Source organism: Aphelocoma coerulescens, chromosome 2, assembly GCF_041296385.1.
Source record: "Aphelocoma coerulescens isolate FSJ_1873_10779 chromosome 2, UR_Acoe_1.0, whole genome shotgun sequence".
NCBI lineage: Eukaryota > Metazoa > Chordata > Aves > Passeriformes > Corvidae > Aphelocoma > Aphelocoma coerulescens.
This window is the reverse complement of record NC_091015.1, coordinates 139,369,054-139,441,142: the sequence shown is the minus strand read 5'-3', so window position 1 is coordinate 139,441,142 and position 72,089 is coordinate 139,369,054. Positions and strand designations below refer to the sequence as shown.

The following is a 72,089-nucleotide window of genomic DNA, read 5'->3' as shown; positions in this document are numbered from 1 at the left end:
ACTTCTCAAGATGGAATTTAAATCAGTTTAGTTATTAATGTTAATTTGTTTTTCCAAATGCATGCAGGTTTTTTTCATGACACAATATCAGAAAAGATATTTTGCATTTGGTTATTCAAGTTCATTTATAATTAATGCAGCTTAAATATACACAATCATGTCCAGTGAACTGTCAGTCTTTGTACTGCTTAATCAGGGCTAGTATGTTTGTTTTGGCATGAAAAAATATCTAAACAAGAGCAGCAAGATAGCCTTCATCTGGGACAGAAAAATTTTTGGTGTTAAAGTACATGCTACTATCATTAGGTGACTTTGACACTAAAGCTCATTTCTGCTCCTATCTCCAGGATGGATGATTGATCATATAAAACAGTGGGGATCACTGTGATCAATATTACATTCAGACTAGAAAAAAGTCTTCTGGAATATGCATATGGGCAAGATGTGTGGAATTTTACAGCAGTAAATTGAAATTTATTGGATTCTTTTGCTCTATAAAACTTGAAATAGCATGATTTTTTACACCTTTTCCCATGCACTCTTTTATTTCCAGCTTTTGTAATTATAGAAATAATTTATAATTCCTATTTAAATTCAAGGATATATTTCTAATATATATGGAATTGCTTTCATATTGTAAATTTCTAGGTCACTGTTCTTTAGCATAATATATTTTGATAACTATGACAATAATGAAACACAGTGTTAAACAGCATATTTACTAGTACACTTGAAGACATCTAATAAAGCACCAGTTCAGAAAAACATCTGCCAGTGATCAATTCCCTGAGTAATAAAACAATGCAGAAAATCTGTCTTCCTGTTAATAAGACCAGTATGTGAGTGGATTAAAATAAATTATCAGTTTCACATTAGGTTTCAGCCTGGGGACAGTGTTCCACTGGCTTGAAGGTTTGAGTCTAGCCACATTTTTCATTTTTTAACAATCAGTCAAGGCTGAATGCAAAGACTCAGGAAATGCCTCAAGGTCTTAACCCACCTGATTGTTATACACCAGAAACTGGCCAAGGCAGAAACCCTTATTCACTCAAACAAAATTAATTGCTGAAAAGTTATTTGTTGGTTTTACATTTTGCCCAGAGATAAAGAAAATGCATTTCCTTGGCAAGCATGGGAAAATAGCCTGGCATGTTCTTTGACATCTGGCATTTGAAGCCTCTCCACCTGCTGGAAATAAAAAAGTTAGATACGCCAGCAACAAGGAAATATGTCTCCTGTTGTAGAGGCTCCGATGTGTGACTGCCGCACACCGCGCGGGTCCGGGCTCCTCAGATAAGGCAGCCGGACGCTGCCCTGAAGGAATGCGTGCTGCCCCTGGTCCTGAGCACCCGCCCGAGACGCTGCTGGTTGGGTTTGAGGGCAGCTATTGCGAGCCTGCCTCCCTGTCTGAAACAGCATGCAGGGTGTGGTCCCTGTGGACTTCTGTAAAACAGCCATCAGTAATATACAGAACTGTTGCTGCATATTTTGAAGTTCGTTTGTCTTTGCCAAGGTTGAAATAAAAACCTGCTGTCAGCCATTTGCTTCCTTTCACATTTAGGTAAAACTTTTTATTTATATAATTTTTATTTATATTTTTATATGTTTATATATATTTTATATATATATTTATATATTTATATTTTATACACAGGCACATATATGCATTTATATACATATATATGCACATATATATGCACACATATATATATATACATATGTATCTGTCTGATACTGACTTCATAGCTTTTAAATGGAGTCCACTTCGTCCCCTTAGCTGGTTTATATTCTCCGTAGATCTTTTTAATAACATCAGATGCTCACATAAGAAAATGAAATTATTTATTTATTTATTTATATATACATAGAGAGAGACATATATATATATATATAGACACACATATCTAAATTTTAATATATTAAAATGCCTTTCTTGACACAATGCTTCAGCTGATTTTGCATGGGATTATTTCTTTATTTTTATTATTATCTCACGCAACTACATTAAATAGAAGATAAAATTACTGAACTCTGTAGATAGTTCAGAGCTCCAGCTTTCATTGAAATCTCTATTTTTCTAAGAAGTCATGGATCACATGCTGCAGTCAATTAATCTTCCTACTTTCTTTGAGGCCAAAACAACACAGCATAACATTTGGCTTTTAATACCAACTGTATGTTTAAAAAAAAGAAAGAAGAAGGAAAGAAAAAAGATTGCAATCTCTATGCTGAAAAACACTTAAAGACTGATTCAGGGATAATGAGATCCAAATGGTAGCTGAATGAATGGACAGATGCTGAAGTTACTCCTTCTATTTAGTATCAAATTTTACAGGCATGAACATATAACTAAGCCACTATCATACTACTGTCATTAGAAAAACTTCTAATACAGTTCCATTTTCATTTTGTATAATTCTGTTCTGTTGCTTCAAAGCATCACAGGCTCTCCAACTTCTCTGTGAATGTTGAAAAAATAGAGTAGCATTACCATTTGCTGTTTAATTTTAAAAAGATGTTCCTTGTCTCCATAAATATATCAGAAACATATTTCTAAGAAAAATCCCTCAAAATATATATTGATTATTCTTAAGCTTATTACTAGAAATGTCAGAATCTATTTATCTTTAATTTCCATAAATGCACAGGAGTATTAATAAAAACAAAACCAAAAACATTTTGTAGAATGTTACCTGTGAAAATAGAAAATTACAAACAAATTAGCATCAGACCTAAAACTGAGCCTTAGATTAACTGCTGGTATCTTCTCCCTATGCACTTGCTTCGTTAAAATTTGTGCTAGGACTTGTGCATGTTAGTACAAATATATTAAATACTATCAATGCTACTGAATAAATTTACCATAGGTCTGATAGTGACTTCATAGCTTTAAAATGAAGTCCACTTCATCCCCTTAGCTGGTTTATATTTTCCATAGATCTTTTTAATAATATCGGATGCTCACATAAAAAAATGCAATCATTTATTTATTCATTTATTTACTTATTTATTTTATACTTGTCATTAAATAAATCATTGTGACTAAGCTTCTATATCTATTTCAGGATTTCCTTGTTTCAATCACATATATGTGTATTTATGTTATATATAAATGTAGGGGATTAATCACACAGGCTTACTGTGTGTACTTAAAATATCACACAGCATTACCTTATATGATCATGCATTTCTTAGAATCACTAACTGATGTTAATTTTATTTCCCATTTGAATATGCTAAGTTTAAAGAACTACACTCAGTCTGCCCAAAACTTTGCAAATTTCCTATATGAATCTAAACTCCAACAGCAAAACAGAAGCAATACAGTGTGTTCCCACAATACTGTCAAAATGAAAGACAGGAGTACTGCTGGGTTTTTTGTTATTTCCTGGACTTATTTTATGTGGCTTCAGTTCTGACTTTAATGTTAATCAGTAATAAAGTGAATTCCTTTTGACAGCTCCTTAAAATTCTCAGGAATGTTTCTGCAAAATGAAAGCATATTGCTCTCATAAAGTGTACTCTGTCTGACAGCTTGCTGACTTTCTGTCAAGGAACATACACTCACTTCTGGGAAGCTGAAGTTTAAAAAAACAAAAAAAAGCACAGAACTAAATTTTGCAAAATGTACTAACTCAGTTTGCCCGAGAACAGGATGCTGAATTATACACGCACATACATGGAATTTGGGTGCAACTTTGTATGAATTTTCAAGCATTTGAATGTTCAAAGGCTTTGTTTAAAACATTAGAAAATTTTCAGAACCCATTCTAATAAATTTCATCCACCTTGACTCACAAAGTATTTTAAATTAAATGGGTTGATCTGGATGCACAACACTCATATTGTGGATATGTTATTTTGCAGAGGGAATATGAGCTGTTCAGACAGCTATTATACCTTTTGAGAAAGGCATAAGAGCTGTAGCACCTTAACAGGTTTCCTTCCAGTCTATTTACCCATAAATCTGGGTTGAACCTAACAATAAAGTCTACCCAAGTGCCTGCTCTCCTGTTTTCATTTCACCTACAATAAATACAGTTTAGGTGAAGCTTTTTAACACTCATACACCAATCAATTATAGTAGAGAAGCTATTCAATATTCAACACTCCCAAAGAAGGCACAAACATAAAATTATGCTGTGACTCCATGACTCCATTCAGAAAGGAACAAAGCAGTTGTGTCTGGGTAACTTTTACTGAGGGATGTGACAGCTTGTTACATCTCTTTCCCCTCCCATAATAAAAAGGTGGATTGTTCTGCATGAGAAACATGACTGTCCTTTCAGTCATCTGAGGCACAATGACCTAAACTCACACCTTCCATGTCAATCATATTTTCACCTGCACTCTATTTCAGTGCTGCAAGCCTAAGGCTTACTATGAAAAAATATAGAGAGCATTACTTCCCCAATAGCATGTTTGAACATTCAATATTCTTCCAGTTCATAGTGCTCAAAACTTATTAATATCTTTGCTTAACTGAAGCAATAGCTACTGCTATATTTTAATAAGCAGAGTATTTTCAAGCTCTCTAAATACTAATGATGACACAAGCAAACAATCCATTTGCATTTGGAGGTTACCGTCAAAGAAAACTGATACTCCTTAGCAAAATCCAGCACTATGAGATACTTGAACAGAAAGAGAGAGGAACATCTCAGGCAACTGTGAGGAATCACAGTTTGCAGTAAAACAGTTCATAAATCAATGAGTCAGATGATAGTGAAAAAATGAAACAGTAGAATTCACTGCATTTTAAAACAGTAGAATACATTGCATTTTAAAAAAAATACCTTTTTACTTAAAGCTGGTTCTGGTTTCCTTTTCCTTAGTGCTGCAATGGCTGTTGAGGCCAGGTACATTTGATCAAATGAATCAAAGCAAAGTGTGAAGTATCTGTAGTTACTTCTTCAAGGATCCTTTTGAATACCACCCCTACAATGCAAAAAAAAAAAAAAAAAAAAAAAAAAAAAAAAAAAAAAAAAATTTAAAAAGGCTTCCTGCAATTCTAACTGTAAATAGTACTAGCAGATCTACATTCCATATGTAGTGAAGAGACCAAAGGAAGGTAAAACATTCAACTCTGCATATGTCATTCTAAAATACAATTACATATTAGAAAAAAGTAGTATATAAGGTCCTCTGCAACCACTAGACCTTCACAAAGAGAAACAGTATTTTTTTCCTATTCTTATTCAATTCACAAAGCTATCCTAGGCAGGGAAATGACTAAGAAAAAAATGTCAGAAATGATGTTATACTAATGACCTTTGGGTTCCTATAAAAAAAATTCAAAACCACATGTGTTTTGAAAAGAATCACTGATTCTCAACTGTCATATTTCCCTGCGAATAAATCTTCAGCCAGTGTAGAAGTTGTTAAGCAAGTCACATGAATCCTACATAGGTATTTCTGGAGCAAAGTTTTCAATATCCTTCAAAAAAGTATCTAATCTTGAATTGATATGTCAGTTCCCTTTAGAGAAATAGCTAGATGGGGCATTTTTAACTATACTCTACCTTATATCTTTTCGTAAGTACTTTCTTTGAACTGAAATGAATTTTTATATTTTGGGGTTTTTTCAACTTAAAAAAGAAATATTGCAAGAGATGGTCTAATTTTGTCTTGGTTGAGTGAAATAAACATTGTTTTGTGTTCGTCACATGATATATCAAAATTCTCTGTTTTGTTTTATTGCAGAATGGAAAAAGAGTTACATCCGTGGAAATTCCCAGCAGAAAAAAAAGCCAAACCTATTTTACATTCAGCCTAACTAAGAAATTTCAGTGTCTCATTGATTAGTCTTTCCTGAAGGTGGGAGAATAGGGAAGGGAAGAATGGGAGATTTCAGAAGTGTGGTTTGATATAAAACACCCTAGTCAAACCTTTCAGTCATTAGATAAAATTCAGGGCTTTCTAATTTTAAAAGGGGAAAGGATCCATTAAAATTATTTTGCTTTCCTCCCAGGTCCAGTTTTTCTGCATGTTAGGAAGATTACTAAAGACTTTCTGTACATATTAAGATACTGTTTCTTCATACCAGCTTGAAATTTGCTCTGTTAGAGGATGTAAGTCAAGAAAATATTTTCAGCTGCAGCTTTTCACCTTGGCTTTAAATATCATACAAAAGGCCTTTTATCTTGTCTTTTTGTAGACAGGAGAAACAGTGCCTTTAGAAAAATATTCAATGCTTTGTGCCCTCAAGGTACAGTGGTTCATCTAGGCATTGGTCCTTATCATCATTTAATATGTAACTATCTTTTTTGATAAATCAATTCACTGACTGTTCTTAGATGTTAACATGTTTCCCAGAGCAGATTACAGACTGTTCCAGTAACTCTGCTCTGAACAATTTCCAATCTTTCCCTTTTTAAAACAGACTGCAAAAGTAGGCAGAGCAGTCTGACCACAACTTCAAATACTGTAAACAAACAGACAAAAAATCCTGCATTTAAAGTCGTGACTTAAAAAGTTGCACAGTTGCATCAGAACATGAACATTTCTAATGGAACATGAGCTATGGTGTGATGGTTACATATCAGCAGTGGTATTGCTGTGGTATTAACAGTTCTTCTGTGAGTGTAGAGATTCACAAGTCTTGAAATATCATACTTTTCTATGTCCACCTTGTGCCTGGTACTTCTACCAAGTTCAGCACACATCTAGAAGAAAGGAATACTTGAAGTAGAAAGTATCATTCCATTTTGCAAGTATGGCAGCATCATGGGAATTTCTCAGGTATTTCCAATTTTACATAAAGATAACATCTTCTGGTGAGGTTTCTTTGGTTTTCATTTTCTGAAATAAGCTTATAAATTCCCCTATTGCATTCTGCACTTCTGTTAACAATGTACTGCTTTGGTAGGCATTACTTTAAGATTTGAATGGGAAATGTACTCCTGTAATAAAACTAAATAGGCTAGGATGGAAACCTGTTACTTCTGAAAGCCAGAAGCATCTTGCTTTTTATAGCATTACAGTCATGACAGTCTCAGTGGTCTCCTTCTCTGTTAAACAAACACCAAAAATTTAGGAAATACTTGAGTCTGGGATTATTTTCTCATAGGATCAGTTATAAAGTAAAGATCTAGACCTGTAATAAGATTTTAAATATCCCTAAAGAAATTTTCCTTCATTTCTGGAGATATATAATTTGCTTTAATTAGCTGGAAACAATAGCAAGCATTTTGCTAAAATTTCTTTGCATTACTGGAAAAAACAGATCTGGTGCTCTTTTTTTTTTCTTTTTACTTTTTTTGCCTATTTGATTGCTTCAATTTATCATATTTCATTTTCTTTAGAATGACATCACCTGCAGAGACAGCCCTGCTTTTATATTTATCCATGTTTTATATTTTTTGCCTGTTTAAATTCAAGAGAATTTGTAAATAAGACCAGACCAAAAATAACACAATTTCAAGTGATTCTCTTATGGAACAGCTAACTGCTCCTTAATGTCACTTCTGAAATATAAATTCTTAAAAAATTAAATCAATTTACCTAAAAAATATCAGGTCATCAGTGCTGTAGGAAACATAGCAAATTCTCAAGACTAGAACACTATTTTTTGAAGCAATTCTCTCAACTCCTAAAAAGTATTTGATCAGGTGAGACATTTATTTATGTTCGAATTGGCAAATGCAGTCACCCAGATAATTAAGTGGCTGAAAAATATTGATCTGCTAGGCATAATGGGGTCAATGTCAGAAATGTTTACCAGAGTAATGTTAACATTAATACATTCCATTCCCTTGTAAAATTATTGGGTTAGGTCTTAAGACCACATCTCTTTCCAATAATCTTCAAGGATTCAATTCAATTCAAGAATCTTAGCTCCTACTATTTGTGAGGAGTGAAGCAACATAAAAATGTTTAATACAATCTTGAAACGTATGAAAATATCCCCTGAGGTATACTCAGCATGATACTGTAATATCTGTCATGATCACTCTAATCATGAATTTCACAAGAAGTTTGTGAAAAGCAAAGTAGCACAAATTAAGACTCTGTGGCCACAACGAACATGTAGAGCCATTAATAAAGACAAATCAAAATATCGGTGTGATTTTTTTTTCTGCACAGCGTGCCAGAACCTTTTCTACTTGCAGTGCTAGCTTGGCATGTCACCATAGCTGTAGCACATTTTCATCATTACAAATAAATTTGAAAATTCACGATGCAAAAAAAGACACTGAAAGCAATAGCAGACATTCTTTGCTTTCAGCAGGGTATGGCTTATGCTGTGTCACTGCAAAATGATTAGATTACTAGTTATTTATAAAAGTATTATTTAAGACTGCTAATTTATTTAGGCCAGATAGACCAACCAGTTTTTCTAGTGGATTTAATTCTGTTGCACGTAATTTCTCTCTACATTTCTGTGTTATCGTGAGGTGTGTGACATCAAGATCCATAATTCCATAGGCTGGCACCCAAATGGTTCTATTAATGTGAAGCAAGTATTTGCACTTTTTGGGCTTTATCTATAAAATCCCAAGTGATATAAAGAAGGCAAATAGCTGATTAAATACAAGACCTAAGGTGTGGTAAAAACTGCTTAAGGTGCTGGTTCAAAAGAAAGAGAAGAAAGCTGTTCCTCATATAATTAATCTGTGGAGCTCTTGGCCCAAGAGTACATGTTAAAAATCCAGGGAGACTAAAGAAGTGCCTAGCTTAAATCATGGAAAAAGATCTGTAGTGGTCTATTAAGTATGAAAAGATCCCCATTGAGCCAGAAAGTCCCAGAACTGCAATTTGTTTGAGACTAGACAGATAGTCTGGGGAGCCATTACTGCATACTTGCGCTTGTATTTTTTCCTAGACCTCCACTGTGGACCATTGTCAGAGAGTCTTAATACTGAGCTAAATAAAGTTTTAGTGTGAACAAGAGCCCGTTTTAGGGTTTTTATGTATTAACAATATCACTTGGAACCTATATTTCTAGTTTTACTTCCATATACTTGAGGTAAGGCTACAGGAAAAAAGAATAAGTCAAAGTTATCTAAATTTAATTAATTTTTTATATCACTTGAAGTTAAGATGTCAGATATATGAATGTCCTTTAAATACATTAACACTAAGTTTTCATTTGCATGTAGGTGGCTGAGGAATTATTTTTGTCCATTTGATTGTTACCCCTCTGTTTCAACTTCCTTTTTTCTTTTAAAGTTATTATTATATTTTGACAACTTCTCTTGATGCATAGAAGATATCTTTGCATTTTTTCCGCAACAATGGAGCTGTAAGTTTGCTTGTCTTGTTACTGCATCATTCCACAGAAGGTTCATGCCTGTGCAAAAGACATCAATACATTTAACAAGTGGCAATAATGTCTACAAAAATGTTATTAGAACAGAAGCTTTATTAGAGCCTTTGTCTACAATGTTTCTATGGCTGAAATGTCTGTCTTCTCTGTAAATGACTATTAAGACTCAGGTTTTTTTCAAGGACTTTATTAATTTTTGTTATAGGTTAAGAATTGATATAAATTTTAGTGAAATTCCTGGGCTGCAACAAAGAAGTATGACCATTAGTTTGAAGGAGGTGATTCTTCCCCTCTCCTCCACTCTCATGAGACCCCCACCTTGAGTACTGTGTCCAGCCCTCAGCACAGGAAGGGTATGTTGGAGTGGGTCAAGAGGATGGCAAAGAAGATGATCAGAGGGCTGGAGCACCTCTCCTGTGAGGAAAAGGTGGGGAGAATTGGGATTGTTCAACTTGGGAAAGAGAAGTCTCTGGGGAGACCTTACTTAGGTACCCTTTTGGTACCTAAAAGTGGCTTATAAGAAAGACAGGGACAAACATTTTAGCAGGGTTTGCTGAGATAAGACAAGGGGTAGTGGTTTCAAACTGAAGGAGGGTCAATTCAGACTAGATTTAAGGAAGAAGTTTTTTTACAGTAAGAGTGGTAAAATAACAGCTTTTTGACCAGAGAGGTAATGGATGCCCCATCCCTGAACACACTCAAGGTCAGGATGCATGGGGCTCTGGGCAACCTGATCTAACTGAGGATGTCCCTGCTCATTGAAGTGGGGTTGGAGTAGATAATTTTTGGTCCCTTCCAACCCAGTCTAGATCTCTCCTCTCGATTATGTGATGCCTCTTCGAAAGTCTGACAAATTCAGCACCCAACACACATACATCAGTCCTGTCTGTCAAACTCACTTCTACCATCTGAACTAACAAGTATGCTGAGCGTACCTGCTTCCACACAGACATAGACAAGTAGAAAATTCTGTGAGAGTGGCTGCTTTTTATATCCTGCTATAGCTTGGGATATAGAAGACTTCAGTTTAGATTTCTGTTTTGAAATAGACTACTCAGAGTAGAGATCCCCGGACTGTTGTTCTCCATCCCCTTACACAAGATGAAGAGATAAATGTCAGCATCACACAAAAATGTAAGATCACCACAACCACTTCTTTCGCCTTCAGTCTGCTGTGACAAGGTTAGCCACCAAACACCCCTTAAGCCAAGATATGTATGTCTGTCTCCTCACTTCAGTATTTCCCCGTGGTTATCAGCCACCCACTGAAATGGATCAGGTCAGCACTTACCTGAATTCTGTTCTTTGACTTATCTCTCCTCAAGGACTGGAGTCTATATTCCACCTTCTGAAACAGCATCTCTAAGCTAGGTATCATGATGTTTAACTCCTCTTCAGAGATCCACTCCTTACTGTCAAATACTATTTTCAGTCATGAAATTTATTCCCTGATAAAAATTACAGCCCAAGTCAAAAAAATTTACATTGATTTTCACTCCTGAGTGATTTTATTATTTTTCTTGGGCCTCATTCCAGTTTTTACCACATAAAATGGAAAAAATGCTAAAATGGAGCTTCTTGATGGAAGCAACACCTGTGTATCACAGAAGATTATCAAGGAAGAACAGACATGCAGTCATTTGCAACAATCTTTTTAACTTTATTCATCTAAAATTAGGATGCACTGAGTGCTTTATACCTGAGATGAGTCATATCCAAAGCTCAGGTCTCTCACTTCATTAATAAATGCAACCTGTGGCATGAAATGCAACCAGGGCTATACTAAGAGAAGCATTAAGAACAGGACTATCTAAAATAAAATAAAAGGTCATGGGAAGATATATCTCCTAAGCCAGCACAGTCTACCTTTCTGGAAGGTTTCACATTTAGTAGGCCAGCTGAACGAGGTGTTATGCAGAAACTTTGATTACCATCAGTCCAGACAAGATTCTCTGGTGAAATTTGTGGATTGCCTCTGCCATTTTTGTGGTGCTCTAAATGCAGCCTCATGGAACCCAGCATAGGTACTATCAGCTAAATGGGGAATGTGCAGTAAACTTAACCCATGAATGGTATTTCTAAAGGCAAGAGTGTAACCTAGTGGCCTTGAGGTTCTGTGTATCACAGTAATACTTATTTTTAGTTTGTTCCTCTCTTTTGGGGTTTCTTTTGGGTATGATTTTGGGAGTACATTTGTGGGGGTTTTTTTCTGGAGAAAGTTATTACAGTGACCAGATCCAATCTGAGATCCTGTACTAAGGTTAATTGTGACTGATAAAGAATGCCACAGAATATTACAACTCATACTGAAAAAGAAAAAGCATCAAAGTTGAAAATCCAACATCTAGACATAGTCTGATTTATCAATTAAATTTAATTACTAGACATCAGCTGATTTTTGTCTACTTGGTATCACTGGCCGATTATTTTTCAAATATCATTAAAAATGTAAAAACCAAACTCAAACTCTTACACTCTTTTTATACTCACTGTTCAGCCTCTGTGTCTGCATCAAATTCTCCCACAGAGTTAAGACAGAAATTTAGTATTGTTCCCTCAGATGCTTGCTCTATTGTAGTCCCAGATGTCAGAGAGTTCATAGACAGGTTTTCCCAAGCAGGCAGTTTTACCTTTGCTATGCTATTGCCAAGAAGAAATACATTGCTTGTTCTCAGCTGGCACTTGTAACACAATACTGCAGTGTGTTCAACTTCCTTCCTATCTTCTTCCTCAGTCAATGTACTTCTGATCAATATCCAGTCTTAAAAGAGACATATACTTCAGGGAATTTTCCTGGAATGGATTTGATTGAAAATGAAAGAAAAATTTTTCACTGACTTTTCAAAAAGGATTGGTTTCCTTAATATTGTAGACCACAATTAATACAATTTTGTCTCTTGTTGAATACATTCACTATTCTTAATCTTCCCAAGTTATTATACCCAGCCAGTGAAAGAGAATTTCTTATGGTATTTGCAGCATTTTGCAAAAGATTTTAGAATCATTTAACATAATTCTAGGAACAGAATAATAAAAAAATATTTGTGCCTGGGAAATTTATAGTTTAGGTTGTTCAAGACAATGGAATAACTGCTATGACCAAATTACAGTATAATTTTTTTTTTTCTGGTGGGCCCCAAAAGAGAAAATGTATTTTCCCCCAGTGTTTCTAATGCCTAATTTTATATTTCAATCAATAGAAAACCCTAAAAAAAAAAAATTTTTCTCTGAAAAATGAAATTAATAATAAAGTAAAACCAAGACTAAAAACTTTAGAGTATTAGATAATATTGAATTTTCAATTTTTCATCAAGACAACTTTCTTTTCTTTTATCATTTTTGTCAGTATTTCCAGATTAATAACTGCAACTGGCTGACCTGCTAAACTGAGTATTGCTAGCAATACCTACTATGATTTCACTGCCAAAGACTATAACTGTAAATATTTACAACAGTTTCCTATCATGCTGCCAGATGACTGCTAGGAAACACGCTGCATTCATATTTTGCTCTTGCTATTTATTTGCTGTGTGAAGGATGACTCATGTCACACCAGTCTGCATTCCTATTCAGTTTGGTGATAGGTTCTTCTGTATCAAGTAACATCACTCTGTTTCCTGTCAGCTCTCTAACTGGTCTGAGCTAGCTTACCTAGAGACAACCTATTCAGCCAGTCAAATATACTGCACCTCATGAAGGATGAGGTAGAAGTGATTCTGCATCCTCAGCATTTTCTCTGATACATTCCTACTTCAGAGCACCAAAGCCCATGGTACCACGTGTGTCTCCTCATTCTCACTTCTCTTTCTGCAAACATGACAGTTGTAGGGGACTGTTATATATCCAACAGATAATTGGTACAGTGTTCTAAGTCTCCTTGGTCTTGTATAGACTTGGAGATTGTCAGCACACTGTCACTGCATTCCAGGAGAGCTCCTATTAGTTAACTGTACTTGACAGCACCTCCGAAACTGTATATTTTAAGTTAAGAAGCCTGACATGATAAAGGTTATCACTTTCTTTCTCTGGATAATTACTCACAGCATTGATAAACATGTATTCCTTCTCCAGTTCATCAGAAGACCAATGGGAATATGTCTTTATAGTTTAAAGTTCCTGATGCTTTTCAGAATCATTTATTGTTGAAGTCCTTGGCCGATAATATAATTATAGGCCTATATATACACATATGTATATATTTATATGCATCTTTGCCCACTTGGCTATTATCTCTCATCTTTCAGAATATTAATGAAGACGTATTTAATCTGAAGAGGAGAGGGAATTCCAAGTACCAGGACTGGAATATTTTTTAACTTCCTGTGCTTTTATTTATTTGTTTGTTTATTTATTTATTTTTCTATCTTTCAATCTATCTGTCTACCTATCTAGTGCTTTGAACTTCAAATAGTACAGCTCTTTCTCATCAGAAACAATTGCAACAGTGCAGGAATTTGTTCTTTTAATGACTCTGAATCAGGACGGTAGAGACAACTAGGCTTATCAAAGTCATCAACAACATTATTTTGTGAGTTTCCCTGCTGTTTTATATGTGCATTGTTCTCTACTATGTAAGTATAGCTACCTGAAAATGGTCATAATCAGTGCAGTTAAACTCAGCAGAAAACTCTTGCACAGGATTGTTAAAATCTTTTGGGGATTTGGTTATGGCTGTTCAGCAACTACAAGTAAAGTAGAACTTGTTAAAGTGTCATGTGGAAAAATATAAGAATTAAGCTAGTATAAAATCTTGATACATAATTCCTAGCAGTGTGTGGCTGTCACAGCAGAACTTCCAACTTCATGTGCTCATTATCACAGAGTAGTAGAGAACATTTTTGTTGCAGTAGACTCTTTCCAGGGAGGTAACAATTAGATATCTTTGCATTTTCTGATGTGATTTTCCAGAGACTTCCATCTACATTTTCAAAAGTGACTGGTGGTTTGAGGTACTCGAAGAGAAACAGTTTAGAGTGAAATATGGAGTATCTGCTCACTGAAAACTAGACATTTAGAGCTTCCTCATGATCTTGCACTTGAAAAATGGAGGAACACATTACTCCAAGGCTACTTGTGAAAATGCAGCAACATAATTTCCTGATACTAGAGTAGATATTTTACTCTCATGGGAGGAACAGATGGCTTTGATAGAAGTTGTCAAAGTGTTGGACTATCAAAGGATTAGCCTTATTACTTGAGAAGACAAGAATCCATCATTCTGTTCCAGGGAGAGCATTCTGCTATCACGGAGAGTTGCATAGGCACAAAAAACAATTTACATGATATTTGGGCAGGAGTTTGAGACGTGCTTCCTAAGAAAGCTGAAGCTGAGGAAAAGAGTCATTTTTAAGAATCAAACTTCCAAAGAAGAGATGAAATGGAGATGGATGGAGGATATTTTACTTGCCTATATGTCCTCTGCAGTCAGTTCCTGTGACTTTTAGTCATATATCCTAGCATGTGCATTGCATAGGCCAGAGTTATGATGTGAAAAATCAAATTTATACTGTCGCATCATGACCAGCCACAAATCCACTTAGACAGCTTTAAGTGAAAGATTTTAAATCTGCAGAACTAGTAAGAAAGGTTTTAATAGCTCAGTCACTCAAAACAAACAGGTTCCTTGATGATAAATAGACTTTAAAGACATCAGAAGAGAATCTCAGGAACCTGTAAAATAATAGAAAAAATAAGGATAAAGGGGAAATCTCTCCTTGAACTTATTTTTCTGAAGGGAAAAAGCGAGACAGGTTAGGGGAAGGTGGCATACATGTTATGATGGTGACAGATTTAGAAAGGAGGGATCTGATGAGAAGGTAGATTTAAATTTCAGTATTTAAGTAGTATGTAGGAAACTTTAAAACCTTAACATTATCTTCAATAGTATTTTTGGGAGGGGATTAACATTATTGCACACACATTTTTATTTGGTATAGAATAATTTATGACAAGAAATAAAGACCAAACTGTACAACTTCTAAGAAATTACTCTAATATTTTTATTGTGTACAATCTGTTAGTTTTATCTGCTGTGCTTACATAGTAAGCACTGAGTAGTAAAGTAAGAAGTATTGGCATTGCTCAGAAATGCTCTCTACAAGTACAGAGGAATTAAAGAAATAATTCTGAGTAGAGTTTACCTCTTAAAGATAAGAAAATTCATGGTCTTGAGCACACATCAAATGTTTCACAGTATATTAAGTATTTTTCATCGTTCACTATGAAGAAGCTTGTTCATAGAATATTTGACATTGAAGAAGAAAAAATCAAGGGCCATCAGGGGCTTCCTGGGGGGATTCTGCCATAAAACTGGCTATATTCATAAAAAGTCTAAAATCCAGAGACCTAATGCAAATCATCTAGCAAAATGATTTAACCAGCTCTTTGTTCTGTGGTCATGTACCAAAGACTATAAAGTTTTCTTAGCAAAATAATTAAAATATATCTGAAAGCAGCTGGCTACACATTTCAATTATTTGAATACACAGTTCTCTGACAATTTACATAAGGCAGTATTGTAAAACAACCTGAAATAAGCTATTCTCCCTCTACTTATTTTGGTGGCCTCACTTTGTACATTTGTGCAATAGGGGTTCAGCTGAGATATCAGGCCATTTTGAGAGAGATTTTCCTAGTATTTTTGTGCTATCAGAATAGCTATGTGTATGCAATGTCATTAAAGACGTTTGATGGAATTATCCTGGTGGATGTTCCATTTGCTATCCACCCTGTGGATAACAAGAACTGAGGGAGAAAAGAGAATAATAAAATGAGAAGCACGTAAGTATCTTTGGAAATTACCTAGTCACTCATATGTCTTTACAATTGATATTATAATTAGTCAACTTCGAAATTTTATCTCAGTTCAACCACCACAATATATACTTAATTTTGTGAGAAGACCAAGAGAATAATTTGATATGAAACAAGAAAACTATTCCAAAATTTGTCGCTGGGCATAATGCAAACTCTCTTTATCAATAATGTCTTATTCTGTCCTGGCAAAGGTCTGACATTTGTTGCTTTATATTCCTCTCATGAGCAGCTTGCTATAAGTGATTAATTCAATTACATTATCTAAACAGACACCAGGGAGTTTTGTGTCAGCTTTATGAAGTATAACGGACTATGTCATATGTGACAATGCCTACCAGGAGGAGATTTTCAGCAGTGTTGAATGCACTTCACACATATTTTCAGTAACAAGAAAAAAATTACAAAGGAGTTAAAGTAGCATTGTGGGAAACAGAGAAGCAGAAACTTCTATAAGCATTAGTAAATTTGATTTACAGCCCTGGAAGGAGCTTGGGTTGATGTAGTGGCAAAGCTGTGCAGGCTTTAAGCAGAAGAATCATAAACCTGTGTTTCTATAGTTATAAGTAAGAAAATGTATTGGGTGATATGGTGAAAGGTTTTAAGTATAGTAATGTGATTTTATAATTTACGATAAAAATTTAGATGCCATAATAGAAGTATATGTGTGTATGTGAGCTAGAAAGTCATTGGTTGTGAAACAGATGCAATGCAGTAAAGAGTACCAAAGGTGATAGGTTATGAAGTCAAAACAAAGTTTCATGTTAATTGCTTAGTGGACCAAAAAGTTATAAATTACAATGTAACTCTGAAACTTGTGACTTTCTCCATTATGGTGACTTGTTACTAAATCAGGGCCTCTGAGACTTACGCCTTGTTTGCTTTTAAGTAATAAATAGTGATAATCGTGATCGTCCCACCTCTTGGATAATAAGGCACTGACAAAATAACGTTTTTCTAACTATTCAAATGGAAAGAGAAAAGAGAGAGATCTGGTCACAAACAGCTGACCTGCACTCTTATGTTCCCTGATATATTCAGAAAACTTTACAGTTGAAATATCCCAAATAAATGTAGTTACTGCACAGGGTTAGAACTATCTGATCTTGAAGGTCCCTTCCAAACCAAATCATTCTATGATTCTATATGCTTTAGACTGCTAAATGGAGTCCACTTAAAAAAACCCTAAGGATTCCCTACATAATACATCATTATCTTAAACAATTTTATTTTTTTAATCCAGACCTCTTTACATTTATTTTAAATCAATTTTTTCCTACTCTTTAAAGCATTTCTGTGACATTATACACTTTCCTGTATCTGGCTCTTTTATTCAAAATAAGATGGCTAATCTCTGATAGGACAAGTCCAAATTGTCTACCCATTAGTCTGAAAAATGGACAGTGGCAACAGAGGTATAATTTCAATGTCTGCAGGAGCTCTCTAAGGGCAGTAGACCAGCTGAGAAACGCATTAAGGAGTTGGGTGAATGTGCTAGTTTGAAAACAAACCAGTGAGAGGCACCAAGTCAGAATAACAATTTAATGGAAATTAAAGAAAAGGAAAAGAAAGTAAAAGAAAACACTGACAGAGTCAAGATACAACCTGAGTCCCTATTAGGCAGGGTAGTGGTAGCAGTCTGGTGGAATGGTGGCTGCAATCCTCTGAAGTGGTGATCCTGTAGTAGAAGGGGTCTGCTCTTCCTCAGAAAGTCCAGCGGTGGCTGTGTAGCTCCTGTCCTCTGGAAATCCAGTGGAGCCCCCCATCTCTTTGGTGCTCAGAGTCCCAGTTATATCCACGATGGGATGCTTGGTTCCTCCCTCTGGTTGGAGCATCTCACAATGGGGTAATGAGTCATGAGGCCAAGTGTTGATTAGGCTCGTTAACAGAAGATAGTCCGGAGGGAGTTATCTCTGAGTCATGCAGCAGGACAATGATGGGCCATTAACAGCAAGATAGTCTGGGGGGAAGAGGCAAGGAAACACTGCCCCACCTGATTTCAACAGCTCATGAGGATGGTAATAGAATACACCTCAACCCAGGACAGTGAATACTAGGACAGTAAAGTTAGAAGGCTAGAATAAACTGGGGCAGTGAGAAATTTGCCTAAAAAGTAGTAGAAGAGACAAAGAAGTTCCTGGTGAAATTTACTTTTTAGCTGTTCTGCTGAAAAACAGGTCTAGAGAGAATGGTAGAGAAATGACTGGCCAAGGAAAAGTTGGAAGGTCTACTGAAAGGTTTCCATGAGAGATACTGGTGTGAATACCAGCCGTTTGAACGGAAGGTCTTCAAAGAAGGAACCAAAATTAAAATCAAACCTTATTTCTAGGAGTTTAATTTTGAACTCTAATTATGTGCTAAAATGCCTTGCTAGACTTCATCTTGCTCTCTTCAAGAGAAGAAAGTGTTGCTTAATGAGAACCTCTCAATACTGCCTTCTTCTCAATCTAAAGTGCTCACTTTAGATTCTCATGCACTCTGCTCTGTATTAACGCACCGTGCGTGGGTTCGTGAAGGGTGGCTGCGTTTCCCTGAAACATCCCTGGCAAAGGAATTGTTCTGGTGGGTGCAGTAGAGCACTCCAGCAAGCTTGCTCCTTTCACCCACGCAGCTGTTGGGACAGACTCTCACCGCACACTCAAGCTGGATAGCTCACGCGTTACCAGAGGCAAAGAGCCAGGAGGGCTCTCCTGTATGGCATTTCCACAGACGAGGTTTATTCCATCCTGCCGCGAAGGGAGACCAGAGACGAAAAAGAGGCCCGACCACCCAGTGACCAGGGTTTTTGTACTGGAGCGAGGGAGAGCATCAGAACCAATGATCTGAGGGCACGGGGGCAGTACAAAGGCAGGACTAGGGTATGGGAGCCAATGGCGAAGATCTGGGGATGTGTAGGGCAGCAAGTCAATCAGACTAAGTCTGCATGGCACCACAAAGCTTGATGGGAGAGGCTTTTCTTTTCTCATCATAAGGTCAGGGTGCTGTAATTGAGGCAGAGACTTTTTGGAACGAAAAGCCAACTCGTTTATTTATTAATAACTGAGAGCGGGAACCCAGGATAAGCCCAGGCTCCACGCAACAAGCCAGAACAGTGCAACCCACTGGGTACTCCCTTGGACACCAAGTTCCGCAGGAGGACCCCCTCTCCAAACAAAACAAAAAACAACAACACCCTGGATAGAATCCCAGGACCGTTCTTATGCCCTCTGTCAGTTCATAACTGGTGCATTTTGGATCCTTCCTCTGACTGGCTCATTTCTAGGGCTTCTATTGGTCTTTATCAAGATGCATTCCTGTCCAATCATTTCCTGAGGGCATAGAATGATTGGATGATTCTTTATCCAGTAACAGTCCAAGATGTTGACATTGCCTGCATGAAGTAATCTTCTAGTCTATCACATCCTCAATTACATCCCTACCTAGTATTCACACTCCAATATTACACCCGTACAATTTCGCATCATCCTTAATTAACATGCTAATCTATTTAACTATCAACGCCCTTTTTTTTACGTCTCATTTGAACAGTAACAATCAACACTCAGAAACAGATTCATTTGTTACAAGGGGGTGTTCTTAAACCTTGGATTCAGTCCACCAGCAGGCCTCTGCTATTTCAGGGCTCCTTGGCCCCTCAGCCATCACTTTTGCTGGTTCAGTCACCTCAACACGGTATCAAGGTTCTGGACAGCTAATACTCCACCCTGTAGTTAGGTCATTCATACCTAAACATATCTATTGAAAGTTTTACACATCTCAGAGTGTTGCATAAAGGATTATGAGCAATCGTTAGTGAAATCTAAATTGAGGATTTCAAAACTTTCCTGTAAAGCTGATTTGAATGCATGTCCAGAGACATGCTGAAATTAGTAACAGTTTGCTTTGAAAGTAAAGATATTTAAATTTTAGTCTAAAACATCTGATTGTCCTGGTTTCAGATGGGATAGAGTTCATTTTCTTCTCAGAAGCTCGTACAGTGCTGTGTTTTGGATTTAGTATGAGAATAGTGTTGATAACACACTGATGTTCTGTTTGTTGCTGATAACACGCTGATGTTCCGTTTGTTTTTAAATAGTGCTTACTCTAAGTCAAGGACTTTTCAGTGTCTCATGATCTGCCAATGAGGAGCTGCAAGGGAGCACAGCCAGCACAGCTGATCCAAACTAGTCAATTCCAATTCTCCTACCCATGCTACCAGGGAAGAATGGGAGTAGTTAGTGAGCAGCTGTGTGGTACTTGGGCTGGGATTAAACCATGACAGTCATTTAAAGTTTATTTCTGTAATTCAAAGTACTAACAAAGGCAAATAGGAAAAAAAAAAAAAGTAGTTGGTTTCAGGGGAATGAACTATCTAGATCAAGCCCCCAGGTATGTTTTATTGTCTTCCCAAGCACATAAAAACTGTTTGGCATGATACTTCAACAGTGCTTTTATTTTTTTTGTTTTCACCAGTTTAGTAAGAAATCAATAAATTATTCATTTTGCTGTATAAGAAATTCTTATTCAAGCTACCTAGCTACTTCATTTGGCCTGGAAGATGTAAATAGAGTTATAGTTCTTCTTAACTCTATTAAGAACACGTAGAAGTAATGAACCTTTAATTCTCTACTGTCCACTAATCGATGCAGGATTTGGGGTTCTACAAGGCATTTTAAAATTACTGCCAACGTCCTAACAGAGGCAACAGGTGCTGTTGGAGGGCTAGAAATTCCTTAGGTGCCATTTTCTAATTGCAATGTCTACATTTATGTTTTCCACACTTCATGCTTTGCTCAGAGCTTAAATCCACAATCGTCCATGTTGTTGGGCATTTTGGTAGAGCAGGCTTAGACAGCCTGGTGGCTTTATCAAAATCATATCTGGAAAAAGAGGGAAATATTTCACCACAGCATCATATTTAACCTGGTACAATTTTGTTTCCTAAGCAAAATAGTAAGAATTTGCTTATAGAGGACTACATAGGCAGCACTCAACAAAATGGAAAGTGATTTTTGTAGTGAAATAAATTAAAAGGGAGACATGCTTTCTTTCTCAGGTTCTTGCTCTGCCCAAAAGACAAAAATGTGAGGATAGACACAGAAGTATGGCTTCTGTTGTTGTTTCTCCCTAGGAAAGTTCAAGGCTGCTTTACATTTAAATTTTTATATTTGATCACAACACAGCATAATAATAATATGTTATGATAAGATCAGAAGGTCATCTAGTTATTGTTCTTGTCTGAATGAGAATATATAAAAACTTGCTGTTAGTGCCCTGTAGCAGGAAAGCAGATGCTGAAATACTGCTAAGTGACATTAAAAAGGACTGTATTAATATCTTTCTCATTTTCTCAGTGCAGACATAAATAATACATAAATGCTAGAATGGGAAAAGGAGATGCACGATTTGCGCACATTTATCCTTGGGTTCAGCGCAATTTTGCTGTGCATTGACACATCACAGCTTTCTTTAATAATCTCTTTCATCATAAAGTACTGGATATTGAATGAGTGAAGCCGGAGCAATCTAATTCTCAGACTTGTAGTCTGAGAATACCCACATTTCTGAGAAGCACTGAAAGAAAGCCTAGAAAGATTCAGAAATGTTCAGTCTCACTGTCACTCTTTTTCTGTCTCTGGTGTAGGTAGGAGTTTGAATTTGGGTTGTGGGAATTGCTTTGAAGTTCTCTGTTCTTTATTCTTCCATGTCAGCATTCACAAGGACAGAAAATTGGAGACACAAAATATAAAGCCCTTAATCACCTTGATCAAGATAATCAAATGACAAAGGCTTGAAGAATGGGCTGTAGGCTGAAAAAAGACAGGACAAATTCCAATAAGACTCTTCCCCATTTCAGAAACATTCATGTGCCACCAAGAAAGGAAAAGAATTTATTCCCTGTTATAAAAACACTAATTTCCTAAATGGAGGTCAAGGACCTGATTTGAGCTTGAGATTCTTATCTGACTTGAAAAACAGACCCTGAATTCTACTTGGTCTGGTGGTAAAAACAGGGCAAAAAATGTAAGCAGAAAAAATAGCCTTTATTAAAATGAAGTTAAATATGCTACTTTTCCCCATAAACCTTGCCCAGTTAATTCCATGAATAGTGTGTTCATTCTCTGGAATTTAAATGGTGTCTTCCTGCTGAAACTTTAGCTCAGGCTAATCAATCAATGCTTCAGATGGTCAGACTCCTGAACTGCAGAATTACGCAAACATCAATGGATACTTTAAATAGAGTCTTACACCAGGTTCAAGTAATATAATGCCTGGGGCATTGCACTGGCTTAGGGCAAGCGGAAAGATTGTGTCCAGTTGTGAGGCTGTCTTATCTTCTGTGACCTCTAGCAAAGGCAGGGTAAGAAAGTGACAACAACTTAAAGCAATTATGCCTGATCCAAGTTGATAGCTACTCCTGGAGTCCAGGGAGAACTGTTGCACAGGTCTGGCAAGTAGGAGGCAGAAACAAGAGTTAGAAGATGCCTGAGGGAAAGAGGAGGGTTAAAAATGCCTCAAAGAGCTAAAAATGTCTCCCTGCCCTTCTGGTGACGTTATCTAATATATGCCAAATACCCATACGTGCAAGCCTTCTGTATCATTCACAAAATGCTCAGCAATGCTGTGCTGCAAACTCCAGTTTCACATTTCCACACCTTTTGTTCCATTGCACTCTGCAGCCTTGCCACTGTGTTAATGCAGGTGTGGGTTGGACTGGGCATTAGGCTGCATGCATGCAAAAAAGGAAGTCCTTGGAAAGGTTTTAAACTGTCATAAAACCAGCACTGAAGTGTCCTGTCAATCCTCCTTTCCCTGGCTGTACAAATATTTTGATGTTTGTTTCTAAAGAGATTGAGTTCATGTTATGGAGGAGATCTTTGCTTACAGAATCTTTACTAAACCCTGTTTTCTACTTGTCATTCAACACTAAAGGACCTTGTTTCTTGGTGTCTGTTGCCTATGGCCTATCCTTGTGACAGCTAGGTGCATGCTGTTAAATGAAATTAGGAAGATGTTATTCATGGTAACAGCTGAAAACTGAAATTTAGCATCTCCTGAAAATACTAATTTATCTAAACTCCTTTTCAAAATCAAACATGAGAAGGATAAGAAACATGCCATAGGAGGTTAACTAATACATCACAGGAATAATCCATATGTCTGACCTATATGCTAATCTCCTAAGGACTGCAATGACTTTTGCAAATTTTTGCAAATTTAGGAAGTAGGTAGAGATTGCATCTTCCTGAGCTGATGGATTGGTTTCAAAGAAGTAATGCAAGACATTGAGAAGACGTTTTTAGTTACTCTCCTCAAGGCCTTGTTCTGATCTTCTCTTCTGGTTGTTTATGCATTGTTGCCAAATCTATACTGTCAAAGATCATGCACAAGGACAACAAACTACGATGATTTTTTTTCTTAATTTCATTATTTGTGAGCCAAACATTAAATATTGGGTGCTTTTAATTTCTTCCTGATCTTTGATATTTTTGCTATGTCTTTCTCCAGAATATCTGGCAAAATTTCTACTTTAGGTCTTTTATTACCTATTAAACCAAGTCATGAGGAAAAATATATGGTATGGGAAATAGATTATTATATTTTAGTAAAAGAAATCTATACTATATATAATCTATATTATATAGAAATCAATATAATCAAAAATTATTAGGAAAACAACAGTTCTTCAAATTAATCCTCATTCTTCTGTTCAAGACACCAGGCTTCCAACTGCCTCATTGCAAAGGGAGCAGTGTGTGATTTGTTCTGGAAAGATGTGATTGATATATTTATAAATAGAACCCTACAATGCAGTAAGTGATAAGGCATTTCCATTGATTGTCCAGGGAGTCCTTCCAGTTCTGGAGGAAGACAGTCTGTTATTTCAGTATGATAATAAAATGTATGATTGTGACAGAATTTAATATGACAGGCTGCTATCATTTCAAATGTACTAATACTGAAAAAAAAATTGAGTAAAAATAGAACTTACTACAAAAAAAGAAAAAATTAAAAATTTGAATTTCTTTAAATATTGCATTCCATTCTTTCACTATAGCATGTTTTCATTTTTAAAAACTATAAGGGGTTTTAATAGAATTTTAACTTAAGCCAACAAATATCAAAGTCCATTTTCACTAACATTTGAAAATTACAGCATACTACCAAAGCTAAAAGTGTGCTTTGTTCTTTCTAGAGCAGTTTACAGAGGCACACTTATATTTTTAAGGAAACTATTTAAAACAAGTATTTGGCCAGGAAATTAATTCATTTAATAATAACTCTTAGCTGCAGGTAAAAAGAAAGATGTAACAGAAAACCTACTAACAACTTCATCAGCATATTCCTGAGAAATATTAACATAACTGAGAAAAATTTATCAGGAGTGAAGGACCAGAAATGGTTGACATCTAGCCAAAGGAGTGGAAACTGGTGAGTGCAGGTGGTTGGGACCTTAACCTGCAGAAGAAAGATGATCAGAGAGAAAGTCAAGCTTTCAACAAAGGTTATTTTTGTTCAAACTCCAACAGAACAACAATAAAGGAAGAAAGAAAGATCATCAGTCTTGGCTCCAGCACTGACCCAGCTGATGTGGTCTCCAGGGTCCTGGGGGTGCACCACCTGGGCTCTTTGTGAGAGTACCTTTTTATAGATATGTTTTCCCCACCCTGGTGCTAAATTTTTCATTTTCTATGCTAATTAGTTACCATGTGCAGTTCATTTTTCTAGACCATTCTGGAAATGGACTGAAGGGCTTTGGGGATTTTTGGTGGTCTTGATCACCCCCTGTGGTGGCCGGTTGGCCTGTGGTACAAGAGACAGAGAGAGCTCTTGGTAAGAAAGTCTCTGGTGCCAAAGACTTATGAGGCATGGTGAGGGAAAGAAGCCTCTCCCAGAATGCCTTGTTCGGTTACGGTAATCTATGCCAGTTCTGGTTGCCTGGTTGGCTCCTGGTGTTAGCCACACCCCCATACCTAAGCCTGAGTTTTCCCATGATCTGGGTCACTTGCCTCTAGAAATCTTCACAGGTAGGAGCAATAAACTGCTTTCTGTGGAAATCTATGCAAGAACCCTTCCTATCTCCTGGCCATCGGCTTAATATTACTGAAGCTATCCGTGTGTTTGTGCATGCACGCGTGTGTGAGTGTGTTCAGCAGATCCTGCCGACATTTCGCTGTAGAGATGCAGTTTAAAGACCACAACACTCCGTGCTCTGGCACGGACCCCCACAGAGCTGGAGAGAAACAGTAATAGCCCCCTATTGGACCGACCTTTGGTCATCAGTCCATACCTGCTTCTTGACCTCACTCCCGAAATTGCACTGCAGTGTGTTGTGCTTGTCTCCGACAGCCAGAATTGTTTGTCCAGAAAAGTGCTGCCCTACCTCAGTATGGCCCCCATCTCCAGTTACATGCTGTTCTTTCTTGCCTATTTGCACAGGCAAGAACACACTGTGTTCTTACCGACAGTCCTGGGTTGGTTCCACAGCTATCTGGTTACCGCTGTGTGACATGTACACATAAGCCCCTTATCATCTGGGCTTCCACAACAGTTACTTGTTTAAACAGTCCCTGCTACTTGTGTGAAACTATTTCAGCATATTAAAGACAAAATACTTGACAAATTGTAAAGACAATCTTATACAACTGTAACTCCATCAAGATTCATGATTTTGTTTATTGAAGATGTGAGGACAAGAGTTTGGATGGAAATAAGTTCCACCATAATCTTATTCAACTTATTAGTAGACCTTCTAGACCTTGTTGACTTGCTTTTATTATTTTAAAACTAAATAAAGGTAGAAGCTTATTGGCCTTTTAATTAATTACATTTAATTTAATGTGAAACATTGTTATATTGAGAGAGTTATTGCAAAAGAGAAATAAAATGTCTTTGGGCTTCCCAGTCCTCCACAGGGGCTTTAACTGATGCTGTGTTCTCATGCTTCAGTGGGTAGTGGGCATATGTTTCCTATAGGTTTTTTTAGAAAGCTCAGGCTAATGCAACTCTTAAGTGTATGACCCTGGGTTTTAGGAACAGAAAAATAGCTGTTACAACTGGATTGTCTCACTTCTCATGTTCTTTCACATATAAAATTAGGTACAACTAGTCGTAATATTTTGTCCAGATTTTTGACCATAGTGAAAAAACACCTGGCCATATCACACTTAGGTTTCTACAGTAGCATCAGGTACTTTTAATCATTTCACAGACTTTACCAATATACAGAGGACTGCCTGTATCCTCCGAGATCTCCCCATAGTTAACTTACATTACTCAAAGTCTATCAACTAAAAAAGGACCAAGGCACAATTACTGACATTGCATTCATTAAATATAGAAATAACTTTATATACATACCCTCACACCAAAGCCACAATCATTGTGGTCTGTGCCTCTAGTGGCATCTATTTTGAATGTGTTCAGAATGAGACCCCTTGGGTGAAAAACATACTTCAGTGGAAAAAAGGATTCAGAAAAAATATTGTAGAATACAGCAAAAGTTGAAAAAAGCTGCTGCCTTCTGTTCTCTCTGACTTCTTTTGTAAAAAGAACTCTCTCTCTCTTTCATCTTGCCAGAGAAATAACATCTGAAATCTTCAGGTTCTGCTTAACCTCATCTTAATCTCATTAGAATTTCTTTAATAACAGAAAGGAAATTGAATTTGTGCAGAAGTAGGAAACATCCTTATGAAAACCTTTAGGCACCCTGAAAATTGTTTAAACAAATTATGTAATTAAATGTGCAAAATACATTTTCAACTGCAGATTGCTAAAGTAGGTTTAAAAACTCAACTCTGAAAAGCAACCATACAATTTTTATATTGTCTCATTAAGCTCTATTACTAATTTAATTATCAATAAAATTTTACAATGCAGCTTGTCCTAGATGTTCACAGAGCATCAGACCCTTCATTTCTTCTTACCTCTCTGCCTCCTAAATGCAGAACAACCCAGATGTTGCAATAAGAAGTGCCTTTCTTGTGTAACTTGACATTCAGTACTACGGAATCATGGAATTATGCTAGCAAACAAAGAATGCTGTAGATTGTGACAAACCTGAAGGGATGCATCTGCATGCTTTGATTATAAATATCCTTGGGGTTTCTATTTTATACAAACTTCATCAAATTAGAAAGCAAAACATCATAACTTATATCACAGATTGAACAACTCTGCTTGTGTCAGTAACCATAGCCATCAAAGTCTCAAAGCCACTGAAGAAGTCATTATGAGACAATTAGGTAATGTTTCAACACACAATGAGCACAACTGTTTGTCACAGGATGCTACCAAAGCTGCATTTCCAGTGATTTGTTCAGAAAGACCAGGAAAAGGAAAAAAACAAAAACCAACCACAATACAAAGAGCACATTGCTTTGAATATTCCCCCAAGATTTAACTGAAGAGATTCTGAAGGGAAAGTTGTCAATTTGCTGTTTTCCATAATTCTTGTTAATGTTGTTTTATTTTGATTTTAACCAACAGATGCAGGATCTGCAATGTGTGTGCATCTGCAGATGCAAATTTTGTGCCTCATGCATATTTCATAAACAACCAGCACTGAAATGAAGAAAAACTGCTTATACAGAATCACTCTTAGGCCATATATTTGTTAATTTTAGTACACTTCTCCCATTCAAGAAAGAAAGAACTCTCTAAGAGAGTAAACAAAAGATTTAAGAATATAAGTAAGGTGTAAGAATATAAGCAATATATTGAACAGCCAGCAGTGATTTGAACAAACAAAATTGTTGTGCAACCTTATATTGTCTCCCCTTTTAAATACAGCATTTCATCATATATCCATCATATACTATTCTCATTCCCATGGCCTCAATTCAACAGAGTCCTGAAATACATGAGTAACTTATGTTGTCATCTGGAGGTTAATAAAGCAATGAAGCAACATGTGATATCAGTCAGGATATTTCTAAAGTATCTGAGTCATCATGCTTGGAAATATTTAAAAGACATGTAGATGTGTCAGTTAGGGACACAGTTTAGAGGTGGGCTTGGCAGAGCTGGTTTAGCTTGGATTCAATGATCTTAGATGTCTTTTCCAACCTAAATGCTTCTGTATTTCTATGATAAAAAAGTTTTTGAGAAAAAGTGCCACAGCTGTGAGGATCTTTGCATGCTCACATGTTATCATACACTGGCAGCCCCGGTGCTTTTTCTTATGACTCTTCAAAGCAAACATATGTGTAAGTACCCCACTGTTTGAATGTTCATAGATAACTGGATTACTATATAAAACCTATGCAAAAATGTAAGAAATGTATTGGAAACTATATTTAGAGCCGTTCAAAACCTGAAAATTTTCTTCTTTCATTTTTCTACTGTATAGCACTTCTAATATCACATCAGGTAAATAGATAGACATTGACATAGATGTGCTATGAGAATTAAAAAATGAAATTGGAGAAAAAAGTATCCCACTCAAAATCATAAAAGCAGAGAAAGTAGAGGAAATCATAATGATTTTTTTTTTTTTTTAATAAATTATGGATGTTTTAGTGTCGTTCAGCATGGTTTCCATATCCAGGAACTTTTCTCTGGCAGATAACTAAAATATCTCCTATCTGAATTCTCCTCTTTACTGTAATTGTTCAAAAGGTAAACTCTAAATCTGATATCAAATTACTGTCCTGGATCTAACTGGGGGACAGTATGAGGAGACAATTAGTACAAATTCTGGAAAAAGATACTGTCTTTAATTAGTAAAAACTATCTGCTTTCAAAATCTTTCTCTTTGGGATGTAATGGATCCCTTGCTCATCTCTGCAGCTATGGAAAAGGAGCACTTCTTGCCATTTTTGTGTGCAATTCTCACTCTCAGCCCAGTCCCAATATCACACCTAGTTTCACCTTGTTTTGCCACTCTGCCTGTTCCAGAGAGACCCCATAGCTCCTGCTGCCCATGTCCACACTGGCTGGCTACTGTGAAGTCTCAAGCATTGACTCAGATCAGTGAACTCCAGATCACCCCATTCCAGAGAGAGATGCTGAGTGACAAAATAGGCAATGTGGAAAGTCAGGAAGTTTGTGCTTAAATGCTGAGTCTGAGCTCCAAGATGACTTGACAGTGCAGATAATACCATAATATCTAAGCACACTAAACTACTCAAGACAGAACATAAAGACAAGGCCTGCTAATATGAGAAGGAGAGAAGATAATTTCACTCACCCTCTGAGAAGTCAAGTCCAGAAAGAACAGGACAATTGCTACATTTCCAAATACACTAAGGGCCACACAAGACAAGCACAAGAAATAGTTTTGTCAGGGATGAGGTTTATAGTATTTGATTTTTCTGCTTCAGTTCTCAGCCCAGGAAATTTAAAGCTAGGCAAAATCAGAAACAATACATTTTCATCAACCTGATGTTTATCTGCACAAAATCTCATATGCTGTCTTAAACAATACAGAATACTTTGACAAATATACAACTAAACCTACAGTAAGCTTCAGAAATGTCTGAGGATTTTTCCTTACAATACACTCAAGGTATGAAAATTCTCATGACATACTTAACGAGCTTTAAGAGTGTATAGAATAACACTTAAAGGGAAAAAAATAATGAAAACCAATATTTTTTAGTCATTTCTTGCAAGTTTTAGTTAAATAGTAAAGTATTGGTGAAATAGAAGAATATCAGTAGCTTGTGTATCCATCAAGATAACTGAACCAAACTATGGATCTACTTGTTATGATGCCACATGCACTTTTCTAACTCTCAAGACCGCTAATGAATTTAGAAAATATTGAGATTCCAAGAAAGCTGTGCCTTTTTGTTTCTTTGTTTTTTAATTTTGCGTAATAGATAAATGATATGAGTTTAAGGCTGAAATTGGCATTTTACTCACTGTTGCTCACCTGGGGAGGTGAAATGAAGAGACTGACCTATAGAACAGGAAAAACATGAACTTCATCACACAGTTACCCTGGTATGGAGAGTGTGGCAGCTCTAAACTGATTCCTGGCTTCAGGATTTCCTAATCATTGCTGTTCCACAATAGCATAGGCCCTGAATTTGACTTTATGTCCTAGCCACAGACATATGGGCATGTTATAACAGCACAAATGTTAATGCTGTAAGTTGAAAGGGAGTAGGTTTATATTAGTTATTAGGAAGAAATTCTTTACTGTGAAGGTGGTGAGGCACTGGAACAGGCTATCCTGAGAAGTTGTGGATGTCCCACACCTGAAAATTCAACACCAGATTGGATGGGACTTTGCACAACCTGGTCTACTGGAAGCTGCCCGTGTGCATGGCAGGGGGGTTGGAACTAGATGATCTTTAAGATTCCATCCAACCCAAACCATTCTATGACTCTATGATTCTGTGATATGGCATAAATATGACATATTCCCTCTTTACTGAAGGAAATTATAGAGCTGCTTGGCAGACTCAGCATAAGAGTTGCAAAATAAATAAGATCAGTCACCAAATTTAGATTTTTATGGAAACTGGTCATCAGCAGCAGCATCAGTAATGCCTGGCTACCTTGACTTGATAAACTCTGAAAGGTCTCTCAAATGACACACTGAAATGCAGAGGAACCCATGACATTTTCCTTCAGAAAACAGAGATCTTCAAATAGTTTAAGACACTGAACTCTAGGTTCTGACAATTGTCTCTCATATTACCTAAAGCACTTTCTAATAAAAGCTAAAAATTGAGACTTTTTATTCAGATGTATGCACAGAATGTACGACAGGTGACAAGACAGGTATAAAATTTTATTATATTCTAGTAAAGATAAGAAATCCTGTGAATTGCCTTAGAGGATATCTCTAGTTCAATATGTTACTTAAATTTAACAAGGAGCTCACATCCTGACATAAATAAGGACCATTATTTCTGTGATTTCACTTTCCCTTGTTAGGGGTTTAATCATTTAAAATAAATCATTGGAGGGTACTTTGTCCTGTATTCTTTTTTTATCATTGTTTTGAAAAAAATGTTTTTAGTCAAAGATGAGTCTCAGATTTACTAACATAAGATTTGAAAATACCTGCTAATCTCATCCACGTCATATAGTCTCTCAAATATACCTTTTTCAGCCTGACAGATAGGAATACTGTATATTCCTACAACTGCAGGCTTCAAATATTGAGCTCCAATTTCTAGAGTTTCCAATCAGTTTGGTGTTATTTTTTGTTGTGTTTCTTAATTTCATGAAAACACATTCTACATTCTTCAAGTGGAAGAAAGCACTATTTATGCTATTCCATTTTGAAGCATTATGTAGCATTTTATCATATGGGGGAAAAGACCCACTAAAAGTGTGTTTAATATTTATTGTAATATTTTTAAATGCTAACAAAGTGCTACTCAGTCTCCCATATTTCTATTTTTTATAATAAAATCATAATGGTCTTGCCATATTGCTTCAGCAACATTTTTGCATCTAAAAAGAACACTTTTCCCAAAATTTCCCTTGAAACAAAATTGAAATAATAAAACAATTACACATGCCAAGTCTCCACTTCCCTGAATAGCACTTTCAAGTATTGAAAGAAATTCCATAGTTAATTCTTTCTTCTATTCCCTTGTTAATCTCTTTTTTCAACATCAAACATATTCATTTAGTCATTGAAAACACTGTGGATAGGATTCAATTCACCTGACTTTAGACATCTATATTGAAGGTCTCCATGTGAAGTCCGTAGTTTGTTACATTAAGCAGATAGAAAACAGTGTATCTAAAATCACAGAATTGTTTGAATTGGAAAGGACCTTTAAAGATAACATCGTTCAGCCCCCACTGTAATGCACAGAAACATCTTCCACCAAATCTAGATGAGGTTGCTCAAAGTCCCATCCAACTGGCCTTGAACACTTGAAAAGATGGGGAGGTTGCAGTTGCCCAGCTTGTCTGGGCAACCTGTCCCATTGTCTCACCCCCGCATCATTAAAATATTTCTTCCATGTATCCAATCTAAACCCATCCTCTTTCAGTTTAAAACCATTGTTGCTTGTCCTGTCACTAGAGGTCTTGCAAAAAGGCTCTCTTCTTCTTTCTTATAAGCCCACTTAAAGTACTAAAAGACCACAATAAGGTCTTTCTGGAGCCTTCTCTTCTCCAGGCTGAAAAACTCTCCCAGCCTTTCTGCATATAAGTGGTATTCCAGATGTCTGACCATTTTCATGGCTCTCCCGTGGACCAATTCTGAAAGTTCCATGCCTTTCTTGTACTACAAGCCCCAGGACTGAATGCAGATCTCCAGGTGGAGTCTCACAAGAGTGGAGTAGAGGGGAAGAATTACCTGCTTTTACAAACTGGCCATGCTGCTTTGCATGCAACCCAGGGCATGGCTGTCTTTCTGGGTTGCAAGTGCACATTGCCAGCTCCAGTCCAATTTTTCATTCACCTGTATACCCAAGCCCTTCTCTTCAGGACTGCTCTCTATTAATTTATCCCACAGTCTATACTGATATCGGGAATCATCCCAGCCCGAGCACAGGATTTGTCTGGTTTGTCTGCACGGATTTTTTCCACTGAAGCCTGTCCAGGCCCTCTGGATGGCATCCCTTCTCTCAAGTGTTATCAACTGCACCACTCAGTTTGGTGTCACCCACAAACTTGCTACGGGTGCACTCAGTCCCACTGTCTGTGCCATCGACAAAGATATTGAACAGCTTTGCTCCTTTTGGACCACTAAAGGATACCCCTTATTGCTGGTTTCCACCTGGAAATTGAGATATTGACTATAACTCTTTGGAGCTGGTCATCCAGTTAATTCCTTATCCATCAAACAGTCTATCCATCAACCCCTGTGGTGATGCAATGTTTTTATAGTATTTTTGTAGGTTCTTTGTACCCTAATGGTTCATCCCTACCTTCTCCACTCCTACTCCCAGTTGGTCTGCCCCAGATCCAAGCCGCTCCCCTGGTGTTCCCAATATGGTTATCCCCTCCTTGTTCTAGCTCCTTCCAGATCAGTCACCCAAACCCCTCCCAGAGTTCTGGATTGTTCGGTGTCCATCACCTAAGCCCACCCTGTTTATCCTTATATGGTCCCCGTCAATCCCCCGAGACCCTGCCCCCTCGGATACCTCCCCTCTTGGAAATCCCCTAAACCTCAACACCCCATTGGGGCATGTGACCCCTCTCCCTCCACCCACCGAAAACATTGGACCAGATGTGAATCCATCCCTCCAGCGTCCCTCCCTCCTAACCCACTTATTGGTCCCTAGTTAGGTTACTCCCCTTGTTCACCCCCCCTTTTATAAGGCATAGTCGCTCTGCAACTATTGCTTGTCCTCTGTGGATACCTTTCAATAAACTTGGACTACTTCCCGTGGCAAGCCTCCCTCCTACTTTTTATCTCTCCCCTCGTGGAGGGCTGCTGACTGCTACAGTGTCTGGAGCCGGTGCTCCCCTGGGTAGAGCTGAGGCTTCAGAGGAGCAGCTTTAAGGCTCCGTGCCTGCGGCTGCTCCCCACTCCTGCCACGCACCGCTGGAGCTAGCCCGGGCTGTAGACGGCAGCGGACACTGCAACAAACCCCATATCCATCAACTCCAATTTACAAGTAATAATGTTGTGGGGGACCACAGCAAAGGCCTTAGAGAAATCAAAGTAGATGACATCAGTTGCTCTGCCCTTATCCACCAACACAGTCACTCCATTGACAGATTAGTCAGGCATGACTTGCCCTTGGTCAAGACGTGATCGCTGTCTAATCTCCTCTATCTTCCACATATCTTGCAATAGCTTCCAGAGGCAGTGGGTCCGTGCTCATACCAAGGACAGAGGTGAGACTGAATGTTTGGTAGTTTTCAGGGCCCTAATTTTCACCCTTTTTTAATGGGTGTGATGTTTCCATTTTTCCAGTCGCTGGGGACTTCATCTGAATAATCCATCTGATTTAGCTTAGATGACTGCCATAGGGCAGAATTTATCTCTCCTGTATGAAACAATCTCTCACACAGAATATATAGGGACTTTAGGGCAATAGTTCAGATATAAATATTATAAATACATAAGTTACCTATTCTTTTATTCCCAGGTCCTTACCGCTATCTTTTATGATCAAAAAGTGTTATTTTTTCATTATTTCTTTCCTCTTCTTGACATTCATATATTGGGAATTGGTCAAACAGCCCCATAACCATTCCACAGGAGAAACAAGAACATCTTGACTTCTAACTACTCCAGTGGACAGAACTGATTAAGCTAAAAAATTCTTAATGCTTTTGAAGAAAGATTCATTCAATGGGTACACACAGAAGAAGTAAAATGATATAAGAAGAGTAGGTGATGACATTTTCATTTTGACTGCCCTGCATGAAGAAAAAAGAATCATACAAAGAAACACAACATCTTCTATCAAATTTTTATTCATCCATCTATGATTTAGATTACACTTATTAAAAAATAGTATTGTAGATGTTTGTCTGGAATTTTGCCAGGCTGACTATAAGACAAAGGAATTATGGATCAGGAAGCAGAAAAAGCACTGAAAAAATTTAAGGAATATATATGTATCTTCAACCCAGATGGAGCTTTGCTCATGACCTTGATCAAGTTACCAGATAGGGAAGCAGAAATATATAAGACCCTGTAACCCATGGCCAAAAGGTTTATCTCTCTGTGATCAAACCCCCAATTTTGTATAGCACAGCTGGTGGCTTTCTGTCAGAGAAAATTGCTGCTGACATGTGACAAAGTACACAAATTGAAGCCAAGCAAGATAAGAAAAACAAAAGCATACACAGAAGTAAAATTGTTGGGGGAATAATAGTTACCAATTCAAAATTAAAGGAAGGAACAAACAAAACCAAACAAGCAAAAACCTCACAAAACTAGAAAAACAACTGAGAAATTTTCTTGAGCAATAAAGTCCTAAGAAAAAAACACTAAGGATCAGTAGATGGGCATTTAGCAAGATTGAGGATCGGCCCTCCGCAAGGAGTAGAGGCAGCACTTTTACAGCTGACTGATGACTGCCTGGCCAGCAAAGACTCATCTGGTGTCTCATCAGAGCCAGTGAGCAAATTAATGCTAAGTGTAGTAGCATGAATTTCCTATCAGCTGTGTATCTGAGACAATTAATAATTGCTTTGAACATTTAAGCTGTGTATCCTGCTTGCAGGATCTCTGTGAATGGTAAAAGATGCCTGAACATAAGTGACCTAATTAAGGACGTTGCAATTCCCCATTTTACACTGGGGAACAGCTTCTGCATATGAAATGTACCCCCCTCCCTCTGAGATTTTCTCTTACTTGTACACTTTGATACAGTTTGTGAATGAATTCAGTGTATGGTAGTTATTGCTCTGACCAAGACCATCAAGTCTGTTTGCTCCAAGAAGAAATAGAACAGACAATTCTGGAACTCCAGAAACCAGACACAAACAAAGCCTAGGAAATTCACAACACGTTTCTATGCTTGTGTCAGCACTATTTTTTTCTTCCTGGTAGATTCTACAAAGTTTACATTCATTTCTGAGGTAATTGCTGTTTTCTGGAAGTTCAATTATGTCTTACAATCCCAATGACAATTTGCCAAAGTAATCAATGTTACTATAATTAGTCCTTTACATGATGATGTTTATTTTTTTATGTCTTCTTCCTATTTCATTCATTTTCTCTTAAATCTTTTCAACATTTCAGCAATTTCTACTGTGTCACTAATGAGTTCAGATCTATATTCTTCCCCACAGGATGATTCTAAGTGTGAAACACATCTCTCAGGTAACAGACATTTCAATATCTTTTCTTTTGATAAGTCTCTATACAATAAGAGCTAAAATGTTTGGGTTTCCATGTATATTATATGTTGTTAATTTTATTCACTGTATAGCCTACTAGTTACAGGACAGCTTACTGAAATAGTGGTAAAGGACATGTATTAAATCTAAATGGCTTTGTACTACTAAAACAATGCCTTTGCCAGTAGTTCTTAAACATTTATTATATAGATATAACTATGTATGTCTGTGTATGTTTACGCATATATTGCATTATATACACCTAATTAACAGTTTTATTTTGAGCTTTAAGGAAAGTACTGCAGCTTTGATATCTAAAACATTTTGCCAGTAGCCTCAATCAATGTTGTGTGTTTTATCATCTACTAAATAGCCACAGGCACTGATCAATACAATAGCAGAACGACTTGTCATTAATCTCAATCTGTTCTAGGTCAGCACCCTGTTACTTTCAACTGAGAATTTTTAATATATATTTAAGGTATCCTTTTCTTATTCTTTAGCACTGTACTTTTCCCATTCATCTCCTAACACAGGAACTAAGATTTTTTTTAAGGTGACTTCTATTTGAACCCAAAAATAAAATTCAAGATTGTCAAGGTTTTGGTTCCTTTCTTTTAGCAAATCCATTTTCAACACTGCAGAACTACATTCTTGAAACAATAACATAAAGTAAAATGCAGAGGGTCTGACATCCATTTAAATTAGCATTTCTAGTAGTTATTATCATTCCATGTATTAGAAAGCTGTAGGGATTTTTAACATTAAAATATGGAAAATCATAAATTGAAATCATAAACTTTAAAGTCATGCCTTGAAAAATGCATGTTCAGACATTTATTCTAGCCCTTAAGGATTTACTAACAATAAGCAATTGCCCTGAACCCAAAAACATAATAATATCTAAATAGCCATCAGACTCTCTAGACTTTATGAATGGCATTCATTTAACATAAGCTATTTTAAAGCAAGACATGAAAACTAAGAGGTCCTTGGCCTATGTAGAGTCAATAGGGAGAGATCTACCTACAGAGGAGAGGGCTTACCTTAACAAGTTGGAAAGACAGGATAAACTACAATATAATGTCAGTGAGACAGAATATCAGATTTCTTATCCAACCTTACAAGATCTGCTCAGCAGACAGTAATCTTTCTGTTTTGCAGTCTTTGGTACTAGCAACAAGTGCTTGTATTCATCTCACATAAATTTATCCATTAAGAAAAATTAATTAATGCGATCACAGTATGGGTTTCTAGGTGGAATCAATCATCCTTTAACAATGCCTCTCTCATTTCCTTTCCAGTGGTTACAGAATGAGATAACCAGAATAATTTATAAGCTTAACATTTGGATGGCTAAACTTAAGGTGACTTCAAACCTTGACAAATTGCAAGTGCTCCTCACAGAGAGAAGATTTTGCATTGCTTAAAGCAAATAAGTAACAGATCTTTCACGTTAGTAATACACAGAAGCTACTTTCTTGACTGTCCAAATAATTAATGTGAAATCTCATCACCAGAGTTGATAAACAAACCAAACTTGTTTGAAACAGAATCACAGTATCAAAGAATCATAAACAAGTTTGGGTGAGAGAGAGCCTATAAAGGTAATCTAGTTCAAACTCCCCTGCAATGAACAGAAGCATTTTTAACTGGATCAGATTGCTCAGAGTCCAACCTGACCTCAAACGTTTCCAGGGATGTGGTATCCACCATCTCTCTGGGAAAGCTGTTGCAGTTTTTCACCACCCTCAAAAAATTTCGTCCTTATACCATAGAACATCATAAAGTGTTTAAATTCCTGAACTGCCTCTACAAACTGGGTCCTATCCTCTGTCATAAAGTACATTTAATATTATTGTCAGACTGTTTTGCCCAGAGTGGCATTGCATACCCCAAATTTTCAGGAAGAAGCTAAGTGACATGAGAATAATCACAGAATCATAGAATGGTTTGGGTTGGAAGAGACCGTAGAGATCGTGGGCAGGGACATCTCTCACTAGACCAGGGTGCTCAAAGACCCATCCAACCTGGCCTTGAACACTTCAAAGGTTTAAAAATTTGCTTGGGACAAGTGTAGCCAAGTACCATCCATACAAAATGTAATTAAAGCCACCTTATTTTTAAAGATTAATTAAAAGTATAATTTATTATAAGAAACAAATATTTACAATTTTCTTGTAAAAAGAGCAATGATTTACCAGAACAGGAGAGCTACTTGGGTATTTCTGCTGATAAAACAAATCCTAATGTAGGAATAGATACAAGCAATTAATCTGTCATGATTTAACTAGCTTGAAAGTGATTAATTTTGAGTAATTGTGTTCATCTAGTAGGCTTTTACTTAATTATCCTAGAAAGCAAAACAAAGAACAAAGAACAGTTTACACAGATGTGTGTATCTGTATTGGGCTCCACTTGAATTGACTGTGACAGAAAGCTGAAGTATCAACATTTCCCATTCAGGGCTGAGAGAGATGGCTCTGTCTGCCAGATCAGCATGAGAGAGAATAATCCCGTGGGACAAGGACTCTCATTTCCCAATAAATTTGAACAATGCCTACTGTACTGATGCCCTGCAATTCTTTTGTTGTTCTGTTTTCAATCATACTGTAATTAAAAAAAAAGTCTTCAAAACATTTCTGAGGCTTAAAATCTTTCTAGAAACAAAGAACCCCTGAAGCTGATGGCATTTCTTCCATTTATCTCAAGTAAATGGGCAAGAGATGCTTCTGGATGTACAGAAACTATATCTGAGAATTGTTCACAATAATATGTACAAGCGTCCTCTTGAGATCTTATGTGTAATAGAGGACTTGTGTGTCACACCAGCACACAGGCATCACTGGTTGTAAGAACAGGCACAGAGGAAGGAAAGCAAAGACATCCTAGAGATGCTACAGAGCACATAACAGCAGATCCTGTCTAGTGACCCAAAACAACCTGTACACAATATGCACTTGTCATCATCCACACCCCAGGACCCCTTCCAGCTTTCTTCCACACTAGGCACAGAGCCTAACTCTATTCTGCAAGTGAAAGTTGGGGGTTTTTTTAAGGGAGTGCTGGAAAGTTATATAGAGAATGTATGTATATAGAGTATGTCTATATCGTTCACAGATTCCTCGGCTAGCTCCAAAATTAGAATTACTGGAGTCTCTTAAAAACAGTGCTCTGTCAAAGCTAATTAACTGCTACTGAAAAGAGGAGGCAATCAACTTGGGAGTAACTTTTCACTGACACAGCCTTATCTTTTCAGGTATTGAAACTTCCGAACCATGTTACCATTTTCATTATAATAGCACCACATACACAAGCTAAGGTGTCTTTTATGAGATGACATTGACTAAAACACACAAGGACTGCCCAGCTGCTGTTCTGGGTCTTCAGTGTTGCCATTCATTAAACAAATGTAGGGTGAAGAAAGATGAGAGCAATGCCATGTCTTAGTGGTGCGGTACTGAAGAAGCTGAACAAAGGAGAGTCAGGGTGGCACCAGATCTTGTACCATTTTCTGAAACAAGCAGTGCCACATGCCTGTGTAGGTACAGGACAGGCATGAATGCCCATGATTCTGAAGTCAGTGATAGAGGTAGAAGGTAAATAAGGGAGGACATAGTGGAAAAGGCAGAGCCATGAGGTTCTCCTAAGCAAGTCTGGGAATATCAGTTTTAAAACAGAAATACCCTCTACTTTGGCTATAAGAACTTCCAAGGTGTTGTTTGTGTAAGTGAATGTGTATTGTATACAAGATACTTGTAAATTAAGTATTGTATTTGCAGTATGGAACACTATTTAGCTCGAGCCTCTGTCCATCTGATAACACAGCCCCTCAATATTCACAGTATACAGAAATACAGAAGACACAGGGGAGATATCATTAGTGTCTATTAAAAAAAAAAAACAAACTAGATGCCAAGGAGTCAAGAAGACAGAAACAGCCTCTTCTTAGTGGTACCCAGTAACAGGGCAAGTGGCAACAGACACAAACAGAATTATGGGAAATTCCACTTTAGAATAAGGGAGCTTTCACTGTGATGGTGGCCAAACCCTGCGAGAGGCTTCTCAGTTCAATAGTAGACGATCCATCCTTGGAAATACTCAAACCCCAGCTGGCCAACCTGCTCTAGCTGACCCTGCTCTGAACAGAGGTTGGAAATGATGATCCCCAGAGGTGCAATTGCCATTCTACCTCAGTTGCTCTGTGACTCCACAGTGTGTCAAACATTTACACCCTGCACTGAGAACAGCAAGTACTACTGATTTTCATTCCTAGACCAGACGTGCCTTACCTAATTGAGGACATAACTGTATTATGAATCAGGGGATTCCTCAATAGTTTATCACCTGTCATCTTAGATTAAATTTACTGCAAAATTTTTTTGGGTTTTGAATTAGGCTATAGGGCTAAGTAAAAAAAAAGATTGCATGAAATACTTCTTCATAAAAACAGTATTTGATTGCAGTCATTTAAAGCTAATGCAGAGAAATATAATAATTAGGTAACAGAGCTGATTTGGGATCCAAGGAATAAAATGTCATTGGGGAATATCAGCAATTGATCTATATGTTTGATTTTGAGTTTCAACTGAAATACAAAATGTAAGATAGACTGACATAATATAGGATAAAACAACATATGTAATTAAATCCTGAGCTCTAATGATCAGCATATGCTGTTGTACTAAAGTGCATAGTTGTTATTCTCTCCTACCTTGTTTTAAAGAGAACAATCTGGCCTCAGAGAAAACACCAGAAGAATTGGTTTCTTACCACATGCTTGGGGAAACATGATCAAATAAGTAGCAGATATGATTTTACATGATAAATATAGATTTTATAAAAATACTAAAGGTTAAAAGAGTAGGATGTTTGGGGTTTTTTTCTTTTGGTCCAACTGTAAGGATTTCTAGACAAGTGCTTTTGTTGATTACAATGGCAATTTCCTAGAAATTGGATCCATCAAAGTATTGTTAGTAGCAATATTCCATGTTGCAGAGGCAGACTACTAAGAACTGCTTATCATATCAGAATATGTAGTCATTTTAAACATATCTATAAAGTAGGCATGCATGTAAACTAATCAAAATATTCCTAAATCCTTCCCAGTTTGCTGGGAAATTCTTCATTTTAATTTACTGTCTGCAGTTACACCTATCCTACATTCAAGGCATAAATTTACTTATTTTACAGGTATTTCTTCTCTTTGATAGATGCATTAGGCTAATACAGCAAAAGGTCTGGTCTTGATCTAGAGTGTCTTCCTAATTTTGTAAATCAACAGTGGGAGCCTGCAGCCATGGCCTGTTTTCTGGTCTCATAGCCCAAAAAGCCAACTGCATCCTGGGCTGCAGCAAAGGAAATGTGTCCAGCACGTCAAGGGAGGTGATTTTACGCCCCTACTCCATTCTCGTGAGACTCCACCTAAAGTTCTGTATCCACCTCTGGAATCTTCAGTACAGGAAAGACATGGACCTGTTGGTGCAAATCTAAAGGAGACCCACAAAAAAGATCAGAGGTATGAAACACCTGTCCTATGAGGAAAGGCTGAGAGAGCTGGGTTTGTTCAGCCTGGGGGAGAAGGCTCTGAGGAGACATAACAGCATCTCAATACCTAAAGAGGGCTTAGAAGAATGATAAGGACAGACTCCTTAGTAGGGCCTGTAGCAATAGAACAAGTGTGGATGCTAGCAAGGGCTAGCAGAGGAATTTTCCTGTGAAACTTTTCTTTCTTATGAGAGGGCAGTTAGAGAAATCCAGCTTCTCACAGCTTCTCTGTGAAAGCTTTCGTTCTCATGCGAACTGGATGGACAACAGTTTAAGAAAATGTAAACAATTTCTACACCCGTAAGTTGTTATGGGAACTGTGAAAATTATTTTCCTTTTCTAAGAATAACATTTGGAAATGGGTGTCTTACTGCTCAACCTATCACCTTGAGAGGTGGTGGGCCAACAGGCCAATCATGTAATTTCTCTTTTGCGAACCATGCCATAAAAGGTATGGGTGATTAAACGAGGTTGCTTCGGCCATATCATCTGACCTGGATTTATGTCATGATTTTCGCTGTTCTCTGGGGATAACAGCGACAGACAAGAGGTAATGGTTTTAAAGTAAAAGAGGGTAGATTCAAACTAAATATAAAGAACACATTTTTTACAATGAGGGTACTGAAATACTGGCATATGTTGACCAGAGAGGTGGTATATTACCCATCCCTGGCAACATTCAAGATCAGGTTGCATGGGGTTTTGGACAACCTGATCTAGTTGAAGAGGTCCCTGCTCGTTGCCAGGGTGTTGGACTAAGTGACTTTTAAAGGTCCCTTCCAACCCAAACTATTCTATGAGTCTATGAACAGTGACAACAGTGGCCTTGGTCTGGAGAACCTCTCTGCTTTTCGCACTGCTGTTCAGCTCAGGAAACCTCTTAATTATCCATTCAGTGTGAAAATTCCCTGAGATATTCTGATAGTGGAAACCCTGTTCCTTCCCACCAAGGACTAGTTAACTTGCAGGAAGATGAGAGGGTGTTCATGAACTTCAGGCATCAGACAAAGATGCAAAACACATGAAAAAAAGGTACTGTTTTGGGAAACAGAAGTGAGCATGTTAACTACTCTGGAGATGACTTGGTTGCTGCTTTATGGACTGGAAGTGAAAATGGAATCAGAAAGAGACCAGAAGCAATGTTACTTATATGGTATATGTGTTTTCTATACCTCCACTGATGATCTGGAAATGAGATGGAGTGCTCTCTCAGAAAATTTGATTCTAAATTTTAAGCAGCGGTCTTCATGCTGGGTGACAGAGCCAAGATGAGTTTGAGTTAGCAGTTCTCGCTTATTGCAAGATATGTGTGAGCTCTTGGGTCATAGTATGACCAAAGTGTGGATAGAAGCCTGAAGGGAATTTTTAGTCTACTCTTTTTAGCATTGGTGAGACTGAGCCTGGAATGCTGTGAGGTGTAATTAAGGCAGCAGTCACAAAATCCATCTTGGGAGCTTTCATACAGATATATTAAGGAACTTGTTTGGAGTTTGAGATTTGGCTAGACAAAACCACTGATCTAGAGTGAGTAACACTCCTGCTTAAATAGGAGGCAGGAATACATGACCTATATAAGTCCCTTCCAACTCATTCTTGGATGACTCTGTAAAATACTGATTCAGAATACGCCATTTTGTTCTCCTTGGTTTTGCTTGGCTGAACAACTGAACAGAGAAGAGAGGAAAATTAGAGCCTATATGTAATGTAACGTATTCTACCCTCCTGATGTAGTAAATTACGTAAAAAAAGAAGTAGCTGTGTATTCAGAATGTCAGAATTTTCATTTACATTTTCTTTTAACTTTAGTTCTCCAGTAGAAAAGAGAAGAATTACAAAGCATAAAGAAACTAATAAAAGAAAGCCAGGCCAGAAGTGATCAGATATACTGCAAGATGTTTCTTACCTGTTTTTTGTAAAAAAGTGGACTGAATCAACCAGTCTTTGTTATTATCATTAAAAAATCCTGGCTTTAATGATCATATAGGTAACACAAACTGAAATCTTCTGTATTAGTTTCAATTTAAAAAAAAATGTAGATTTTTTTTAAAGAAACCTGAAGGATAAGAGATTAAATAGATTAATACTTCCTAAACATAAAAAAACTTGAAAAAAGTAAATTTTCCTGTCTTTGCAGACAAAAAATAAAGAGAATTTGCAGGTAAATTAGCAGATGACATAGATATATTTCAATATTTTAAATTACTTCTATTTAACACATCTATCAAAATTTAAAATAGATGTTAATTTTATAACAACTCAATGAAAATACTATGTATATTCTAAGAGAATATGAAATATGTTAATTAATTTAATACATTAAATTAAAATTATTACTATTATTATTAAGTAGTCCTGATGTTCTTATGCTAGAGTGTACGAGCCTAAAAGTAGAAGACAGTCTTCTCTTGCTTCAGTTGTGGTCATATGAAGGAATAAAAAATGTCTGATACTTGATACAACAAAATCTCCAGAATGATTGTTTCCCTCAGAAATTTATATTTATATTATAAACCCTCAGGAAAACAATGCTAAACTGTGTTGTCATTGCCACAATCCATAACTGCAGCTGTATTCAACTGCAGAGTTCAGGAGTATGAATATCTCCACTCCTCTGGCATACAGCTTGTCTGAGCTATAAAATACTGCTATACCCATTCATCATGCCTCTTGTTCAGATTTTTCATCTGAGCTGATGAAATTCCACGGTATGTGTAACTTTACTCCCCTGAAATGACTGCAACACAAGTATCAAAGGTATCAAAGTTAAGATCATTTCAGAAATAAATTTTGCAGTTAAAATGAATGAGGGTGGTTTTTCTAAAAATATTTTTCAGTGAGAAAACAGTGACTTCTTAGAACTAAAATTGTTGACAAAAACAAATTGGCTTGAATCAATTTTTATGAACAATATCTCTCAGGTTTGCAGTAGAACATTCCAAAGAAAAAATTAAAGAGTCATCCTAGCAGAGTCCAAAGGCCAAGACCTCAAACTGAACAAGGCTGTGACTTTATGTTGCATCGCTTCACTATCCCAGCCAGTACATTGTGCAGTCAGGATGCTTCTGTCTCCCCTCTGGCAAAATGAATTTTTAATTATTTGTGCAAAATTTAGATAGATCCAACATTGGAAAAAGAGAAACCAGTCTATGCCAAACCTGATGACTACTATATTCAGGCACCTTGTGAACCCTTTTTTCAAAGTAGCATAGAGAGAGTTTTACCTTTTCTTACTTAATCTTCTCTTATCCATGTCACAGAGGAGTATTTTAAACACTATTTTTTCTACTTCTTTTTTTCTTTTATCTTGTGGCATTCTCATTCCTTCTTTTCCGTAAATTTTCAGAAGCAGTGTGTTTCTCTGAAGTTAGCCAGGAGACCAGGAATTATGTCAGATTTCTTCCTTGTTGCCATTACTTCTTTTCCTTCTTCAGCTGATTACTAGTGGATTCCCAGTTCATTTTTTCTAGCATGTGCATGGTAACTGGGCATAACACAGCCTCTTCAAGGTAGTAAAATATCTGCTTTCACATAAAGTGTGTGTCCTGAAGATCCTATTAGAGGGTACCTGAAAGGCAGTTTCTTAAAAAGGATAGTGACCACTCAGGTTGTTTAAGCTCCTGCTCAGATGGAATTTGACCTGAAAATTTTGAATTTTGATTCCAACATCCTCCAGTTCTCATCATGTTACACAGCCCACCTGGAATCTAAATATAACCCTTTTGCAAAGGCAAAGAAAATACAGAGTTTTGAGAACTACTTCTAAACTTCGCAAAATGGATTCCATTGTAGTAATTGAGTGACCCATTCTCCAAAGTACTGTTGGTATCTAGGGGTGTACAGATGTACTTATGAGAAAAGAATTACACAACACTCTCACCAGGACTAATTTTAGTTTGGAAATAAAGATAGAAGCTGAATTACTATGGATAGTGTAATAATTTAATCCCAGTTGGCAACTAAGCACCGACCAGCCTCTCTCTCACTCCCCTTACAGTGGGATGGGGGAGAGAAGAAGAGAAAAAATGAGAAAACTCATGGGCTAAGGTAAGGGCAACTTAATATGTAAATTATACAGTGTGCAAGCAAGCCCAGCAAAACAAGGACTTTGTTCACTGCTTTCCATGGACAGGCAGGTGTTCAGCCATCCCTAGGACAGCAGGGCTCCATCACACATCACCATGACAAGGCAAGACGAGTGCCATCACTCTAAACATCTCCACTTTCTTCTTCCACCAGCTTTATGCAAAACATGACACCACATAATGTGGGATATCCCTTTGGAAAATTTGGGCTCAGCTGTCCCAGCCTCACTGAGGATGCCTGGGTATGCACAAAGAGTTGGGAAGACACATGGCCAGGACAGCTGACCCCAGATTTCCAAAAGGATGTCCTCACTCTGATGGGGTGGTGTGAGGAGCAGAAAGGGCTCTAACTCTCTGTAAGCACTGCTTGGCAATAACTAAAACATCTCTATGTTATCAACAGTTTCCAGCACAAATGCAAAACATAGCCCCATGAAAGCTACTGTGAAGAAAATTAACTCTATCTCAGCCAAAACCAGGACAGATGGAGGGCCTGGGTTCACCATTATCATTGTTGAAAAGAAGAAAAATAACCCCATTACTTGCAAAAGGAGTACATGTAAAGTGGAAAACAGAGCAAGCATTGGTAACAAAATGAACAGCAATAAAACAAAATGGTTATTCACTTCTGTCTGCATTTTTCAGTCTGCATTTGGAGCACTCTGTCCAGTTTGGAGCCATTCAAATGCAAAGCAGACAAACAGGAGATCAGCTGTGGAGTACCACCAGGTTGTTCAGTATGCTGGAGCACAGGGTGCAAGAGAAGACTGTAAGGTAGTTGGGTTTCTTTAGTTGTAAGAAGAGGTCAATAATTTTACTGATGTCTTCAACTACAAATTAGATAGTTATGGAGAAAAACTCCATTTGGAGAGGTATCATAAAATAAATTCCCACTAAATATTAAGAAACAAAAGTCACCATGAGGGCAGCCAAATACCATGTCACCCAAAGAGATGTCAGAAGCTTCATTGTTGGAGATGTTGGAAAGGCAGCAACCTGAGCAACCTGACAAACACTGAATTTCCCTGCTTTGAGTCAAGGGTTGGACCAACCAATATAATGAGTCCCTTTCAAGCAAATGATTCTTTGGTTCTGTCACTCATTGTTTTTCTGAGGAATGTGTCCTCCTGGTATGTCTCAGTTTTCTCGGGACTACAGCTCCACTCCTGCCCTTGCATCTTTTTCTGTGTACCCAAGAAGACCTGCATCTGTATGTTTTTCTACCAGCATTCACAAACATTTGGATCAGTTAGAAAAACCCACATTTGTTCTCTTTGAGAAATGTATCCCTTATTTCAGTGTGACCCAGTGTAATAACTGTACAGGAAACAATAATCCACAAACAATTAGAGTGGTCATTTATCTCTTTCTAATGTATGTTGGTAATCAATAAAAATTACCAACTACGCCATTATTTCCAATATCAGTGTGCCCACTTTAATTACAAAAAACCTGATAGTGAACAGGATTCATTTAAGGCTGACAAATTAGGATAGGCATTCACTGTATATGTTTATTCCCATACATTTTATCACAATGAAGAGTTGTCAAAGGAGATAAGTAGACACTGGTTAACTGAAAATATTGAATGATTCATCAATCCTTGACCATAAAATCTTGTTACAGACTATAACATATTTTATAAAACCTACAGAGACAAAATATCTGAAAAAATTAAGTGGACCTAGGGCCCTGAAATTGAAACCATTACTGTAATTTCCCAATTATAGACAGTAGGACAGTATTAAGTATTTCTGTTAAAAATAAAATACTCTTCTTGGGTCTGTCTGTAAGACAGCAATTTTCAAGATCAGTAACTGTCACTGTTGAGCCACAAGAGATTTCATGTGTGGTCGCCAAGTAAAAATTAATGGCTATTACTCAGTTTTTCTGAATTAAACTGGTATTACTCTGGCCATCATGAATATTCTCCTATGACATCTCAAAAAAACCCCAGACAGAAGAGCTTCTCACAGAAACCATATGTTTCCATACTTCAGTATACTTTCCATACCTAAAGATATTGTCCCAGACAATATCTTTATCCAGATATTGTCCCAGACAATATCTTTATCCATTTGATTAAAATGGAATAAGAATTCTCTTGCATCTTTAAAACATTCAATTTAAAAGAATATGTTTTGAATATGGCTTTGAAGAATCTCCCATGCAATGAATTAGAGAAGAATAAACAAAATAAAACAAAATCAGATTTCTAGGAAATAGCCACATTTGTGGGAAAGTGCAAAATCATATGTGAATTCTCCATATGGACCTTATTTTGGTGGACATGTATGGAGAGGGTGTTCCTCTCAAGGTGGATCTCCCCTAGACAGTGGTGAGAAACAAGATGTTTATGGCACAGATTGAAACTCAATAATATAGTGCTTTAAAAAAATTACCCAGTCTGCAGTTTTTATATGGCCATCTAACAAGGGGATTGACCTTATAAAACACTCCTTTGAGTACCCAGAACAATGATTTACTTACAACTAGTTTTTAGTCAATTAATGTTTAATAGGAAAGTCAGCTAGGAATACTCCATTTAATTTTATCTCAAAATAGATTTCTTTCCTGATACAAACTCCTTACCTCACTTTTCTTCCTGATTTCCTCTTTACAAACAAAATAGTGATCTGATAGCGGGATTCAGCATGGCACCTGGTAGATTGAGGGTTAAAAGTATGCGTCATGAAAAGCAGAGACTTTGCACAACTGATGTCAGTGATTACTCTTGCCAGACTAATTGGCCAGATTTGTGAATTTCTCAGCTTCCTCAGCTCACATCCAGGACTGACTTTTGCAAGGCATGAGCCTTGACCCTAGGGAGCATTCAGTTTGTATTTGAACTGGAGCTGAAGGAAGACTTCATTACATATTCTGATTAAAATTGGCTACAAAAGGCCTTTCCCTTGATCTAACCAAATACTGTGGTGATCAGCATGCCATCTTTTGATATGAAAAGGAAGGTATCTTTGTGCAGAAGGTCAATGAGAACTGAATACTTACACATTATTCCAAGCAAGCTCAGCTAAGAAAGTTACCAATTGGCAAAGTTCACAACTTTGGAAAACAGCTAACAGCATCTGTGTTTCTAATTTGTCTTAGAAACAGAAACACAAAAACAATACATAATGTATTGATTTAGCAATCAAGAAGAAGAGTAATTAATGGGAAGAAAAAAATTAACATGGGGCAGTGCTTTTTGTCTTAGGATATGATTGATGTGCACTTACAGAGAGCATCGTTACAAAAGTCAGATATGGGTAACAGGTTTGACTTTGTGTAGAAAAGTTCCAAATAACAAATGTTTTGCTCACAGAAATCATATTTTTTTACCAGAGTTAGGCAAGAAATTAATTTTGAAGGGGTCAAAATAAGGCTGAAATAAAGTTAGGAAATTTATTCCAAAAAAAACAAGAAGTGTTCAGCCTTCTAAAATATTTATAATGGTACTAATGGTAAATAAAGTACATTTTCTTGCTCTCCCTGCCACAGATCATCCATTAGTGTGGACTTGAGTGAGCTACCCCATAAAAACCTTAGCATACCAAAAAATCCATATGAATATACAGGACTGACAGGTAAATAAACATCATCTGACCTTAAATGTATTTCTTATTCTACTTCCTACAGGTTCATGCCATTTGTATTGATTTTTTTCCAGACAAAGTAATAACCACAGCATAAGATCATTCTCCAGTGTACTATCCTTTTTCATTTACAAGTCTGAAATATTTTTCCTAGTGAATTAAATATTTACACAAACAAAATTAGTTCATTTTGACAGATGCTTAGTAATGCATAATTTTGGATACACAGGGATGGCAATAAGGGATTTTTTGGCCATAAAAATCTTCAAACTAGTTCATTCAGTGGAATTTAAACTCATGCTTTAATACTGGGAAAAACTGAAGTGGTTTAGAAAGATAAACTTGTTAAAAATTGCAGATCTGAGTAGCCCATTCGTTATCTACTTGCTATCTTCTAAACATAGCCAACAGGGTCTCCTGAATGATCCCAACTGATATGATTGGAAAAGTATCTCAAACCATGACAGCCACTATTTTTTTTTAATCTTTAAAATAAGTGGGTTTTTTAAAAGTCTGGAAAAATGTAAAAAATTTATACTATTTTAAATTAATTTTTAAATGGACAGAAATGGTCTATTTAACTTAATGGTCCATTAAAATAGTTCAAATATTTATATCCCTATAGGGACTAAAATAGTTTTACATTATATCCAACATTAATGTACTGCTGGTCGAAGGTCTGCATACAACCATTTCTACTGCAACAAACTCACTTGGTTAGTTACCTAAGGATCTTTTCCTGCATATTCCTCTTTTTCAATGGATATGCATTTTTCCTGCAATACTGATATATAGAGAATCTGAAGTGTCGTCCTCTACTAAATCCACTAAAGCAACTGAGCTGTAGCAAAAGGGGTGTAAGCAAATCTTCTGTGATTTCCAGTAGCCAGATGCTGCATATAAATATGTCTCAAAGTCCAGAAATCATAGATAAAGGATATTGATTTCATGTCATCTTTGCAGGCATACCCTTATAGCAGACAGGCAAAGACCAGATAGCAGGTCTGAATTCCCCACTCTTTCAGGGGTTTAGACTTTCATGGAAAATAGAACTGTTAATCACTTACAACTTCAACCACTTAATGGTAGATATTCCAAAGAAGATTGCATCTTTAATTCCTAATCTTTTCAGATGCTCCAATTATTTCAGTTTATAGAATTTGTCTTGTTTTCATAAAACAAGGCACAAAAGAAAATAATATGCAATTATTGAATCAAAAAATGCATTGACACCAAAGGATACGAATTTGTCTTGCATGGCAGGATCACCTCAAAAATATTTATCTGTCCTTTCCTTCAACCACTTTACAGTTAAAATAAGTAACAGAGACTTAGCTTCAGGATCTTGATTTGGTTTTTTTGGGTTTTTTTAAAGAACATCTGATTCAACATTATCTCGTTAATGTGGAAAATGCCCTGAAGAGCCCAAATCCCAGTAGAAGTGCCCTGGAAGCAGACCCACCCATGTGTCTGCATTGCTGCTGCTAAGCAACAAGAACAAAAAACACAACACAAGTCAATTCTCATTTAAAGAAACGATGCTAATTTCATTCTTGCTTCAGAAAGAGAAAGGAAATTAATGCAAACTGAAAAAAAAAAAAAAAAACATAAGGTTTTTTTACTACCTTTCTGATAAAAAAGTAGGATTTTTATTAACAACTTTTCTGAGCAAAAGGGAATAAAGATTTGCTGCTATAATTAGCCACATGGATCAGCAGTTCACATGATGATTAGTACAATGAGGTCTAAATCAGTGATCAGACTGAAATATTGTTCTATCTGTTCTCTGCAGAAAAGCAAGTGTGAACTTCCACCAAAGAGTAATGACACTTTCAAGAAATTCAAAGCTGATGTAAAAGTTTAAAATCAAAAAAAAAGAAAAAACAGATGCCTAATATAAAGTATAAGATAGCAAATACCACATTGCTCTTAGGCTGTTTTCTCCCATACCCCATTTATAATATAACATAATACTTTTTGTTTTCTGAGACTCAGTCACAAACTGTGTTTTAGTGTAAATGACCCTGCTCTTGAGTAATGCCTGCTTTGCCTTATGACCTTTTTGTCCAGCGAATTTTTGAAAGTAATTGTCACAGATTCACTCTTTGGAGTTATATTATCTGCTTGATTTCTGTCCTAAAACAGATCACTTGTAAAAGAAATGTGTACACAATCCTATAGCACTGGCTAGGTACACAAAGGCTGTGAGAGCTGTTTGAAGTTAGAAAAAAGCAGAAAAAATATGTAATGAAATGCTACAGTCCTTGAAGATAAATTCCTGTTTCACTTCATGGTAAGGACCCCTGCAGAGCAGGCAGCAAAATAACAAACACCTGGCAACTGTTTGGGTATCAAAAACTAATGGATACCCTGTGGCTTCTGATAAACTCAAAGACAGATTGGACTCTGTCTGGCAGCTTCTACAAGAATGGTGTGAAAGAAACTCTTCTGAGATACATGACTTCAAAATATTTTGGTATGGAATTGATTTTAGACAAGGCAATTGTAGCAGCGTGGTCAGTGGGCTCAGATGACAACTTGCATTTCAGGTGTCTTTCTGGAGAAGAATATGTGAACCATTTTATGAAAGTAATCCGATCTGTGGCAACACGAGCTCTAAAGAAATTTACTTCCAAAACTTGAGGCAAAACCAGTGGTATCCTATACCAGGCCCCTTTGCAACTGATGGAACTAGGTCAAATTTGTTTCTTGCCTGGATTTCATTGTCAAGAGGACTTACAAGAGATGTTTAGCCAACATATTCCATTTGGAATTAGAGGAAATATCCTTGAAGCAACTTGTAAGCAGCACTTAACTGCTAATGAAGAGACTCATCTGGACTGCACCTTAATGGCATACCTTTATATCCTACTTGGGTGATATCCAAAAGACCTGAAGTAGGAAAAAAGCCTAAACAACACTGAGAAGTGTTGGGGGTAGGGAAGAGGAAGTCACTATTTTCTGTGTTAGGATGAAAAATTCAAGAAAAGGAAAATACCAAGTAAAAATGTAAATGGTACCTTGTGAGTTATTGTCAGACACAGAGAAAGAATAGACAGTTCTCACAATTTGGACAAGAGGGGAAGAGGCAAAGGCAAACCCCCAATTCCCTTTCCTGATCTCTCAATTACAGATCTTTTTTTTCCATGTAATTAATTAGAATTTTAATTTTAATGTGATTTAATGGAACTAGCAAGGGATACATGTGTTCTTGGAAACTGAAGATGAGTTTTACTTCTGTGGTGCCCTAAAGGCACAATCTCATATGTATGATTCAGTAAGATTTCCATGACATTGTCAATGTACACTTGATTTTCTATAACATGATACATCTGGCGTAAGAGAGCACTAGGTCAATTTGAACTGTATTCTACAATACATGCAAGGTCCAAAGAAGCATTTTATTGATTTTTAATGGTCTATTGTGGTCTTCCTGGTAGGAGATGTTGCTTTTATTCAGTACAGCCAATTCATTATCTTATTTACATATATAGCTCCCATTACCACAAGAATCTGAGAACATCTTAAAATTACAGTGTCACTGACTTTATAAATTTCTCTGTGTGAGAAAGCAATGCCTTCACAACACTTAACAGATGGAAGACTGATATTAAAATCAGTGGAGATGAAAGGAGTTGAATTCCTGTTAAAACTAGAGAAATACCACCTTGACAGTTTGAAAATCTTCACCAGAAGATGAGATCTGTGACAAAAGGACAATCTGTGACAAGATTCACAAAGGATTATATACATGGTGACATTCAACATCCACAATGAGTGTTAATTATGTGACTACATAAGAGGCACCTGGACAACTAAAGTTTCCTATAGCACTTTCTCCCAGGGTTTGTTGTTTGATGTTTGTGAAGTAAAGGCAAAAAAAAAAAAAAAAAACAAACCAAACAAAAAACAAACCATAACCCAAAAAGCCCTACCAGGCAAGATTTTTCTTTGTCTCCAAAGAACTAGACATCTGAAAATCATTTGAGTATCATTGGGGTCCTTCCTTAACATCCTTTTGTCAAGTCACAGTACGGGTGCTGCACAGGCAGCATATGCAGTTATGAAGGTACCTGTGTTGGTCTGACAAATTCAGATGAATAAAAGAGAGAATGCCATGACATCTGAGATGATCTGAGAGTCTCTAAAATTTTCTTCTTATAAATGATCTTCTTTTCAATTAGTTGTGATAGGGAAGAAAAATATGTGATTATCAAAGTATTTTTTCAAACCTCAGTGGAGAAAAATCTATTTTTATATTTGCAATTACTCCACCAGTTCTTTTCAAAAAATCCATTTTATACCCATGAGCTAAACAAATCCAATGAACATGTAAGACTTTTTTTTTTTTTTTTTATCAGCAATACTGAAAAGGAAACATAAGTTAATGTGCTCTGGGGATTTTTCATACCTGATTTCTAGTTCATTGAGAGCTTAAAGTACAGGTGACCTTTCAATGTTCTGAAAGGAAACAAGCATGAGTGATATAAGGAGGTGTCTCAACCCTAGCTCAGGCCACAGTTTAAAAGAGCCTAATGGCTGACCCATGTAGACTTCCTCCTGAGATACCTGCCGAACTTGCCAAGTGTAGATGAAGTAATTAGGAAAGGAACAGAAGATGAATGAAGAAGGCTGGTGCTGCTGACTCAAGGTAAGACTCTGCTATGCCTTGGAGAAATGTCTTTCAGTACTTTGAGAACTACTAGGCTTCTGAAAGACAGAGAAGGTTCACAAAACTTCTTGTCAGGATAGAAATCTCAGTCACAAGTTCACCACCTCATAAGTTACATTCCAACTCTTTGTCAAACAGTTTGCTCAGATGTCACACTAATGGACCCAAAAACCACCTGGCGATGAATCCATTCTCCCCTTGGATGTGCAACCTCTTTAGTGATGAAGAACCAGGGAATGGTTTGCCATGTTCTTTGAAGAATAAGGAAGATGCAGAAGGGGACTGGATATATATTTCTATGTTCCTTTAGATATGATTCATTTCAGATCATAGGTTCTATAAGCCAATGGCCTCACCACAGTTGCTGACCAGAAAAACAGCCATAGCTGGTTGCCAAAAAATCCTTTAGTATCACTGTTATGTAGACAAACAAATCTTTGTTTTCACAAGAGGTCTACTTTATTTCCTGCTTCTACTAACTTCTCCTCTTTGGACACACTGGGAAATACTTTTCTAAGATTTACAAACAGGCCAGCACCATTAATATTAACTCTTATGGACAGACACTGTCATGAAAAAAGTGAATGAGGACAGTAAACACTACAGAATTGTCTAACAAATGTCAGTTTCATTAAGAGTTGCAATATTAACAAAAATGCATTATCTAAATGCATAATCTAATGCCTCAACTGTCTGCATATTTATTTTAGATTCCTAAGAAACTGAGACTCAGAAATATATTGCTCTCTTTATTTTCAAACTGCGGTGACAATGTAAAACAAACAAATAAACATCAGTCATTGCATGTGATGGAGAAAGCTTTCCTTCAGCTCCATACTTCAAGCAGCAACCCATGTACAGACAATCCTGTGTAATCCCCAGAACTGCTATTTAGAGTCATGGGAGGTATACTGTGCTTTGACAATACCTTTTACTCAAGAAAGAGAAGGAAGTATCTGTGCCTTTTTCCTGTATGTTTTTTGGCTCAGTATCTATGTATGTTCCAGTTTGGTCAAATTTAGAAATACATCCTCTGAGAGAAGGCACAACCACCCCTCCCCCACCAGGTTCAGGAAAAATAAATTTTCCTCGAAGGAAAGTAAAAGAGGTAAAAACTATTTATTTAACAAACACACGGGATAAAGATAATAATGCTAAATAATAAAATTTCGCTACGGAAAAAAAAACTGGGAAAGTGTCAGAGTCCTCCCTTTGGTCTCCTGGAGCTGGGGCTTGGCCCAGGGCCAGACCCTCTGTGCTTGGTGGAAAGTCCTCCCGATGTGTTCTGATATTGAAGCAGTCCAGCAGAAAAGGGAGAAATACGAAATTCCAGGGAAGGAAAAAAAGTCCAACTCTCAGTCTCTCTCCGTAGAAAAAGAAACTGAAAAATGGCCAAAAGCTGAATGGAAAGCAGCAAGCCAGGTGCTTCCTCCCTCCCCTGCCACAACTGAAAAAAAATCTCTATCTGTGTGTGACCTTGAACAAGCTGCAAACTGCTTTGAAGAAGTTTTGCTCAAGTTTTCCTCCCCCCTCTCAGGCTCAGTTTAAAGGCATAGAAAGGCACAAGATTAATTCCTGGGCATAGGGCAGCAATATAGGATACACATCATAAAGTCACCCCAAGACAATTTATTATCTAGTGCTGTGGCTTGTATGTGGTTATACACTTGTTAAAACTATTTATCTACACTCCTGTAGATGTTGTATTTATACTCTCCTGTTTCCTGTACAGTGCAGCCCCAGTAGCTGATTTAGGAAAATATGCTGCACATCTTTCCAAGTGATTAGAAGGGTTGATTGAGCTAACAGAAATATAAAAGTATAGTATCAAAAAAATTTTTCCATTAATATGTCATGGCACAATATATATATCTCTGTTGTATAAAAATCCTTTTACTTATATACTTATCCTAATATTACTCTACAAGTAGAACCTCTGGAAAGACATAACTTTAGAAAAAATTATATCTCGTAAGAATTTAGGTCAAGAAAAGACATATATACTGGGACATCAAAACTTAAACACATCTCTGCAGTTATATCTATCTGCCCTATTTTCCTATTTACCATACTTTAATTTTCAGAGACTGGAAATTTTGAAAAATCTATTTAATAAATTTTATGGTACATCTCATTTTCATTCCCAAGCAATTTAAAAAAAAAACATTTGTTATTCTTTCTTTCTGAAGCAGAAATAAAACTCACCTAAAAATTCAGTGGAAATATTTTAAATGTCTGCCTGGAATTATTGAGATATTTCAGTTTGGAAGCATAGGTTCAATTCATATTTTCAACATAAGTCAGCAATGTGCTCCTGCAGCAAAGAAGGCCAACTGTGGTTGGGCAAGAGTGTAGACATCAGGCCAAGGAAACTGTTTATTCCTCTCTACTTAAACTTCATCAACCACTGTGTCCATTCTTAGTCTCCACAGTACAAGAGGGGCATGGATAGATTGGAGAAAGTCTAGCAGAGGAACATTAAGATGGTTAGAGGGCTGGAACTTGTGGCATACAACCAGAAGAATAAAAGGCCTGTTCAGTCCAATCCTAAAAATAGGAGAGCCAGGGAATATATTAATGCTTTTAAATGATTGGAAGGCATAGAGAAAACAGAAGTCAGAAATGTACTGTAGAAGTAGGTGAGACAATGGGCACAGCTTGGAATATGGGAAACTGACTTGGTTAGGAAGCAAATCGTTCACTATGAGCATAGTAAAACACTGGACTAGTTGCTCAGAAAGCTGTGAAATATCCAATTTGGAGACACAAAATACTTCCCTGTACAGGGCCCTGAGCAATTTTCTCTACCTAGAGTTTCTCTGATCAGGAGGTTGAAGTAGATGACCTCTGGAAGTCCCTTCCAAAATACTTGATTCAATGGTCCTAGGGTTATATAGAATACACTGTACAAATTCTTGTAAGGCTATTGTTAATGTTTTAATAAAGCTGGTGGTTAAACAAGCAACTTATATCTGTAAAATAAAGCAGTCCAATATTATTGTTCAGGTTTCTCACCTTGTTTCAGCAGTATTTTAGATATCAAAATTCCTCCTCAAAACAACAGAGTAGGATGTGTTTTGATGCATCAACTCTGTGTTGCTTTAAAGGAAAGTTTTGTAATATTCACTGGGAATGAGCTTTTGTCACATGTCTATAACATTGGAGGATAGTTTTAGCTTCCTGGACATGCCTTGAACCTAGGCAGTGCAGAATCCCTCTGTTCCTGGAGGAATGCCAGCTCAACCAGCTAGATCTGCTGGCCAGCATTTGGGCAAGGTCAAAGCATCGTCTCCTTTGAAGCCTCCTGGGTACAGCAGCAGAGACAGAGCAGCTCCTCAGTATTTTCATAGTGCAGTCAGGGACTTGCCACAGGTTTAAGCACAGCTGACCACACCATCCTTTTTGAAGAGTGACTTGCTGTTGAGGAAGGTGAACCCTCTAGCTCATCAGGGGAGGTATGGCAAAGAGAGGAACTACTGTAGCAATAGAAAATTGTTGTTTGGGCTCTGTTCAAAAGCAGTTTTAAAAAAAAGTTATTCTAACTCATATGCTTGGATTTAGATTCTAGAAACCTGGGTTATACAGTCTAGATAAATTTGCTGCAGTTTTTGTAAAATTCTCTCCTGCTAAAGATACTCAAGACAGCTCTAAATTAGCTTTTCCACATATCTAACAGTAAATAATTTTCACTTCCCAAATTATCTTTCAGTAATAAAATATATTTCTTTAGCAATGTATTTCCCTCTGCATAAAGAAAGACACAGAGTGTGATGGAGCAAAGTCCATGAATTTGGCTGTACCACAGAAGGGTATAGTCCTGTGCTGGGACTGGTGTCAGAGGGCTCACATCTGCTTTAATTTAATATTTATTCCTGAAAAACTGTTCAAACCTACCTGAATAAATTTTATACAGCAGAAAATTTTAGAAGGCTGGGATGAGGAGTAGTGTTCTGTTGAGGCACACACAAGAAAACAGCCCTCCAGGTCTGACAGCTTAGCTTCATATATGGTGTAATTTGGAAAAAATTTCAAAAGAGTTGCATGGGCCTCCAAAACCAGGCTGGAACTGGGAACCAGTCCATGTTTTATGACTGTATGCCAGTGTTTGCAGTCAGCCTGGTGTTGGTTGGATTGGTTGTAATGATGTAGCCAAGAGTGTAAATCTGTTCCTAACATTTTTCATAGTGTGAACTCACTAGGGAAGATTTCAGGATGTTTTAGGGGAAAAAAATCATTGAAATATTTAATAGTCTTTGACATTTCAATACATCTGAGTGCGTAAACTGGCCCTCTTACATTAGGGTATGATAATTCTTTCATACTGTTTACAAATTCTCTCTCAAGCAATGTGCCTTTAAGATGACATACATTGTTTTGTTTGCATTCAGTTTTTCTGAGAAATTCTCTGAATTTTTACACTTGCCAGAAAATCAGCAATGTTATTTTGTTGTTGTTTGTGTTTAAGTCATAACACATTTGATGTTTTCAGAAGTATTTTAAAACTGGTTTGGTACCCAAGCTGCCGTGCAGATAAATCAGTAGTTGCAGAGCATGGGTCATAGCACTTTTCTTGAACCGTAAAAATGGGATTTTAACCAAGAGTGCTAAACATCACAAGCCATTTATTCTGTGGTCACAGCACAGTTGAAAGAAACGTGACTATGTTACCTAATAGCTAAATTCCAAAGAGCAAGTTTTATTCTAGAATGTTGACAATAGAATCATGGCTTGATTATGCTGGTATTAAAGGCCATTAAAGCACTTTTGAGGGAGGAAAAGGGTAATATCATAATATGTCTTGAATTTCAACATGAAAAAGAATTGTTAGATCCAGGTTTGTTAAGAGTATTTTCATTTAAAGGTATTGCAAACTTGATTTTTGCTTTGTCCTGTTTAAACAGGGGTCTGTATTCAGAATTTCGACTACCCTGGGCAGAAAGGTCACATGTTCATTTTATTACTAAAAGAATGTTGCAATGATGTCTAAATTAAATGCTTACCTCTAGAGGACTAAGTAGTTTAAGGACTGTGATTACTTGGCTCTGACTGTCCAGGACCCCTGTCTGACTGCCTTTCTTACATTGTAGGCTGCTGATCATGAATAGCTGGATGCCCTGAATATCCTATATAATCTCATAGTGCTGTCCCAAGACCAAAATCAGATGTATAGATTATCTCTGGGATGCTTTCCAAAGTGGTCCAACCTTCATGTGTTTCATCAGTTTTGGAAACAGCCTGTGACTGGTCTCTGCATTGGGCAATGAAACTGAAGGAAGGTGACTTAGGATCAAGCTGACTCTTCCCTCTGGCTTGACCTTACAGAGAACAGGACAGATGTTGTCCATGTAGTGTGGTGGTGAGAGCATGATAGCACTAAAACCCAACATCTGCTAAGGCTTACACTGAGACTCCCTGCCACTGGCACCTTGTTTAATCAGCACAGCAACTCTTTCATCTGTCTCATCCATCTGTCTGCTCTTCAGAGCATTAATAAAGCCTGTGGGAAGAGCCTGGCCATGACCACAGGTCCAGGCCTAGGATTAACACAGCAGTTCTGCTTCTCCCAGGGGCTGTGTGGAAATACACTCTATTACAAAGTTTTCTGACTTCTGTCTGTATGTCAAATTGAGCAAGCATATTAACTACCCTAAGTTCATACAACTGGACTATGATTTAGCCACTATGATCCTAATAATTTGGTTGGACTTGAAGATCAGAGAATCGCAGAAGGATAAGGTTGAAAGGGACCACAGTGGATCATCTAAACCAACCTCCCTGCTCAAGCAAGGTTATCCTAGAGCGCATGGCACAGGATTGCATCGGGACAATTCTTGAATCTCTCCAGTGAAGGAGACTCCACAACCTTTCTGGGCAACCTGTTCCAGTGCTCGGTCACCTGCCCAGTAAACAAGTCCTTCCTCATATTCAGGTAGATCTTCCTGTACATCATTTTCTGCCCACTTCCTCTTGTCCTATTGCTCAGCACCACTGAGAAGAGCCTGGCTCCATCCTCTTGACACCCTCCCTTCAGATACTGATAGACATTGATGAGGTCCCCCTCAGTCATCTCTTCTTCAGGATAAAGAGGCCCAGATACCTCAGCCTTTCCTTGTAAGAGAGATGCTTCAGTCCCCTCATCATCTTTGTAGCCCTCTGCGAGACCCACTTCAGGAGCTCCATCTCTCTCTTGTACCAAGGACCCCAGAACTGGACACTGCACTCCAGATGTGGCCTAACCAGAGATGACCAAAGGAGCAGGATCACCTCCATCAACTTGCTGGCAATGTTCTTCCTAATTCACCCCAGGATACCATCAGCCTTCTCGGCCACAAGGACACACTGCTGGCTCATGGACAGCTTGTTGCCCACCAGGACCCCCAGGCCCTTCTCCACAGAGCTGTTTTCCATCAGGTCAACTCCCAGCCTGTACTGGTGCCTGGGGTTATTCTTTCCCAGGGACAGGACCCTGAATTTTCCTTTTTTTGATTTCAGATAGTCCTTTTCTTCCCATCTATCCACACTGTTGAGGTTCTTCTGAAAAGCCTCACAGCATTCTGGGGTCTCAGTCACCCTTGCCAGTTTTGTACCATCAGCAAACTTGCTGAGGAGGCACTGCACCCCCCCATCCAATTCAGATCCCCTGAATTAGTATTTTTAATAATCAGTACACCAACTGAGCCTAAAAACCTGCATTTGGAACACTCCAGTCCACGTAATATCAAGAAACAGTTACAGAGATGACCTTCTTGAGGGTTTTCAGAAATACCATCCAAGCTGAGACAAGCTGTCCCTAGATGGTGTGTTACCTCTACTCCCTCTGCTGTGGTTACCTACCTCAACCCCCCTCAAACACCGCCCCCCCGTCAATATAACTTGATTCATTAATTATCTGCAAAGAATCCAGACTGTGATTATCTGTAAGGAATCCAGGTGACTGTGAATTTCCTGTGCAAGCAAAGTAAATGCCAAGAAATATTTTTTTCAGAATTATTTAGAAGACTAAAAAAAAAAAAAAAAACCCAAAAAAGAGATGATGAAAAAAACCAATAAAGCAAATACACATACTCTGAAAACAAAAAAAATAATTATGGTAAGATGTGTTTTATCCTGTAATGAGAATTAAAACTGTATTGCAATAACACATGGGGACAACATAAAATTATAAACAAATGAAACAAACAACCCCCCCAAAAAAGAAAATAAAATTGGTGGGCAGCTGAATCACTGTTGCACTTGTCACACTGAACTTCAGTACTGAAAGTATTTCATACTTCAGTATGAAAAAAAGGAAACCACATAATCCAGATATTAATATAAAAGGATTGAATGGAAGAAATTCTGCACTGGTCATCCTTCATAGAAAAATTTCACCCAGTTTGTGTGTCTGAAGTGGCTGTGTTCACACACATGATTACACTATAGACCTGTGATGAAGTTAGAGAAGAGCCATTAAATGAACATGGTGTGGATGCACAACATCTGCATAAGAGGGGCTGAGGTGTGGGGTTGCAAAACTGAGGGTGCAAGAGAGATGGAAACAATAGGGAGCAGCTGAAGAGAAAGGGCAATTTTCATTTCTCAGGGATGAAGATCAGGGTCAAGCCAATTCACACACTGCAGCTGTCTTTGTACTCCATATCACCCTGCTTCACCCTCTTCTGTTCTCTGACTTACTACCACTTTTTCAATTCTTTTTTAAGACCACTTTTTCACATCCTTTATTAACCTGGAACTCCAGAAAAATTTTTCTATACAGTTTTTTAAATGGTACATTATAGTTGGAGGTTTCATGGGGGGCTGGGGATGTCAGAAAAAATTTAAAAAACTATTCTGAAAATAAGCATGTCAGTCTGTGTAAATATATCTGTGTAAGTGATAGGCAGAGGGATAAATTCTGGGTCATGGCATCAGGTGAGGAAAAGAAGACTTCACTTCAGAAGAATAACTCTCTTTTAGAGAACAGCCTGAGAAAATTCAGTTTTCTAAGCCCCCCATGAATCTACCTGGTCTGCTAAATGGCAGAAAGGTAGGGGTCTGTGGGAGATCCAAATGAGTAACTGAACTGTGCAAAAAATCAAATCTAGAGAAAAAGACATTGAGAAGTGTTAACTATGGCTTTTGGTGTACAACTGCCCTCCCCCCATACAGCAGTGATGACACATTAATTATAAAGTTTCATCAATGGTCTTGGTTGAGATAAACATTATTAGGCCAGATCATCCAGTTCAACAAAACCTTATTTTTATCCTAAATCTTCACTTCAGCATATTTTAGGCAATTATGAATTACAGAAGAGATTCAACATGTTTCAATCTTTTTTTGTCTCTCTGATCTGTGTCAGTAAAGAACTTACCTTTTCTTTAATCTGCTCCTTTATCCCTTATATCCTCAAGTTAGGACAGGAGAAAATTGCCCCAAGCTGGGTGAGGGGAGGTTTAGACTGGTTGTTAGGAAAAAATTCTAGGCCAAATGGGTTATCAAGCCGTGGAACAGGCTAGCCAGGGAAGTGATTGAGTCACCAGCCATGGAGGAATTTAGAAGACACGTATATGTGATGCCTAGGGAAATGGTTTAGTGGTAGACTTGGCACCACCAGGTTAATGGTTGGAGTCTTATAGTTCTTTTCCCACCTAAATGTTTCTGTGATTCTAAGTTCTTCTCTGTGCCACAAAGTCTTTGATCTGGATTTGTATCATTGCAAATTCATTGCCAAAGCCTGGACCTCTCCATCTTTTAAAAAGAAGTGGAATAAGGTCCAGAATATGGTTACATGCACATGTGCTCACTCACATCCACATGCATATGCCTACACATCCAAAACTTGAAGCAGCCGCTCTCAGTTGCTGAACATTAAGCTAAATTGACTGGGTGATTAACCATTTTTTTCTCCATGACACCTGGAAAATAATTAGTCACCTATGGTACCATAGAAGAAGCATAAACACCAGATGTTTACACCATTGAATACCTTAGTATTGTTATGGAATATTTAATAAAATAAGTAAGAGTGCAATTTCCCTTAAAACGTTCAGTTAATTGCATTTACCATTGTTTTAGAAAAACAGGTTTTTGTTTTCATAACTGTAGGATTGCTTGCAATTAATATGCACAGATGCACTGGCTGATCTGCATCATTAAGTCTTGAAAAGACTATTAAAATTTTATATCTTCCTATCTATTCTTATTATCTTTCTCAGTAAGAAAAATTTACTATTAATGGATGAAGTATTTCAGCAAGATTATGGAAGCAACTTTGAAACTGTAGAATGAAATTGAAATATATAAACAACAATAGTTAACAGAATATCAGAAAATAATTGCAGTGAGGCTGCCATATAACATATGAAGTCAAATTCTACAAGTGAAGTGAAAACTGTGGGGTGCATACCCTGTGCTTATAAACACATTTAGTATAATGTCCAGCTCACCAGTAAATATATAAATTGACTCACCATAATGGAGTGCTTTTTTCACAGTACCAATAAAATGAATTTAACAATTCAGTCCTGAATCCAAACCTATATTCAGGTTTTTTCTTGAATTCCTTGGAAGGTGTCAGTGAAAAGAATCACATTCACTGTTCTGTGAGCACAGTTTCTCCACATCCTCAGTTACTGCATGGGGTAGGAGGAAAAAAAAAAGCAACATATTCCAAGGTCAGTCCTAAAATTGGTATATTCTACTGGAAATGTTTAACCCAAACTTATTTTAAAATGAGAATCGTGTTTTTTCAACAATAAATTAAGAAAATACGGTTCAAAAAGAAAATTTATTTTGTGAACACCTTCAAATTGTTTAGGAGATCCTCATATTTTAATAGCTTTTTAGCATAATGTTAATATTTTTCCTGGAAATTTAGGGAATATGCTTCTGTAGCTTTTCTACTAGGATTATACCCCTCCAGGAAAATTCACCTGCTAATATCAGATCCTAAAAAATGCTATGACATCTTAAGCCTCAGATTACTGGGGATGCAGTAAATATGCTTCTACAGGATTTTAATTTAAAAATTAACTCCCAGTACTTCAATCTTTTGGAAGACTGTGGCTTTACTTCACATTTTCTACTGTACTGGTGGATAAATATACTCAGGGAGTACATTTTTGATCACCTTGCTGAATAATTTCATTTTGTAAAGACTGCATTTCACTGTTTCACAGAAAATGCTGGTTTAGAACAACGTATCTGTACATGATTCCCAAAATGCAGAATCTCAGTGTTAAGACACTGGTTTGCATTATTGCTGCAATAACATAGAAATAACTATATTGTAGAAATAACTACATTATAGAAATGACTATATTATAGAAATGGAATAACAGTCTACTGCTTGCTTTTGCTTTATGGACAGCAATTCAATCCCAGGATAGGTTCATTTTGTGACTGTTCAGCACAGTAGGTTAGATGAAGCATTAGCAGTTTAAAATAGACATGTACACTTTCCATTTCAGTGCAGTCCAAGGACTTTTCCTGTCTTGTCAGTTGGCATCATTATGCAATCAACACAATGGTCTCAACATTAACTTCCTTGTAAATTTTGTTTTGGCTATGTTGAGTGGCCAAACTTTGATCCTGTGCCCAATAAAATCAAAGTTTCCTTTGATTTCAATGCCATGGGCAGAGATTGTAATGAAACAGCAGGATCTGTGGAGTAAATTACAATAAGAAGTGGGGACATTTGTGAGACTACAAATATCTACTGTGCTGTACTCTGAATGTTTTGAAGGTACACTACTCACAAAATATAATGACCTTACACAGACAAACAAAACACTGTTTTGTTTGAATAGTAGAAAAATTCTTTTCCGAAGTATTTGCTCTAAATATATTGCTCACTCATTCAGTAGTTTGTATTCACTGCTACTGTCTGTATTCAATCTACAAACAGAAGCAGTCATTTCACCTTTCATAAACATTGCCTTCCCACTGCAAACAAGAACAGAACAATTCATACTAATTATCTTCTATTCTGAATGTCTTGGGGAATAATCACTTAGAAATTTTCACAGTTTTTTTTAAGAACTAAAAACCTAAAACTCCTGTTTTGTAGATTGTGAATATTCACAATTTGCACAGTCATAGTTACATTGCATTACTATTTTTCTCTCCACTGATTAAAGAAACTAACACAGCATGAATTCTACACTGTGCAATCAGAGACACCATTAAATTTTTTTTTTTAAAATCTTATAATAATTATTTAGGCTTTTAAGTTTCAGATCTGTTTTCCAGGGAGTATTCATGCAAGCAAAGCATGACTGTGGTAAGGGTTAAAGACAAAATAGAAAGAACATGAATACAGACAAGTCAGGAAAAAAGAAGAAAGAGGAAACAACACTTGCCTCACAAAAAAATTTTAAAAGGTGATCATTTTAGAAATTCTTCTGTTTAGTCAGAATAGCACTCATTTTTCACTACAGGGTAACCCTTTTCCTTCTCTTAAACTTCCAGCTCAACTGGTGCCCTATCCTTGCTGTGCTGCTTTCGCTCCCTGCAAGAGAAAAAACCAGCTGGAGTTCCCCTTCTCTTCGCCAGTCCCCAGTTACTGTTTGCCACTGCTTGAAAAAGAGACGAGAAGTGGAAATGCAATCTTTTCACTACACTAACATCCCAGAATTCAGGAATCAACCAAAGGGAATCACTTCACTTTTTGAAAAGCACCTGTAGATCTGTCCCTGCAAACAGGACCCTAGAGGATGGTTACAGCTGCTGGCACAGTACCACCCTCATTCTCTGCAAACTGAACTTCACCTTCAGTTTGGTACATGGGCTCCCTTAGGTTTCAAAAAAACATGATTCATTTCTTCAGGCTGCTTAGTTTTCTGAAGATTGGGCCCTGAGTAAATGTAAGGTAATTGTAATTATAATAAAATGAAAGCAATAAATGTTGCTGTAATACAGTGTTAAGTGACAGATAATTGCCAAGTACTATAGATACACTTTTGCCTTTAATTAGAGAGAAGCAACCATCTCATTTATTTTAGTTAAATCGGAGATGTAATTTTTGAAGTTAGCATCAAAGACCTCAGGATTTAACCTTACCAAGTACACTACTAATAATAATTTTAAGTGTACTTACATTAAGCAATAATAGTGGCTTTTCATTTTGTTACAGGGTAATAATTTGGTCTTCAAGTAGATAAACCAGTAGAAGTAAAGCCAAAGCAGTGAACTGCAGAGTAACACAATATTATTATTAACCCTCTGCTACAGCAACCATCATTGAAACTGATGCTATTGAACAAAAAAAACCCTGTACCTGAAGAGTTTTAAAGCAAATATTTTTGAGGCTTAAGAGATTGGGTGTTGAGGTCTTGTGGAGGATTTCAATAAGCAGTGCTAAATCATCCTGATCTGTTGAAACAAGGCACTGCTACTGCAATTAGTAGGTACTAAAATGAATGGAATAATTTTCTGAAGTCAGAGCAAGTTTTTAAGCAAAGAAACTAAGAACTGCTTACTTCATTTTTTCTGGGGTACAAAAAGGAGAATAAACACTTTTCCCATTTCTTAAATGGTGTTTTGAAAATAATGGCATTGTTTCTTTCCTTACTCATTAGAAAAGGCAGTGGAATATAAAAATCTTTGTAATATTAACTTGCATTTGCTAACTTTTTGCTATAGTGTAACATTGCTTCTTCTGGTAAATCTGATTTGAAATCACTGAAGCAATGGAGGTTCCATTAGGTAAGTCATGTCACAATGTATTAGACCTCACTCCTCTCCATTAGTAATGATGAGTTTTCATTTGTTTCATATGGTATTCCTCTTTCTGGAAATACATTTATTACCATTCTGTTGTCACACTGAAAATATTTATTCTAATTGTATCAGTCTTATTCTTGCACCTATCTTTTCATTAAAACTGAAGTAAAACTTTACAATTAATTGTGATTATTGCCAAGGTCACTGCAGGTAATTAAGAACTTCAAATATACATTTAACAATCTTCTTGCTGAAGAGCTTCATAGAACAGTACTTGGATGTGTGTTCTTTTGAGGTATTCTGATCACAAACTTACACAGATATCTACACCTTACCATTTCAGAAAGCCAAAACTTTTCCAGAAGACAACAGTCACTTGAAAAGGATCACCACTAGCAACACTCATTACTGTTTTGTGAATCAGATGCAAAAAGCCAAATGGCTGAAATAATGAGATCCAGCACTGTCATCCAAATTTCTGGAAAAGAATGGAAAAATTTACCATGTAATGCTTTTATTTTGATTGCCTTTTCCTTCAAAGTAAATGCTTCAATCTGGAAATCATCCTTCATTCCATCCTGAAAAAAGACGATTATTTTATAGAGTTCCATTTTTTTTCTAAGAACTAAAGGTGCAGGAAGAAAAAGAAACAACTTCCCAGTATTAGAACCCTAGGAAATAATGAAGCAGTCTGGGCTAGACAAAAAGATTTCTATGGAAGTTTCTTTAGAAATCTTTAGATTTCTCAGAAGTGCGACCTTATCTCAGAATAAGCACATCTAGTTTCCAGAAACACTGGACCAACAAAAAGTGTTGCAAGACAGAGGTCAACCAAGCCTGACTTTTCTCCCCTGAGACAGAACGGAGATGGCACATACCTCTGTTATCACAGAATCATAAAATCATTTAGGTTGGAAAAGACCTCTAAGTTCATTGAGTCCAGCCAAAATAAAACCAACCTGCACAAAGACACGGACTGCTCAGCTGAGCTGGCCACACTGTTATGCAGAGCCAGCTTGGTTACCCCAAGGATTGTTGCAAGGTGCTTCTCTGTAGTTGCTTATCAATAGTCTCTCATTCCTTCATACTCTTTGTAAAAATCACTTTACCTACTTTTAAATGCAGAAGGAGTCTTCCCATACTATATACTTCTGAAACAGTACATAAGGAGCTACATTACTCGTGGGGACTGATGCCATCTATCCTAGTGTGCAGGATTTTGAAATTCAAGCATCAGAAAGCAGCAAAATACAGTTTTCATGCTATTTATATTCCTTTTAAAAGAAGATACAATATGTATTCAATTCCACTCCAGTACTTTGAAGGCAGTGAGACTACGAAGTCTGCACTGGTGAACTGGTAAATTAGAAAATCAGAACACAACTCTTTTTTACTTGTACTCTTACTGCATTAAATGAACATGAGGATTGAAAAGTGAAAATAGAAAGAATGGCTGAAATAATGAGATCCAGCACTGCCATACAAATTCTCAGGTGTTGAAGGACATTTTTTTAAAACTACAAGCCTCATTAATTTTCTTTTTTCTTTTGTAGTAAAATACAACTCACAAATATGTGGAGGAAAAGGGCAGCTTTTTTACCAAAATCACTTAAGTGATTTAGGAGCTGAAATTGCATTTAAAACCAGTAGCACTGTGACTTAAATATTTGCATAACTGAGACAACTTTGAAACTCTGTAAAATTCCCATTTGGAAGCGACAAGAGGATAAATTGCTAAGACAGAAAAGAAATGTGAAGTTTGAAGGTAATCTATGCTATGTATATTTACATATATTTCAAATACTATATTTAGTTATTTCCAGTCCAATATAGGGATTTCTATGTTGTCCTCTCTCTTTGGACTTACATTACAAATACAGTGGAAAATTGAATATGATAAAAATTGAATAATGAGATATTATATTATGAATAAAATAATATTATAATAATTGAATAATCTAAGTACTGAATAAAATGGGCTATCACAGTACTGATGCTCTTTCTGTGGGCAGTGTGAGAGAGATAGATTGTTGCTACTGTGCCTCTCATATGCTGATGAGGAAGAAATCAGACATAATCTTCCAGGAACACAATGAAGTAAAAATTTCTTCTGGCAAAAATAAATTAACTATCCCTTGTTCAGCTGACATTAACAGAGCATATCTAAGAGTGTGAGTTGATAATAACTGTCTTCTGTCCAAATGCATACACAATCAGGTTAAATTCATAAGTTCCATATAGTATAGCTGTATCTGTAATATGAAGGTTTTTTTAAAATTTGATCTCCCTCGGGTTCTCTTTACCTCATATATTTTTTGTCTTGCCTCATAACAGCATGCCTATTACCTTTTTCTGAACACCTCTTACCACTACATCTGAGATTTCATTTTTGTTTGTTTGTTTTGAACACCAAGACTGGCCCAAAATTACTTTTCTGACCAGAAAACTGTTTTTTCAGTTCAGATGGAATTTGTACAATAATTTTATCAAGGGAAATATTTTAAAGCTACATTTAAAAAAGAAACATAGAAAAATGTGGTGGCAACTGCTTGTATTCAGTGCCTCAGCAATGGACTGTTTACTGAGACTTGTACAAAATTCCACCCTCACTGTGAGCATATACACATACATTCAGCTTTATAGAGACTAGAAGGATGACAATGAAAAAGATATTAAGTAGTCCAGTTCTAGAAATGGGATAGTTTGTTGAAGAGAAATTCACATGGAAAAAATGTTCAAAGCCTCTGCTTGATACAGGACCTAAATTTGAACTTATACCCTTTACTTCTTGCATGAATGTGTTAATCTCTAGCTATTTAGATATTCTGACGCAGATCTTTCACAGTCTTTGCTTGTACATTTCCTCCTTGTATAAAAATACTTAAATAGTCATTATGCCAGACTGTAAAAATTATTCCAGCCTGGCAGCTAGGCCATTTGCCTTGTTGATGGATTCCAGCTAATGCACTAGCAAATATCTAACAATTTATCTGAAGTGTGACAGGCTCTGTAGGAGGGACTGAAAGCACTTTCCGAGGATGTCCCCACAGCTTAGAAAACTAGTGCTCTCTTTTGTGTCAGATGGAATATTTCAGAAGCAAAAAAACCATTTTGACTCAATTTTGCAGTGCAGAAAATAAAAAAAAATTTTTAAATTTTTGATATATACTTACAGCTACTTTCTGCATGCAGTTCAGACAAAGGAAGGAGGGACTTGTACAGCCATGCCCAGCACCCTGGTATCCCAGCTTCCATCCAGAAGGAATTATGGTGCAAATAAAAATAGGTGGGGAAAGGGCAAAGAGAATCATTTGCTAGAAAAGATGTCTTCACAGCAGAGAGTTGATTTCAAACAGAAAATTTGGAAAGTCTATATGCATGTTGTGAAAGAGAAAAAAAACAAAAGGCTAATTAAGTGTCTTGGTTGAAGCAAGATCTTAGAAACACATAACATTTTCCTGAATTAATAAATGTTTTAAGAATTTGAAAAGCCTAAATTTATAAATGCTTTGCACATTATCTGCAGCAACAGCAACTTTATGCATGCATGAACTTAATGAACCAACCCACAAAAACAAAGAAGATTATTAATAAGACATTTGCTCAAGGCAGGCTAAATGAGTTGCTTCTGAGAACATCAGAGAGAGCTCTCTAATGATAGGCAGAGAGGCACAGCTGCTGATTTGCTTTTGTACAAAGATAGTGGTCAGTGAATTTATTGCTGGGTGACAAAAGAAAGACATTTTGTAGGACTTTGGATATAAATATTCAAATACATTATTCATCTCCTCTTTTTACTTTCTTTTTATGCCTTTACCCTGCCTCTTTCCTTTCATTGTTCTTATTATTTTTCTAGGGTTTTGTTGCCTAAAATTAATTTTATTCACTCTTTCTGAAATGTTTGAACTTTTTTCTTAACAACGACTGGTCCGGTGTAATCAGAAATGAGCTTGATATCCTTCTGAAACTTGGTTATCATTTTGAGTCACTTCTTTCCATTGTTGTGCTTTCTTTTTAATGTGCTTATGGGGTCATTAGTCCTCCAGGTGAAGGGAAGTTACTTTCTTGAGATAAGCCGGAAAAGACCAAAATTTAACCTTCGGGTCAAGGTATTTCACAACAACCTTCATCTTCTAAGAGGCACCATTTCTTTGCAAGGGCTGGGTGATGTGAACTTCTTGCTTTTGAAGCCTACCATCAGTCTTTCATGAGTGGTCTCCACAAGTCCTATGTCACTAATTAGATGTAAATGAATTGTTTGTCCTCTCCCTCTCAAAAGCTTAATCATACAAAGCAGTAATCTTTCAGTTCTCTACAACCAATCTTACAGTGCAGCCTAAGTAGATTAAAAGTTACATATTCCCCACACCAATATTTTGGAACAGAATTATTCTTCATTATAGGTCAAAATTACTCATGTAAAGTGTAAAATTTTACTAGTCTTTACTAGTTTATGTCAACCTAGAACCAGAAATACTGAAGCTTACATTTTCACTAATCAAAACCACTGAAAAAACTCCCGAGGGAAGGTTTTCTTTAGTTTTCTAGCTCAGTACTGAATTATAAAGGTCTGGTGAGCTTAAAACAGAAAACAAATCCAAAGTACAATCACCACCACCTCATCCCCCCAAAAAAATTATCAAAGCCCTTACACACTTTGTCTGAAGTGGATGTTTAGGAGATGCTATGTATGAAGGCTCTTTATATGGTGTTTGTGATAATGATATTTACTCTATTTTCAGTATCTAAAAAGATATATATGTCAAGGATAGACTCTTCTACAAACACATACTTCCTAGAAGACAAATCTAAAGTGGAAAGAAAACTAAAGAAATCCAAACCAAGATATTAACATGCATACTTTATGCATACATGTATAGAAAAGATTATGTTGAGAAGAAAAGTCATAATGGAATTCACACAAACGATATCCACAGAATCAGTAGCTGATTGGAAACACCAAATTTACTGTGGAATATGCATTCAGAATCTTGTGTCACGATAAGTAAACAGGAGACTCATCATAAGAGTTTATTTTCATAAAGTGCAAATCTAAGACTATTTTACTTCATAATAAGCCTGATCTTCTGATCATGAGTAAAATACAGAGCAAATATTGCCATGAAATCAAAATCCGTAACTGTTTTAAGACCAGAGAATAAAATACTTCTACTTTCAGCTGATAGAACTAGTTGAGCTTAAAAGAAATCATAATAGCTGTATTTGTGGACTGCTACTGTAGAAATTTTCTCTAAGAATGTTCGGTCTTTAAACGGAGCTCACTGATGAAGCTCTGCAGTCTCTCTCCGGTTGGGTTAAACAGGTGATTTCATGGCTGTTATTTATGTGAGTTTCTTTATGGCAATAGGCTTTCCTTTTTTTTTCACAATTTTTTATGTCTCTATTTTGTTTTTCAGTATACTGATCCGGTCTAGTCAGAACAAGGTCTGGTTCTCTACTTTACTGCTTCCTCAACCCAACAGCACTCTCTCTGTGATACAATCCCACCTGTGATTTACATCACCAGAGCTAAAACTTAACAGTCCATGAAATTTATTGCATATTGTTTGATTCATTTGTGTTGAGCCATACAGAACACAAGCTAAATTGTAAATTTATCTCATATTGTTTTCAGACTGAATGACTGGTCATAGTTCACATGCAAATCTGGAGCTGCAGCGAGAATTTTAACTGCTTCATAAAGT

At 36.8% G+C, this 72,089-nt stretch overlaps 1 long non-coding RNA gene across 1 annotated transcript; it reads right to left on the bottom strand.

Annotated features, from left to right (window-relative positions):
- Positions 1-63,137: 63,137 nt before the first annotated feature.
- Positions 63,138-69,748, bottom strand: LOC138105266 (uncharacterized). Its single transcript, XR_011148436.1, has 3 exons — positions 69,558-69,748; positions 66,720-66,862; positions 63,138-63,293 (listed from the first exon to the last, which is right to left on the bottom strand). It is a non-coding gene; the product is annotated as an uncharacterized lncRNA (long non-coding RNA).
- Positions 69,749-72,089: the final 2,341 nt, after the last annotated feature.